The 72,089-nt window shown below is 37.0% G+C and overlaps 2 protein-coding genes across 11 annotated transcripts; both read right to left on the bottom strand.

The window, feature by feature from the left end:
• Positions 1–13,212: 13,212 nt before the first annotated feature.
• LOC132603270 (putative late blight resistance protein homolog R1B-23) lies at positions 13,213–31,981 on the bottom strand. 4 transcript variants are annotated; one of them, XR_009568068.1, is made up of 4 exons: positions 31,706–31,973; positions 22,159–25,102; positions 14,072–15,612; positions 13,213–13,472 (listed from the first exon to the last, which is right to left on the bottom strand). XR_009568068.1 is itself a non-coding variant. In XM_060316254.1 (3 exons), the coding sequence occupies exons 2-3, from the start codon at positions 24,806–24,808 to the stop codon at positions 21,956–21,958; spliced, it is 2,661 nt and encodes an 886-aa protein (XP_060172237.1). In that variant the 5' UTR covers positions 24,809–25,102; positions 31,706–31,972; the 3' UTR covers positions 21,703–21,955. The 4 variants fall into 4 exon arrangements, 2 of the variants coding, with proteins under 2 accessions (XP_060172237.1, XP_060172236.1); XM_060316254.1 differs by lacking the exons at positions 13,213–13,472; positions 14,072–15,612 and adding an exon at positions 21,703–21,966 and having other exon boundaries at positions 31,706–31,972; XR_009568069.1 differs by lacking the exons at positions 14,072–15,612; positions 22,159–25,102 and having other exon boundaries at positions 31,706–31,981.
• A 1,588-nt stretch (positions 31,982–33,569) lies between these two features.
• On the bottom strand, positions 33,570–57,502 carry LOC132603269 (uncharacterized). Of its 7 annotated transcripts, XM_060316251.1 has the most exons (9): positions 57,174–57,501; positions 56,695–56,907; positions 56,395–56,494; positions 47,387–47,457; positions 43,250–43,303; positions 40,378–40,652; positions 40,241–40,297; positions 40,057–40,164; positions 38,864–39,983 (listed from the first exon to the last, which is right to left on the bottom strand). In XM_060316251.1, exons 5-9 carry the CDS (start codon positions 43,287–43,289, stop codon positions 39,756–39,758), a joined length of 708 nt encoding a protein of 235 aa, XP_060172234.1. In that variant the 5' UTR covers positions 43,290–43,303; positions 47,387–47,457; positions 56,395–56,494; positions 56,695–56,907; positions 57,174–57,501; the 3' UTR covers positions 38,864–39,755. The 7 variants fall into 7 exon arrangements, 5 of the variants coding, with proteins under 5 accessions (XP_060172234.1, XP_060172232.1, XP_060172233.1 ...); XR_009568066.1 differs by lacking the exons at positions 38,864–39,983; positions 40,057–40,164; positions 40,241–40,297; positions 40,378–40,652 and adding exons at positions 33,570–33,906; positions 34,056–38,849 and having other exon boundaries at positions 57,174–57,502; XR_009568067.1 differs by lacking the exons at positions 38,864–39,983; positions 40,057–40,164; positions 40,241–40,297; positions 40,378–40,652 and adding exons at positions 33,570–33,906; positions 34,056–38,849 and having other exon boundaries at positions 56,840–56,907; positions 57,174–57,502.
• Between the last annotated feature and the right edge of the window lie 14,587 nt (positions 57,503–72,089).

The following is a 72,089-nucleotide window of genomic DNA, read 5'->3' as shown; positions in this document are numbered from 1 at the left end:
AAACCCAGTGGGAAAAAATCTTAGTGAAGGAAAAAGAGTATACATATCTTGTAATACGCATTGCTTGCTGTCTCGTTAAAAACTTTACAAGGAAAACCTAGTGGGACAAAACCTCGGCTAAGGAAAAAAGAGTACAACGCGTATTATACTCCCCCTGATTAAAATATCACTTTATTCTTGGAGACGATGCATCCAAATCTTGTATACCAGCTTCTTAAATGTCGAGGTTGGTAATGCTTTAGTGAACAAATCCGTCAAATCATCAATCAAGATACTTTTGGAACACTTTTAAAAAGAATCAAACTATTTCAAACAAGATGCTTGAGCAGTAGTCAAATGTTGTTATGATACGCAGGAAAGTGAGTTCTTCTCCAAGAATGGCTTCCCTAAGGCAGAATTTCAAGATAGCTGGAAATTAGGAAAATGTGGGATGTATGCAGTTGGGTTCCCAAAGAGAGGGCTCTCCGGTGCTTCCGCTGATGCCGTTAGAATTGCATAAGATATTGGGAAAGTCTTCAAGGAAGAGACGAAAAAGAAGAAGAAAGTTGCAACGCACAGAGGATACATCTCACAATTTTGATTCAACTAAAGCATATAGTTGTACTTCTTTGTTCCTTTTTTTTTTTTTAATGTACTAGTCTCTGGACACGTGCTTTGCGCGTGTATCCCATTTAAAATGGATATACAATTTTAAAAATCACATAAATATTGTTAAGCACTATGTTTGTGTTACCAAAATGATTAGTGTCGATCCTATTCAGCTAGGTCAATAAAGATCTTGTCCCATGAAAGGCCTCAAATGCCTTATTATGATATCGCGTCTGCTTTAGATATCTTATATATCTTATTCTAACTTCTGGCCTTATTGTAATTTCGTGTTTGTCTCAAGTATCTTATTCTAACTTCTGAATTTGCCTCAAATTACTAAAATTACTAACTTCATTGTTCCTTTTTTTAATGTATTGACTTCTCATACTGATTTGCACATTTCTACTGATGATCTATCAAAATGACAAAGCTATTCCTGTATTATTGTCTGTTCTCTTTGTACAATAATTCTGATTTTCATGTTTATCTGTGGTTATAAATATAACCACTGATGTTGATGACAAGTACTCCCCTTGAAAGGTTTTGTTCAAAAGATAGAGTAAGAAGGTGTTCCCGTCTTTTGTAAGGACTGCAAATTCAGGGCCGCTCTGTTAACGAATGCAATCCAGCTGAATGAGGAAGCTTTAAAGAACAGACTATGAATGGTTGATCAACCTTAAACCACATCTTGAAGACGAGAAATATAATACAACGTTCGAATTACTCAAGACTGGTCTCCTTCATATGCTGCTCCCAATAACAGCCTGGTAATTGCATTTTCTATACATTCAAAAAGTTGAGTCTTGTGCTGAAAAAGAAAAATCATATTCTGTTTAAGGGTTGAACATCATCAATATATACTTCATTTTATAACTGTGAAGCCTAGTCTTCCAAGAAGTAGGCTGTTTATGTTAGTATTAATAGAGCAATTTAAGGAAAAATATCACTGTAAATCTGTCAATCAAATATTACCTTTCCTTCTCATAATATTCTTCATTATTGTAGCTGATATTGTGGATCTTGTTTCCACTCAAAAGTTGTATATATACATGTAATTAGTCATTACTCAATACAAGCAATTTTTCCTACTTCACTGAATCTTATTATGGTATCAGCGCCTCTCCAAAACTCAAACGAGTAAACTCCATTCGATCCTTTCTTTTTCTTTTTTTTCCTAACTGTTTTATTGTTACGTCCCGTATTTTTATACATTGGGACAACCCGGATTAACTATGATAATTTGAGGCCAAGACTATTCCGGGATTTGAAGTCGGGACTTTTGACCATTCGATTTTATTTTGAGACATAAGTTGAATATGAAATTGATGGAATCGAACACTTAGGAAAAATTGGGACCACAATTCATAAAATTGGAATTAAAAAAATCTTGCCCAAAAATGGCCTTGTAGCCGTGTGGTCCACAAAAAGGTCCCACACATTGTGTGGCCAATTTTAATTGGTCCAACACATGTGTGGGCCATAAACTAGTAGAGATATTTTGTGGACTTAAAAAGATGACTTCAAGTCATCTTTCTATCATTTTACACTTAGACAAAAATAACAAAAGTTGAAGAGCTCCAACAAGGAGGCTCACGGCTAGAGCCATGGAAAATCAAGTCCCATTTTTGCCTCTCTAAAATTTTTTTGGTATAAACCCACTATTTGGAGGTCCCTAAGTGGCGTGGAAGTATCGTTTGGGTCATCCAACCATCCTTTGTGTCAAATAGCAAACCCTAGCCATTTGTGAAATTGAAGAAGGAAAGGTAAGTTTTGCTCTTGTTTATGTGTTATGGACGTTTAATTCATGCTATGGTATGTTAATATGGATGAAAATCATGAAATATAGTATGTTGGAAGTGGGGTGTGTGATGGGTGTGTTAGCCGTGTGTATGGGTGTGGTTATGTAAATGGGTGTTGTGACAAAATTGATGAATTAAATTCCTTGTAGCATGTTTGATTGTCGTAGAGCGAAGAAATAAATTAGAACCATCTATATGTATATATGTGGGCGTGACCGTGCATGGTCCCAAATGTTTGGCAAAAATCGCATTAATATCGCTTAGTGTTTTAGTTGTCGTCGTTATGAATTCTAGTTGGAATTGAGCATTTAATGACTCAAGAATGATGTTGAAATTTTGTGGGCTGATTTGGGTCCTATTATGCGTTTGATGTAAGTCGTATATTTGTGAAAATGACATCGATATATTGTGGATTGTGATACAAAACATGACTTGAAAATGAGGAAAGAAAATAGGGGGCTGCTCTCGGCTAAGGGGACTGTTTTCGGCCACTTGGAGAAAAATTATTGGCTTGTTGGAAAAATTATTTGAATTGTTTAGAGTGTTCTTGAATGTTGTTAGTATGGATTTGGGTTAATAATCGAATGTACGAACGATATTGTGGCTTGAAAGTAAGCCATTGAATTCAATAATTGGAAAGTTGTCGAATGATGAAAAAGAGAGCTATTAATGTTATTTTGCCTTCTGAATTTATTATTGATGTTGCTAGGTTGGTTATTGTGGTTGTTGTTGTTGATTTTGAGCGAGTTAAATTCTCGGGATGGCCTATTTACAGGGGAAATGCTGCCGAATTTTCTGTAGAATTTAATGAGTAGTTGGAATGAATGGCTTAAGTGCCTTTAGCTAATGTTTGGTATTCGTTGGCCCTTTTGTAGACCTTGGGGAGCCCGAGGCGTAGATTGGAATTTACTTTAGATCGGCAAGCTTGGAGTGCGTACGAGGTATGTAAAGCTTAGCCCTTCTTTCGTTTGGCATGCTCTAGTTGTAAATAGGCTAGACTACTAGCCTTAAGGAAATCCTAAATTCGAAATCCGATTTCGCTATGATCTTTACATATATTCTTTGGCATTCCTATGTATGATATGATGAAATATGAACTATTATGCCTTTGAAGAAACTGATTTCCAAACTTTGCACAATAAGTTGTTTTAAAGAATTCCGAGCTATAAACACCATATCTTCCTCCGAAAGGTTCGGATTACTTTAATATTTTGGTAAGAGTTTATATAGCATATGATGAATATATTTTCTATAGGCGGGCCCGACTCGGGTCAATACCCGTCCGTGGATCCCGCGACTTTCCTTTATGTAATTCGAAATTTTTTTGAAAGAATTTGTTATGATTATTATTTCGAATTTCAAGTATGATCATTTTGCTTATGTTTGAATTTATGATTTTATGCATATGACTACTCACGACTCTACTCGTGCATTCTGTTATTCTTTCGCCGAGTCCCGGGCCGGTTCTGTTATCGTGCGCACTTTGATATACTCCGGAGTTATGCTGTGTTTATGGTTCACCGAGCTACTCGCAAAAGAGGGTCGGGTTCCACTTATATTTGGTGTTATGTTGGGTATGGCGTTATGCTGTGATGTGATATGTGACGGAAATACGGAGATTTGAGACTTTCCGGTGTTATGCTGTGTTATGGCGCCATCGACGGGCGGGCGACCATATTCTTCTGTACCCTATGCATGACTTGTATATTTTTTTTAACCTAAAAATTTGGATATGATTGGGTTTGTACTTATGTTCGGCACTTCTGTTTCGTCTATGCCTCAGGTTTGTTTTCTGTATATTCTGCTTTGCATACTCAGTACATATTTCGTACTGACCCCCCTTTCTTCGGGGGGCTGCGTTTCATGCCCGCAGGTACAGACGCACAGTTTGGTGATCTACCCATTTAGGACACCCTCTTCTGCTGTTTGGAGTGCTCTTCTCATTTCAGAGCGCAAATTTTGGTATATATATTTGTTCGCTATGTATATATGTATTTGTTCAGGGGTACGGCGGGGCCCTGTCCCGCCATATGATTCGGTTTGTCTGTTTAGAGGTCTGTAGACGTATTGTGGGTGTGTGTGCCTACTTCTGTACAGGTGTGTTTGTATGATCTCATTTGTTATGGAAGCCTCGTCGGCGTGCATTTTGTGTATGTTTATGGCAGCCTTGTCGGCGTGCATCCTGTATGTGTTTTGGGCCGTTGTGCCATTTGACAGCCTTGTCGGCTTTTGATACATTTGACAGCCTTGCCGGCTTTTTGATATATGTGCATATGTTCGACGATGTATATTTCGCCGCCTCTTCTGATTCTGATATGATGTTTTGTACGCGCAAGATAATATTCGTTCTCAACTCTGTTTTAAAAATGATGAATATGAAATCCGTGTTAAGCTTTGCTATGATGATTTAGTTTGTATGTCCGTTTGGGTGCCCAAGTAGGGCACCAGTCGCGGCCCACGGGGCTGGGTCGTGACATTTATCTCCATCGCTCATTCATGGAAGAAACACAAAATTCAGCCACCAATACATCATCCACTGCCCCTTCACTATTGGTCAATCCAACCACACAAATTATCAACTTCAATCCCTCTTTCCAACTGCCTATCAAACTCTCTGGCAGCACCAACTTCGGGACATGGAAGGCTCAACTCCTTACTTTGTTATGTGGCTATGACATTCTAGGCTATCTTGATGGTTCGATTCCTTGCCCATCTGAAATTATCACACAAGGAAATCAACAAGTTGCTAACCCACTGTTTAGAACTTGGTTTCGTCAGGATAATCTTATTCGGAATGCTTTACTTGCCTCTGTAGATCCAACCATCGCACCATCAATAGCTAATGCCGCAACTTCCAAGCAAGCCTGGGATGAGTTGCACACTGCCTATGCAAATAAGTCACAGACTCGCATCTATAGTCTCCACGATTCTCTTGCCAAAGTTACTCGTGACTCCAAGTCCATCTCTGAATATCTTCGTGAGATCCACTCAATTGCTAATGAACTCGCTATAGCAGGATCTCCAATCAGTAATACAGAACTTGTGGTTACAATATTAAGTGGTTTGGGACCCGAATATCGCGCCATCAGTGCAGCCATCCGTGCTCGTGATACTCTCATTTCCTACGAAGAACTCTATGACAAGCTTACGGACCATGAGCCTATGAAGAACTCTATGACAAGCTTACAGACCATGAGTTTTTTCTCAAACATGAAGATCAGAAGAAAATTTCCCCGACCATTACTGCTCAAGTGGCCCAACGCACCAGTTTTACGACAAACCAAAACGGGAACAAACAGAACCGCAGGCAAGGACAACAAAACTGGCGTCCCAACCAAGTTACCAATAGATCTTATCCACAACAATCGCGTCCTCAACAACCTCAACAGGTGCAAGTTCAATGCCAACTCTGTGACAAATTTGTCCATGTAGCTCGGGTATGTAGATCCAGATCTCACAACCACTTAGAAGCAAGAGCTTTCTTTGCTGCCACTAGAGCATCTCAAGGCTCCACGGCTCCATGGATCCTTGATACAGGAGCTTCGCACCATATCACAGCTGATGCTCAAAATCTAATGCCACCACATGATTACAATGGCCAGGCTGAAATAACAATGAGCGATGGTAACGCGATTCCAATAACTCATACAGGCTCAACTAATCTTATTACTCCCTTTCATAGTTTTTCTTTACATAATATTTTATGTGCCCCATCTATCAAAAAAAATCTTATATCTGTTTCGCGGTTTTGCAAACAAAATCAAACATCTATTGAATTTTTTCCCTATACTTTTGTTGTGAAGGCATTGAGCACGGGGGCACCACTGCTACGCGGCCGGAGTAAGGACGACTTGTATGAGTGGCCAAGTCAGAACAATGACAATCCATCATCTTTCTCATCTGTGAACTCGGCCATCTGCTCCAAACCAGCGTTTTCTCTGTGGCATCGTCGATTAGGCCATCCTAATCTTCGTCTTCTACAAAATATTTTGACTTCTTATCATTTACCTTATTCAAATAAAGATGAATTTCAGTTCTGTAATTCTTGTTGCAGTAATAAAAGCCACATATTTCCTTTTTCCGTTAACACTTTACAAAGCAACCAACAATTTGAAGTTCTTTATACTGATGTTTGGGGTCCCTCTCCCATTTTATCTCTTGACAATAAGATATACTACGTCATTTTTGTTGATCCATTTACCAAATACACTTGGTTATACACCATGAAAAATAAAAATGACGTTGCAAAAGTTTTTGCTGAGTTTAAACCCTTAGTTGAAAACTACTTCAACACCAAAATTCGCATCATTTATTCTGATGGTGGTGGAGAGTACCAAGGCTTAAAATCTTTCTTCACAAACCACGGCATACAACATCTCGTGTCACCGCCGTATACCCCACAACATGTAGCCTTTGCAGAACGGCATCATCGCCACATCATTGAAACAGCTCGTACTCTAATACACCAAGCTTCTCTCCCACAAAATCTATGGACATTTGCTTGTCAATGTGCAGTGTATCTCATAAATCGATTTCCAGTATCTGCCCTCCAAAATAAATCTCCTTATGAAGCACTTTTTGGTAACATTCCCAATTTTGACTCCATACGCACATTTGGTAGCTTGTGTTATCCCTGGTTAAAACCATATACCAAAACAAAGCTTGATCCTAGATCTACAGCTTGTGTAAATCTTGGCTTTTCTGCAAAATATCATTGTTACCAATGCTATGATCCCATAAATTCAAAAATATATCTTTCCAGGGATGTAAAATTTTTGGAAAATATATTTCCTTTTCAAACTATGTTCTCAAACCTCTCTTCTCTGCCCCATACACTATCTTGGCATGATTTGCTCTCTTCTACATCTTCATCCATTGATTCTTCCCCTATTATTGACACCGTTGACCACCCAACCGTCTACCTCTGACTTGGAAGCACATACAACGCCAACTACGGCTGTGTTCATGGAAGCTCCATTACCATCAGTCACACAACAAGTAAGTCGAACATCTAGCTCTCTTTCTACTTCACCTTCTTCTCAAACAAATCCATCTACTTTGCCTGCTCATAACATGCCTCGCATGGTCACTCGTTCGCAAAGCAACATTTTTAAACAAAAACAAATATTCAATTACACAGCTTCTCTTGTCGAATCTCTTCCACCAGCAACTGTGAAACAATATCTCAAAGATCCAGCATGGCGCCTCGCTATGCAAGTGGAGTTTCATGCATTGCTCAAAAATAACACTTGGAACTTGTACCACCCAAACCGACTCACAACATTATAGGCAATAAATGGATCTTCCGTGTCAAGCGAAAAGCTGATGGCACCATAGACAGATACGAAGCTCGTCTTTTTGCCAAAGGATTTACCCAATGCCCAAGTATTGACTTTCATTCTACATTTAGTCCTGTTGTTAAACCAACAACTGTTCGTGTTGTTTTAACTCTAGCACTACAACATGGTTGGCCTCTTCATCAACTCGACATAAATAATGCCTTTTTGCAAGGTAATCTTGATGATGAAGTTTACATGAACCAACCACAAGGCTTTGTGAATCCCGACTTTCCAAATCATGTGTGTCGTCTCCGCAAAGCTATCTATAGGCTCAAGTAGGCACCTCGTGCCTGGTATTAAGAGCTCAAAACCTTCCTTGTGGCCTTTGGTTTCACGCGCTCTCACTCCGACAGCTCCTTATTTATCGATCCATGGGTAATATCATCTTTCTTCTAGTATATGTGGATGACATTGTTGTCACTGGCAGCAACCTTCAAGCTATTCATCAAATAAAAGCTGCCCTTTCCAGTCGTTTCTCTCTCAAAGATCTTGGTCCCCTACAATTCTTTCTTGGACATTGAAGTTGTACCTTGTGCTGCTGGATTCATTCTCTCACAATCAAAGTACATTTCTGAACTATTACATAAGCACTCCATGCAAGATAGTAAAGGTGTTACCAGTCCATTAAGTTCATCAATCACTTTGCAACTTAATGATGGAGCTGCCCCGACTGATCCCAAACAATACCCTGCAGCCATCGGAAAGCTTCAGTATTGTCACGACCCAGCCCCGTAGGCCGTGACTGGCGCCCTAGTTGGGTACCCTGACGTATTTATTCAATCAAATCACACACAATAGCATATACGGCCATAAATACTCTATGCCGTCTCAAACCATATCAAACTGTTCAAACACATCTCAACGCAACCGTATGCGGATATATATATATATATGTCAAAAAGCCTGCAAGGCTATCAAATGGCACAACGGCCCAAAACATATACAGAATGCACGCCGACAAGGCTTCCATAACCATATAGGATCATACAATCGCATCTGAACAGAAGTAGGCGCACACACCCACAAATACGTCTACAAACCTCTAAACAGACCAGTCAAAACATATGGCGGGACAGGGCCCCGCCGTACCCCTGATCAAATATATACATACACAGCGAACAAAATATATATACCAAAATGTAGGCTCTGGAATGAGAAGAGCACTCCAAATAGCAGAAGAGGGTGTCCTAGACTGGTGGATCACCAAACTGTGCGTCTGTACCTGCGGGCATGAAACGCTGGCCCCGAAGAGAGGGGGTCAGTACGAAATATGTACTGAGTATGCAAAGCAGAATATACAGAAAACAAACCTGAGGCATAGACGAAATAGTAGTACAAAGAATATGTACAAATCCAACGTATCAAAATGTTTACTTTAAAAATATGTAAGTCATGCAGAAGGTACAAAAGAATATGGTCGCCCGCCCGTCGATGGCGCCATAACACCGGAAAGGTTTCTAACCTCCGAACCCCCGTCACATATCATAACACAGCATAACGCCATACACACCATAACATCATATATAAGTGGAACCCGACCCTCTTTGGCGAGTAGCTCGGTGAACCATAAGCACAGCATAACTCCGGAGTATATCAAAGTACGCACGACAACATAACCTGCTCGGGACTCGGCGAAGGGATAACAGAATGCACGAGTAGAATCGTGAGTAGTCATATGCACAAAATCATTATCACAAACTCAAACATAAGTAAAAATGATCATATTCGAAATCGGAATAATAGTCATACCAAATTCTTTCAAAAGTTCTCCGAATCGCATAAAGGAAGGTCGCGGGACCCACGAACGGGTATTGACCCGAGTCGGGCCAGCCTATGGAAATCATACTCATTATACATCATGCAACTCCTATAAAAATATTGGAACAATCCGAGCCTTTATGCGAAAGATATGACATTCAAAAGTTATGGAATTCTCTAAACAAACTTTTTGTGCAACATTTGGAAAACGATTATTTCGAAGACATAATGGTTCATATTCTTATCAAATCATGCATAAGAGTGCCAAGAATTATATAAGGATCATATCATGCTCGGATTTCGAATTTGAAATTCCCTTAAGACTCTAATCTAGCCTATGTAACACTAAGGCATGCCAAAAGAAGGAAGGTTGCTTTACATACCTCGAACGCCCTCCAAGATAGCCAACCTAAAGTTAATCCCAATCTACGCCTCGGGCTCCCCACGGTCTACAAATATGCCAACGAATATCCAATATTAATCATAGGCACTTAAGCAATTATTTATTCCAAACTATCGCTAAATTCTACAGAAAATTCGGCAGCATTTCCCCTGTAAATAGGCCATCCCGAGAATTTAACTCGCTCAAAATCAACAACAACCACCACAATAACCAACCTAGCAACATCGATAATCAATTCGAAAGACAAAATAACAATAGTAACTCTCTTTTACATCTCAACAACTTTCCAACTATTCAATTCAACGGCTTACATTCAAGCCACGATATCGCTCACACATTCAATTATCAACCCGAATCCTTACTAACAATATTCAAGGGCATTCTAACAGTTTACATAATTTTTCCAACAATCCAATAATTTTTCTCCAAGTTGGCCGAAAACAGCCCCCTAAACCGAGAACCCCACTGTGCCCACCTTCCGACTTTCAATTCATGTTTTGTATCACAATTCACAATATAACGATATCAATTCCATAAAATACATAAATTACATCAACGCACAATAACCCTCAAATCAGCCCACAAAATCTCAGCATTAATCTTGAGTCATTACATGCTCATTTCCAAACTAGAATTCGTAACGACGACAATTAAAATGCTAAGCGATATTAATGCGATCTTCGACATATTATGTGGCCCACATTCGTCCACACTACACATATACATATGTTGATGGTTCTCATAGATAAAGATTGCATTAATTGCACAAAGTTCTCCAAATCAGTCCGCAACACTCACCATATCAATTTGGGACATTTAACTCTTATTTCCAACATAAAAGTCATCACAACAACCATTAAAACGTTAAGCGACATTAGTGTGTCCTTTAGCATATAGTATGACCCATATTCATCTACCACTACACAAGCATATAATGGTGATTCTTAGCCACTCTACACACTACAACAATTTAACATACTACAAGAATTAATTCATCAATCCAATTCAACACCCATATACACGGCTAGAACACCAAACACACGACCCAACTTCATCACACCATATTTCATGATTTTCATCCATATTAGCATACTACAATATGCATACAACATTTATAACTCATAAAACAAGATAAATTATCACCTTTCCTCTTCATCTCCACAATGGGTTAGGGTTTGCAATCTACAAAATTGATGGCTTGATCGTTCCAACAACGCTTCCACGTTACTTAGGGACCTCTAATTAGTGGTTTTGAACCAAAGAAATATTTTTAGAGTGGCTCAAAATGATCTTGGTTTCCTTCTCCTCTTGGTCGTGAGTGGTGATGGTGTTTTTCACCTTCTTGATATTTTTGTTCTAAGTGTTGTGATAGAAGATGACTTAAGGGTCATCCTTTAAGCTTCCACAATTTTGCTCCATGTGTCCTTGGGCCCACACATGTGTTGGACCAATTAAAATTGGCCACACAAGGTGTGGGACCATTTAGTGGACCACACGGCCAAAGGGCCAAATATTGCAAGATTTTTAACTTCCACTTATATGAATTTTGGTCCCAATTTTTCCTAAGTGTTCAATACCAACAATTTCATGTACAACGTATGTCTCAAAATAAAAATCGATTGGTCAAAAGTCCCGACTTCAAATCCCGGAATAGTCTTGGCCCTAACTTATCATAGTTAATCTGGGTTGTCCCAAAGTATAAAAATACGGGATATAACAAGTATCTCTCCTTTACACGTCCTGATATTAGTTTTGCTGTCAACAAACTCTCAAAATTTATGCACCGGCCTTCCACTATCCACTGGCAAGCAGTAAAGTGTGTCCTCAGATATCTCAAACATACCATGTTTCATGGCTTGCTTCTTTGTCGTAATTCCACTAATACACTTCATGTATACGCAGACGCAGATTGGGCAGGTGATGTTACAGACCGATCGTCTACCTCAGCTCATGTGATCTATCTTGGTCACAATCCTATTAGCTGGTCCTCAAAGAAGCAACGGACTGTTGCGAGATCCTCCACCGAGGCTAAATATCGCGCTGTTGCTAGCGCTGTAGCAGAAACCAATTGGATTCAAAATCTCTTGTCCGAACTTCATGTGACCCTTGCAGAACCTCCCAAAGTCTACTGCGACAACGTAAGTACCACTTACATATGTCAAAATTCTGTTTTCCACAGCCGCATGAAGCATATTGCCATTGATTTTCATTTTGTACGTGAACAAGTGCAGCAAAATCGCCTTCATGTCACACATGTCCACACTGCAGACCAGCTCGCCGATGTACTCACCAAAACTTTGCCCAAGACTCGTCACCAGCAACAGCTTACCAAGTTAGGTGTTGTTGAAACACCCCCTAACTTGCGGGGGCATAATAGAGCAATTTAAGCAAACATATCACTGTAAATCTGTCAATCAAATATTACCTTTCCTTTCTCATAATATTCTTCATTAGTGTAGCTGATATTGTGGATCTTGTTTCCACTCAAAAGTTGTAAATATACATGTAATTAGTCATTACTCAATACAGCAATTTTTCCTACTTCACTGAATCTCATTAAGTATACGAGTCATTTGTGGTGATCATGTGGATATAAGCTCACATCATCTTCGTTTTAAACTAACAAGTAAACAGGGAAAGCTCCCATCAAACAGACTTGTGGATATACTTTCATTCTTTTGCTGATGTATCTTAGGCTTTCAACTCTTTAGTGGCAGCAAAGTGAGCAGGATCCAACCGCTTGACCCCAGAAAATGTCAAAACTGATCAATATGGAACTCAACTTTTGAGAGGTATATATTAGGTGTATGTCCAAACAACTTCGATATATAAAGCTAAGTGAGAACCTTTAATTAGAAGATTTACGTATCCCCTTTCCAGAACTGAAAGGGAATTGAATTAGTTTGTTAACAAGAACTTTAATTATGCGAAGAAATTGACCTTAATTTTAACGTGAGTGTCGACTACCATTGTCAGCTTGAACATTGATCTCCATAATTTACCAAGGAGCCAACAGAATGCTTTGTGCATAACAGTTTGTTATAGTAGCCCATAGGTCTGGGCAGATCCGAGCCTCCTCGAAGCTTGGTTCATCTTGTTCGAAGATCCTATATACCTTAGATAAAAGCTCTTAAAGAATGACAAAGAAGTTTTTCTTTCATGATGACCTTGATCGCTGGCAAGCCGTTTGTGTTTCAACCTCAAAGTTCCTATGGCTTGTCTTTTGTTAATTCAGTAGTATTAAAGAATACTGAATTAATCAGATAATTAAGTGACATGAAACTCTTCAAGAAAGGAAAATGAAAATATTCAAGACTGCAGAGCATAGTAAGAAAGTCATAAAATATTCACTCAAATTGAGAATTATAACATAATGAAATACATCATGATAACAAACCATTCAGTCATTAATATCTAGCTTGAGAGAAAATTACAAAAATAAAGAACAATAACTAGTCATCATAAGGAACAAGTTACAAGTGATCTCCGCTTCTAAGCAAACAAAGGGTGATAAATTGCTTCCCACTGCTTGAGAGTCATCACACCCACCCCACATTCCTTTAATTTGCACGATCAGCTCCTCTACTGCAAGGAGAAGGAACTCATCATGTCCAAGGCAACTATCATCAGTACTTCAATTGTGAAAATATCATGAGGCAATGTAAAAGAAGAAACAAGACGCATAAGATAAGGACAAAAATTTGTTTAAACTGATTAGCAAGCAATTATTTGAGACAATTTGTGTCTTACATACAATCATCGATGAAGACGCGAAGGGAATCATTCCCCATGCTCTCTTGCTCTTCTAAGATTTCAATCACGGATTTTGCTGCAGAACTTCTGCAATTAAGCAAGTCTATTGACTCCAAGGTATAAATTTCCCCAAAGTCTTTTGGGATTTCGTCCAGGTATATGCATGTTCTCAGAACTAGGCATTGCAGCGTTGGGAAATTAACACTGCCAGCTTTCCAGTGCCTCAGATCATTTGTTCTAATTAGGAGGAACTTAAGTTTATTGAAAATCTCTCCATCATTTAATCTCCATACATCACCGTAAAATCCATAGTCTTTAATTTTAAGCACTTTTGAGTTTAGGAAGCTTCACAATATTTGCCATGTCTTCCCAAGGTAAAAAAGTATAACTTAAAGTCAACCTCTTCAGAGATGTAGGCAAAGCATACTTACATGGGATTGGGAACAAGTATAGGCCTTTGCACCTGATCTTCAATTCGTCAAGTTTTTTAAACAGGAAAGGCTATAGGTGCTCGGACATCTTCTCACCCTGGCATTCCTTCTGACTTCCAAGAAGTTTAAGCCTCTTAAGATTTGGAATAGCAGAAAACAATTCAAAAGTACACCTGGACAAGCTTAGACAGGAAAGTCCCTCCAAATTTTGCAGCTTATTTGATGGAGTTTTAGGGAGAGAAATTAAGTCATTCACCAGAAGATGCCTTAAATGTTTCATTCACCAAATTGTGTCATGCATAGTTGGTTTATTACGCAGGCTTTGAACAATGATGTTCTGCAGATTATAAAGCTCTGACAATGAACCGTGAGGATCATCACAATAGCCTAATTGAAGGTATCTCGGATGTACTAATTTTGTTATCACGAGAGGGAAATCTTGAAACCCATATTGGACGACTGCCAACACTCTTAGCAGTTTGAAGCACGCCAAAAGAGGAATTTGTTTGAAACATAATCCATGGAAGAAGTGCACAGTTCGGGTGAGATCTCTTGATGATGACTCCAAGCAATCAGCCTGATAAAGGCCTGAATGGAAACTGTAGCGACGAACACGAAGCATTTTTGCTTAAGGATCTTTACAAACCTGCAGGAACTTCTATTTCTCAGCTTCTCTTAAAATTAAGTCACGAACTAGATCATGGACACCACATGTTTTCCACTCACCATTAAATCTCCTGTTTCTAACCATTATCAGATTCCTGCTAACAAGATCCTCCAAACAATCTCTTCCCCCTAATTCTTCCCATAGAAAACCCTCAGAAACCCATAAGTTTATCAATGTCCTAATGTTTACCTCACTATCTTCTGGAAAGATTCCCACATAAAGGAAACATGGTTTAAGATGATTAGGTAAGTAATTGTAACTCATAGCAAGCACTCCTAGACATTTATCTGATTCATTAGCAACAACTTTACTTACACTTTTGGCAACATCTTCCCAACTTTCTCTTGTTCTTTCAATTTTAGAAAGGTGCCCCGAAACCACTAGAATAGCTAAAGGTAGTCCTTGGCATCTTTGTGCTACTTGCTTCCCAATATCCTCTAGTTCAAGAGGACAAACCTGTTGTGTCCCAAACACCTTCTCATGAAGTAACTTCCAACTGTCATTTGCATTCAAGAGGCTTACCTCATGAGGCGGGCTGTCAGGGTCAGCATGTATTGGCCTTTGAGCCTACTAGTCAGAATAATTCGACTCCCCTTGTTATCATCCGGAAAATTTCTTGACATAAGATCCCAGACGTCGTTACTCCAAATATCGTCCATGACAACAAGATAACTCCGACCCTTTAACTTTTTGTATATCATATCCATCAATTGATCATCAGTCTCTTCTTTGATCTCATTTGAATTATAACAAAGAATGCCTAATAACAAATCTCGAATTCTGTACTCTTGAGATATTGTCACCCAAACATGCATGTCAAAGCGATCCCGGATATCAGGATCATCATATGCCATTTTTGCAAGAGTCGTTTTACCTATCCCCCCCCCCCCCCCCCCCCATTCCCAAAATGGGAATAACCTCTCGAGTAGACATTGACCCTTTTAGTCGGTTCAGTCGGTTTATGATTCTCATGAGGTTGTCTTCGAGACCCACGACAACAGTTTCTGGATTCAGTTTTGCAACATATCTAGATACGGCAAGGAATCACCCATTTGCAGATCCTCATTTGTAGGATTACCATAGCCTTGAACCTCATTTGTACCAAAACTTCTTCCCATCATGTTCCTCTTTACAACATCAATATTTTCTACAAGCGGAGGGTTTCACACAATGCCTCTCTTGCCTTTCCTTTTTCCAGTTTTTTAATTTCAAATATCGCTAGTTCTATCAAATCCTCTGCTTCATTGACTGCACTTCTAATCTCTCTCTCTCCAACTCTTCAACCTTTCCACAAGCTTGCCTTCTCTTGTCAGTGCTCTCAAGAAAGTCTTGGAAATATTGAAGACTATCAAGGAGAGAGTCCACCATTTTTCTTGTTTCATCACTTATCCAATGTGGCTTTAGCTGCACAAGTTGCTTCAAAGTTTGTACGAGAGAAATCACAGCAACATAAGCCATCTCGCTAACCAATTGTGGGACGAAAAACTACTTTTCAAAAATTATACTCGTCTCTCTTTATTGGTTTCCTAGATCAAACAAAACATGAATTCAGAGAATAGAAAAAACAAGAGTTAATAAAGAGTTTTAAGTCTCAACAAATGCATACCAAGATTTAGCCAGAAAGAAACAGTTGAAGGGTCTCTGCAGATTGGTTCAACAAAGATAAAGCCAGTAAAAATCACAATCAACGCTGCCGTCTGCAGTTAAAAAGAGAAAGGGAGAAATAATAAGATCAGACCTTCCAAATAAAGAAGAAAAGAAACTGAATTGTGAAATATGATTCAAGGTGGCTAAACTTTGAGTTGTTCAAACCTGCAAAAGAAGCCACATGACCATTCAGATGTGTTTGTTTTTAACTATTAAACAAGTTCAAGTCGTTGTGTGGTCCCCTGGTATTTTTGCTAAACGATGCAAATAAATGGAACTTAGCACTAACATTCTTGAGAGCAGCACTGTCTTTTACATTTATTTATTCATTCTATCAAATATTTAAATCTCCCATTTGTTTTCAATCTCCCTCACTGTCTTTTTTTACTTTATCAAGATTCTCAGTCATATAATTACCAAACTGCACAATCAGATTGTACTACAATATAAAATGTTATGAGATTGTACTACCAGCCATATGTTTAAATTGTTCTTTTGGCTTTTAGCGTTACTTCATTTCCATATCGCTTTGAATCTCTTAGCCGTATCTGACCTCTTTTTATGTTTTTATTGAGTCGAGGGTCTCTCGGAAACAGTCATCCTACCTTGGTAGGAGTAAGGTCTGCGTACACTCTACCCTCCCCAGACCCCACGTTGTGGGATTTCACTGGGTTGTTGTTGTTGTTGTTGTTGTTGTCCTTTTGGCTTTTAACTTCAGGTTTGGTTAGATGATACTGCTCATTCCAAAGCCATTTACTTTTTCCTCTACCAATCGTAATTATAATGTTTATTAAACCTCAGAAATGCTAAAACCAAGCTCCCATTCTGTTCATGAAAAGCTGAGGGACCATAAAACAAAGGTCTCATGCACATGCTTTCACATTCGAGAGGCTTTAACAGTCTTGAACGCAGCACTTTTTTAATAGTAAAATGGGAAAAGGAACGGAAGACAAGAGAAAAGTATAAGGTTGAATAATATGCAAGCTCAAAAATGAAACCGCATCCCTATTTTCACTTTCCTTAAATCAGACATGCCTGAATAAAAATGTTTATTCCTTTCGGAGTTAATTACTTGGATGGGAAATAATCCATCAAACGCACTTCTGTTTTTTCATAACAAGAAAGTCATTCAGTTATTACTTTGTCTCTTATAAAATCATACTAGCCTTTTAACACACTAAGCTCACCCGATTTGCTTAATTGGCATCTTAATTCCCAGATTATAATCGCAAAAAACCATTAAACGAACCCATCCAAGACCCAATAAAAATGTTTACTCTTCAAAGTTCTTGATTCTCCTATATCTTGCCTTTTGCTAATACTTTCCCTAACCGATTTTCAGCCTACAAATAAAATTGCCCAGCTAAAATAACTAGTACTACTTGCTATCTTGGAAAAGTTTAATCTGAGATCTGTAAATAGGAAGCAAATTTTGTACTTGCATTCATAGACGTCCTCTAGTAAAGCATACAGATATTCACAGAGAAATGCCTGCCAACAGCATAGGAAATCTTTCACAAAATAAATTCATGATATGAGGTAACTCAAAATTGATGCTAAAAACTCGTCATAATTTATATTAACTTTTAAATAAGGCGGCGCCTTTAGGGGATCCAATAAATCAACAGTCAGTGGTCGCTTGGCTTGATTAAGTCTCCTTTGCTCCGAGGGTAGGGTGGCAAAAACAATCCCAGGTTCAGGAACAATGTATATCCTCTTGAAACTAAGCAAAAGGAACTATTTCTTTTTCCAGTGTTAAATCTATTTATTCAATAACCACTCTGTCTTGGATTAGATTTCTCAATCTCTCCACGAGAAACAAAACTAATTAAAACTAAGCGGAAAAGAGAATCGACCTTAGTAACATCCAACTAAGATTTCTAAGTTCCACTTGAAGCAACAATAGAAGATAAACTTGAGAGTAATGATTAAGACATGGAACTCTTCCACTCTACAGAGCATCAAATATCCAATTAAAACGAGAAACATAATATCATGAATACATTCAACATAAAAAACCAACCACTCGTTGTTTTGAGCTTTTAAGAAAATAACAAAAATGAAGAACAATGACTAGAAGTAACTTCCAGGTACAATATATGAGCCCGTTTAAATTGGCTTATAAGTTGCTTATAAGTTGTTTTCAGCTTTTTTGAGTGTTTGGCTGGCCAGTTTAAAGTCATTTTGTGCTTAAAATAAACTCAAAAAAATAATTGAGCCCGTTTGATTTAGCTTATCTAAAGCAGCTTATAAACTGCTTAAAATAAGCCCCATCCAAACAGGCTCTATATCCTGTTACTTTAGTCATAAAGGTCTAGAAAGAAAGAAGTTACTTGTTGATGAATAAGTAACAAGTGATCACATTACTACTATTAAGAAGAGCCGGTTGGCTCAACTTTCTCGTCGTCCGTCCCCATTTAATTAAAAAAAAAAATTGTGAGCCCCATATCTACTAAACAACAACTAATATTAAAAAAAAAAAATTATGAGCCCCATAATATATATGTATATATATATATATATATATATATATATATATATATATATATATATATATATATTAGTTCCAATTTAATAAAAAAGAATTGTGACTATTAAGAAGAGCCGGTTGGCTCAACTTTCTCGTCGTCCATCCCCATTTAATAAAAAAAATAATTGTGGGCTCCATAATATATATATATATATATATATATATATATATATATATATATCCGTTCCAATTTAATAAAAAAAATTATGGGCTCCATATATATTAAACAACAACTAATATTAAAAAAATAATGCAAATTATTAATGTAAAAAAAAAAGTGCACCCCATATTAAAAAAGCAAACAATATTCATGTAATTTTCAAAGTATCTCATTAAGTCAATAATGATAGATTCATTGCCACGTGCGTATATAATAAAGTTTTAAATACGGAGCACAATATGTATATATATGCATAAAAATAGTGCAAATTAATAATGTCAAAAAAAAAAGTGCACCCATATTAAATATATATATATATATAATGTCCAAAAAAAGTGCACCCCATATTAAAAAAGCAAACAATATTCATGTAATTTCCAAAGTATCTCATTAAGTCAATAATGATGGATTTATTGCCACTTGCGTATATAATAAAGTTTTATATATATATATATATATATATATGCATAAAAATAGTGCAAATTAATAATGTCCAAAAAAAAGTGCACCCCATATTAAATATATATATATAATGTCCAAAAAAAAAAGTGCACCCCATATTAAAAAAGCAAACAATATTCATGTAATTTCCAAAGTATCTCATTAAGTCAATAATGATGGATTCATTGCCACGTGCGTATATAATAAAGTTTTAAATACGGAGCACAATATATATATATATATATATATATATATATATATATATATATATATATATATATATATAGTGCAAATTAATAATGTCAAAAAAAAAAGTGCACCCCATATTAAAAAGGCAAATGATATTCATGTAATTTCCAAAGTATCTCATTAAGTGAATAATGATGGATTCATTGACACGTGCGTATATAATAAAGTTTTATATATATATATATATATATATATATATATATATATATATATATATAGATATATGCATAAAAATAGTGCAAATTAATAATGTCAAAAAAAAAGTGCACCCCGTATTAAAAAATCAAACAATATTCATGTAATTTCCAAAGTATCTCATTAAGTCAATAATGATGGATTCATTGCCACATGCGTATTCGTAACAAACACTAATATAATAAAGTTTTAAATACGGAGCACAAACTACAATATTATATTAATCGTGTTTTGAACATAGTATGCCATATTGACAAAATCAAGCAATAAAAAAAAGTGAAACTCACCATCTCCAAACTAATGGGAAAAAAAAGTGGACCCTAGATTATCAAAATCAAGCAATATCAAAAAAAATAAAAAATTGAACCCCATATTAAAAAAAAAATTATAGTGTTAAAAAAAAAGTGTTGGCTTTGTATTCGTAGCAAAAACTAATATAATAAAGTTTTAAATACGGAGCACAAACTACAATGTTATATTAATCGTGTTTTGAACATAATATATGTATATATATTATATGCATAAAAATAGTACAAACTAATAATGTCAAAAAAAAAAAAAAAAAGTGCACCCCATAAAGGGTGGACCTCATACTAAACAACATCAAGCAATATAAAATAATATAAAAAAAGTGGAACCCACCATCTCCAAACTCACTGTAAAAAAAAAAAAGTGGACCCCATATTAACAAAATCAAACAATATCAAAAAAAAAAAAAAAAGTAAACCCCATATTAAAAAAAAAAATAATGTCAAAAAAAAAGTGCAGACTTTGTATTCGTAGTAAACACTAATATACTAAAGTTTTAGATACGGAGTACAAACTACAATATTATATTAATCGTGTATATATATATATATATAGTGCAAATTAATAATGTCCAAAAAAAAAAAAAAAGTGCACTCCGTATTAAAAAATCAAACAATATTCATGTAATTTTCAAGTATCTCATTAAGTCAATAATGATGGATTCATTGCCACGTGCGTATCAATCCATTAGTGGAAGCAAATGAAATTGTTTTTCTTCAAAAAGTTAAGCAGTCAAACCATACAATTATCTTTCTTTTTTTATATTAGCCTGAGATCTAATCTAGATATTAAACTGTTGCATTTGCTATTCCGCCATGTCATTTATTTGTTATGTTTACTAAAATAAATATACTTAAAATATTTATATTTTAAAATAAGATAGAATTTAATTACTTTTTTATTTTTATTCTTACTCTAATAAATGTGAAAAAGAGATTAATGTCCTAAAAAAAATATATCAAATGGAGATCAAATAATGAATAAGGTAAATTAGTCAAATTATAATTCTAATCGACGTTTTCTTAAAAACCATGCAAAAGACAACATGACAAGTAAAATGAGCTAAACCGAGAATATTTACCAAAAATTAAAAAATAGTATTTCTTCGTTTAAATAGAAAATCAATTTCTACTTTGTTTCGTTTTAAACATGTAAAATTAAATTAATAGTTTGAATTAGAATTATCCAAATCAAAATTTAATAAAAAATAATAAGTTTTTTACACCTTTAAATTAATCGAATTAAAATTGAAAGTATCAACTGATGCTTAAATATTGCTATTGTTTTATCTCAAAGAGAGGAAAATAGTTTCCTTTTAAACAAGTCTTCTCTTTTAAAAAATATTAATAAATTTGCCGATTTTGTATTCGTAGCAAACATTAATATAATAAAATTTTAGATACGGAGCACAAACTACAATGTTATATTAATCGTGTTTTAAACATAATATATACTATATATATATATAATCACTATTCAAAGACAACTACATACACATAGATGCACTATAATCTAAAGTGTTTGGCCCGTGCGCAGCACGGGCATAGGCCGTCTAGTCTTCTAAGCTAAAGAGTGGATGATTCTACTTTCTTGATCTAGGAGAAAAAGCTTCTGCAACTTAGCTATCTCTCACAGCACCATTTTGTCTTAACTAGCATGATCAGCCTTCTTGAGTTAAATATATTACTAATCCCACCCTGGAAAGAAATGAAACTCGTCAGTCTGGAAGCAGATCAAAGACGTTAAAAGCAGCATAGGATCATATAATATATGAAGAGGTAGGGGACATATTGACATTCTGTTATCTTAAAGTTTATCTTCTATTGTTGCTTCAACTGGAACTTAGAATGTAAAGTACAAACACAAAGAAATACAGAGTTGAATCTCACAAGGTTTCTCATGGATGCAGACACTAAGGCAATCATTTGCCATGCTCTCTTGCTCTTCTTTAATTTCTTTGACGGATTTCGCAGCAGAAGTTCGGCAATTAAGCAACTCTATTGACTCCAAGGTATAAATTTCCCGTATGTCTTTAGGGATTTCCTCAAGGTATATGCATCTTTTCAGAACCAGGTGTTGCAGCTTTGGGAAGTTAACACTGCCAGCTTCCCAGCGCTTCAGATTTGTCCTATCGATTAGGAGGAACTTAAGTTGATTGAAAGTCTCTTCATCACTTAATCTCCACACATCACCATCAAATCCATTGTCTTTAATTTTAAGCACTTCGAGGTTTGGCAACATTACAATATTTGCCATGTCTTCCCATGGTAAATAGGTACATCTTAATGTCAACCTCTTCAGGGATGTAGGCAAAGCATACTTACTTGGGAGTGGGTGTGGGTATAATTTTCTGGAGCATGCGATCTTCAATATTTCAACTTGATTTAAACAAGAAAGGCTATTTAGCGTCTGGGAGATCATATCTCTGCTGCATTCTGCCCAAGCCCCATGAATTTTCAGCCTCTTTAGATTAGGAATACCAGTAAACAATTCCTTAGTACAGCAGGAAATACTTAGATCTGAAAGTCCCTCAAGATTTTGTAACATGAAACTAGACACTGCCTTACTTGATGGAACACAAAAAGAAGCGATCTTTTTTACCTCAAGATGCCTCAAAGGTTTCATCTTCCAGATCTCTACTGGTAAATTGGACTGTCCGCCAAAAATCAAATGTTGCAGATTATAAAGCTTTGACACTGAACAATGAAGATCATCATTACAATTGAATTCAAGATATCTGAGATGTACTAATTTGGTTATGTCAAGAGGGAATTCTCGAAACGTATATTGAAGGATTGCCAACACTCTTAGAAGTTTGAAGCGTGCCAAAAAAGGTATTTGTTTAGAAGGAGGCGGAGCAAGTTTTAGTCCGTTGAATAAGTACAATGTTCGGGTCAGACTAGATGTCGACTTCCAGCAATCCCCGTGAGAAATCCTTGAATGTGAACTGTAGCGATAAACATGAGGCTTACTAGCTGAATCATTGAATCTTCTGATGACATCATGCTTCCTTGTAACCTGCAAGAACTTCTCTTTCTCAGCTTGTCTTAGAATCAAGTCGCGCACCAGATCATGAATTCCACATGTTTTCATCTCTCCATTAAATCTCCTTTTTCTAACTATTATCAGGTTCCTACTAATAAGATCTTCCAAGGACTGTTTTCCCGTTTCTTCCAAGCTTTTGAGCCTTTCATTCCTTAGAATACCTTCAGCAACCCATAACTGGATTAGTCTCTCAGTGGAAACCTCAAAATCTTCTGGGAATGCTCCCATAGAAAGGAAGCATGCTTTTAGGTGATTAGGCAAGTAACTATAACTCATTCCAAGCACTCCAAGACATTTATCTGGCTCACTAGCAACAATTTTACTAATAGTTTTGGCAACATCATCCCAACATTCGCGTGTTCTAGAAATTTTGGAGAGATGCCCTGCAACCACTAGAAGAGCTAAAGGTAGTCCTTGGCACTTTTGCGCTACTTGCTTTCCAATATCCTCTAATTCAGGAGGACATGCATGTTCTACCCCAAACACCTTGTCATGAAGTAACTTCCAACTATTATCTGTATTCAATAGGCTCATCTCATGAGGATTGCTATCAGGATCTGCATGCTCAGCAACCTCTTTGTGCCTGCTAGTCAAAATAATGCGACTCCCATTGTTATCATCTGGAAAAATTCTTGTCATAAGATCCCATATGTCTTTACTCCAAATATCATCCATGATAACAAGATACCTCCGACGCATTAACTTTTTGTATATCATATGCATCAGCTGATCATCACTACTTTCATTAATCTCATCTCTCACCGCCAACCGATAAGTCTCATCTTGAACCTCATTTTTCAGCTGAGAAATACAGGAAAGAATGCCCAGCCACAAATCTCTAGTGAGATATTCTTGAGATATTGTTACCCAAACATGGATGTCAAAGCGACTCCTGATTTCAGGATGATGGTATGCTTTCTTAGCAAGAGTCGTCTTGCCAATCCCCCCCATGCCCAAAATTGAGACAATTTCTCGACTAGAGGGGGGCCCTATTAGTCTTCTCATGATTTTCATCAAGTCGTCTTCAAGACCCACGACAACATTTTCTAGATTCAGATTTTCAACACGTCTAGATGATGAATGACCTACCAATGAATCTCCCAGTTGCAGATCCTCATTTGTAGCAAAACTATTTTTCATCGTCTTCCTCTTCACAGTATCAATCTTTTCTACGAGGGGAGGCAAGTCGTCACATAAAGGCTGGCGTGGCAATGCCACTCTTGAACAGAGCTCCAGTTGATTATATTCATATATCTCCAGTTCAATCACATTCTCTATGTCGTTCACTGCAATTCTAATCGCTCTCTCCAACTCTTCAGATTTTCCAAAGACTTGCCTTCTCAAGTAAATCTTCTCAAGAAAATTTTGGAAATATCCAACACTATCAAGGAGAGATTCCACCATTTTTCTAGTATCACCAATAACCCAACGTGGCTTTTGCTGCATAAGTTGCTTCAAAGTTTGAATGAGAGAAACCACATCTGCGTAAGCCATTTCTCACACCAACTATAGGACAAAAGACTTCTTCACAAACTCAAAATCTTTTCATTAGTGAAGTTTGATTGAAACAGAGTTTTTGGAAAAACCATTTTTTTCATTTTTTGAAGCAAATACCGCATACAACTCTCTCTTTTTACGGGTTTCTTTGATCAGACACTAAGCGGTACTAATCCATCAATTTAGAGAGCAGGAAAAGCTAGTATATAAGAGTTTTGAACCTCAAATGCTTGCCTAGCTTTTTTTTAAGAAATACAGTCAAACGCTTCGGCAGATTGATTCAAAGAAAGCCTGCAGGAAAATCCAAACAACCATTGCAATCATAAATAAGATCTCCAAACACAAAGAAGAAAAGAAACTAAATGGTGGATATGATTAGGGTAGCTATACTTCAGTTCTTGAAACTTGAAAATTGAAGTCTTCTTTTAATGCAAAAAAAAAAAAAAAAAAAATATATATATATACATATTACTTATACATTAACAATGAATAAAAAAGAAATATTTCTAGGAGACGATAATACTTATTAAGTCTTCAACATAATGTTCTAAATTTCTAGGATATAACCTTTTCTTCGTATTTCATTAAATTTGTCTGCCACTGATTTTCTTCCTAGAAGTTACAGGAGAAAAGCCACATGACCGTCCAAACAAGTAGTCTTGTTCTATTAAAGAAGTGTAAATAGTTGTCTGGTTCCTTTGGCTTCTTGTTCGCAGGTGGTCAATCATAAATAAAATAGAAGGGCCTTAGAAACAGACAGATATCAATTTTACCTGTTCAAGTTGTTGTCTGGTCCCTGATCCCTATGTTTTTAAACTAGGATAAGAAAGGAAGATATAATCTGCTATATTTTTTAATTGAAGTACATGAAAGAGAAATAAATCAAATAGATTCCAATATGGAGATATATCTTTTAATTCAGAGTTGTAAGTTCAGGATTACAAATAAGGATTAAAGGATATGCAGGGATCACAGACTGTTGCTCAAACATACCAATCTGCGAGCCCCACTCGACGACTTGGATGGTTATATCAAAGGCCACAAAACAAAAGGACAAGGGAGGGGCATTGGCCTAACCTCAAAAAGGAATAAGAGGTCGACACAAGAGAACAAAACACAAGAACCAATAAGGCAAAAGGAGGGAGATGAGGCACGACTAGGAAGGACCAGAGAAAATTATCATCATTCAAGTGTAAGTGGGAAAGTCTCCCACCAAACAGATTAGTGTCTAAGAAAAGAAAAAAAAGATTCATGGATATATCTTAATTTCATTCCTTAGGCTGGTGTAGTTTGGGGTTATCTAGAGGACATGTCAAAGATTTTAGGCCTTTATAGGTTAGCAAGATTATGTTGAATTATTTTGTAAACAAATTTTTGATACAACAGACTTTCAAGCGGTGGTCTGGTCCCTTGGGATTTTTGCTCAACGATGCACAATAAATAAATGAAACGTACAGTCTGTTAGGTGTGGAATTGGCCAAACAAGTCAATTCTTTTGTTCACATAGTCGTGATGTAAGCGCTTACCTCATAATAGTCGTGATGTAAGCGCTTACCTCATAATAGTCGTGATGTAAGCGCTTACCTCATCATAGGAAATTCATTCCTATAAATAGGTAGCTTATGGTTCATTTGTAAGATATCATTAAGATCATTTGCTATACACATCCCAAGAGAGAAAAAATCTAAGAGAAATACTCTTAGTGAAAGGTCTTTGAGAGAATTTTCTGTGGAAAAATTCTTGAGTGTAATTGGAATTGGGGTTGTGAGGTTGAGTGTTGTAAACACTTGTAATATTTCTTCTTTAATAAGATCTGCAGCAGCAACGTGGACGTAGCTCTCACATTGAGGGTGAACCACTATAAATCTGTGTGTGCTATTTATTCTTCGCTTACATCACGGCGTAAGTAGGTTCTGTCTAAGGAGGTTGGTATTTAAGTGGTCCAGCTGTGACCCTCCAATCTTTCCTGGGAACCTGCTTACAAAGGTCGGATTTGGGATTTAAATCCTAACAACTGGTATCAGAGCAACAGGTTGTGTTGTGATTTAGAAACGATGGGAGGCGAAGATGGTACGACGCACGGCATCGGTAAATTCGATGGTACAGATTTTGCGTTCTGGAGAATGCAAATTGAAGATTATTTATATGGCAGAAAGCTTCATGAACCTCTGAGTCCGAAACCAGAGGAGATGAAGCAAGCAGATTGGGATCTCCTCGACAGACAAGTTCTGGGAGTCATTCGACTGACGCTGTCGAAGAACGTTGCTCACAACGTGGCAAAGGAGAAGACCACCGCAGATATGATGAAAGTATTGTCTGACATGTATGAGAAACCTTCGGCAAATAATAAGGTATTTCTCATGAAGAAACTATTTCATTTAAAGATGATGGAAAATGCTCATGTTGCTGCACACATAAATGAATTCAATACCATTGTAAATCAATTGTCATCGGTAAAAATTGATTTCGATGATGAAGTACAAGCTCTAATTTTGTTGGCATCCCTACCAAATAGTTGGGAGCCAATGAGAGCAGCGGTTAGTAATTCTGTCGGCAGTGACAAACTAAAGTTCAACGATGTTAGGGATCGTATCCTTGCTGAGGAGGTGCGCAGGACAGATTCGGGAGAGGCATCGACGAGTTCTGCTTTTAATGTTGAAAACAGAAGCAGAAATTATGACAGAAACTACAACCGAAATAGGGGCAGATCGAAGTCAAGGAATGGCAGGGGTCAATCCAGACCAGGACGAACACATGAGTGTTGGAACTGTGGAAAACCAGGCCACTTCAAGAAGAACTGCAGGGCGCCAAAGAAGGAGGACAACAAGGGGGCTGGAATCAACGCTGCTACGGAAGACATTGGCGATGCGTTGTTGCTATCGGTTGACAGCCCGATAGACTCTTGGGTGGTTGACTCAGGAGCGTCCTTTCATACCACCCCACATCATGATATAATGACAAACTACGTGGCTGGGAATCTCGGCAAAGTTTATTTAGCCGATGGAGAGCCGCTAGACGTTGTTGGCACGGGAGACATTAATTTGAAGATGTCAAATGGATCCTCGTGGAAGATTACAAAAGTTAGACATGTTCCAAAGCTGATGCGAAACCTGATCTCAGTAGGTCAGCTTGATGATGAGGGATATGATCTCAACTTTGGTAATGGGTCTTGGAAGGTGGCGAAAGGTGTTATGGTAGTTGGCCGAGGAAAGAAGATTGGCACTCTCTACATGACGGCTAGCTGTCGTGATACTGTTGCTGTGGTTGACAACACAAAGAAGACAGATTTGTGGCATTGTCGGCTGGGGCATATCAGCCAGAAGGGGATGAAGCTGTTGGTGACAAATGGTTTAATTCCGGAGCTGAAGACGGTGGACCTTCATACGTGTGAGAGTTGCATTCTCGGAAAACAAAAGCGAGTAAGCTTCTCAAGTGCAGGCAGAGAGTTGAAGGTCGAAAAGCTGGAATTGGTGCACACAGACGTGTGGGGACCTACCACTGTACCCTCCCTTGGAGGATCACACTACTACGTGACCTTCATTGATGATTCAACCAGGAAGGTATGAGTTTATTTTATGAAAAATAAATCCGATGTGTTTAGTGTATTCAAAAGATGGAAATCCATAGTCGAGAATGAAACAAACCTCAAGTTGAAGTGTTTGAGGTCCGACAACGGTGGAGAATACACTGATGGTGATTTCAAACGGTACTGTGCCGATAATGGGATCAAGATGATGAAGACTATTCCTGGAACGCCGCAACTGAATGGAGTAGCCGAAAGAATGAACCGAACATTGAACGAGCGTGCTCGGAGTATGAGAATACACTCTGGACTGCCCAAGACATTCTGGGCAGATGCAGTCAATACCGCGGCCTTCTTAATTAACCGAGGACCGTCAGTTCCCTTGGATTTCAGAATTCCAGAAGAAGTCTGGAGTGGCAAGAAGGTAAATCTTTCATTTCTGAAAGTGTTCGGTTGCTTATCATATGTTCATAATGATGATACGGCTAGAAGCAAGCTTGATCCAAAATCAAAGAAGTGTTACTTTATTGGCTATGGTGACACCGAGCTTGGGTATCGATTTTGGGATGAACAAAATCGGAAGATCATCCGAAGCAGGAATGTTGTCTTTAACGAAGAGGTACTGTACAAAGACAAGCTGCAAAAGAATTCAGAATGTCAGGACAAGGAATCGGAAATAGTCGATTTGAGGGACTTTCCGGCACCTGAGCCGCAGCCAGGTACAACCGAGGCAGAGGAACAAACAATCCGAGAAGGTGCTGATGAAAGTGCTGATTCTGAAACAAATGAACAGACGCCAATCACAGAGCTGCGTAGATCATCCAGGATCAGGAAGCCGCTTCACAGGTACTCTCCATCCCTCAACTACATTCTACTCACTGATAGAGGGGAGCCGGAATGTTATGAAGAAGCAATGCAAGTCGATGAATCGACTAAGTGGGAGCTGGCAATGAAGGATAGAATGGATTCACTATCGGCAAATCATACATGGGAATTATCCGAGTTGCCAAAGGATAAAAAGGCATTGCAAAACAAATGGGTTTATCGGATAAAGGAAGAACCCAATGGAAGCAAGCGTTATAAAGCAAGGCTGGTTGCAAAGGGATTTCAACAGAAAGAAGGCATTGACTATACGGAGATCTTCTCTCCCGTAGTCAAGATGGTGACTATCAGAACTGTTCTTGGGCTGGTAGCAAAGCAAAATCTACATCTGCAACAGATGGACGTGAAAACTGCATTTCTTCACGGTGATCTAGATGAGGAAATCTACATGCGACAGCCGGAGGGATTCAAAATCAAAGGAAAGGAGAATCTGGTGTGCAAACTTCAAAAGAGTCTGTACGGACTAAAACAGGCTCCAAGACAGTGGTATTTAAAGTTTGACAGCTTTATGAAGAAAGCTGATTTTTCAAGGTGCGAGGCAGATCACTGCTGTTACTTCAAAAAATTTGAAGACTCGTACATGATACTGCTACTCTATGTCGACGACATGCTAATCGTAGGAGCAAACCTACAGGAGATTGATCGGTTGAAAAAGGGGTTATCGGAAGAGTTTGCAATGAAGGATTTGGGAGCTGCAAAGCAAATCCTTGGGATGAGAATCGACCGAAGCAAGGAGGGCATCAAACTCTCACAAGAAGAATATGTGAGGAAAGTTATCAAAAGGTTTAACATGCATGATGCCAAGCCAGTCAGCACTCCCTTGGCTGGACACTTTCGGTTGTCAAAGGATCAGTCGCCGACAACCGAGGATGAGAAGAAGCAGATGGACAAGATACCTTATGCATCTGCAATCGGTAGTCTTATGTATGCAATGATATGTACAAGGCCAGACATTGCACATGCAGTGGGAGTTGTCAGCCGATTTATGAGCAATCCGGGAAAGCAACACTGAGAGGCTGTGAAGTGGATATTCAGATATCTGAAAGGCAGCTCGAGTTCAGCTCTGTATTTCCGAAAATCAAAAACAGGATTGCAAGGGTATGTTGATGCTGACAACGGTGGTGATATTGATAGCAGAAAGAGCACATCCGGGTATGTTTACACCTTCGGAGGTACTGCAATCTCTTGGGTTTCCAAGTTGCAAAAGATAGTAGCTCTCTCTAGTTGTGAGGCTGAGTACGTTGCTGTGACGGAGGCCACAAAGGAAATGATGTGGCTACAATCTTTTCTGCGGGAATTGGATCAGGACCACGAGGGAAGTGTGCTATATTGTGATAGCCAAAGCGCCATTCATTTGGCAAAGAACCCGGTTTACCATGCTCGAACGAAGCACATACAACTCCGGTACCATTTCATTAGATCAGCTTTGGAAGATGGAGCGCTGGTGCTTGAGAAGATCGCAGGGAGTCAAAATCCAGCAGACATGCTGACAAAGGCAGTGACGATAGACAAACTGAAGCTATGCTCAACTTCAGTTGACCTGCACGAAGTATGAAAGTAGGAAAGAGCTGCTGCATCGATCAAAGTGTGAAGAAAAATTAAAATTAGTCTTCAAGTGGGAGATTTGTTAGGTGTGGAATTGGCCAAACAAGTCAATTCTTTTGTTCACATAGTCGTGATGTAAGCGCTTACCTCATAATAGTCGTGATGTAAGCGCTTACCTCATCATAGGAAATTCATTCCTATAAATAGGTAGCTTATGGTTCATTTGTAAGATATCATTAAGATCATTTGCTATACACATCCCAAAAGAGAAAAAATCTAAGAGAAATACTCTTAGTGAAAGGCCTAAGTAAGAGAAGGTCTTTGAGAGAATTTTCTGTGGAAAAATTCTTGAGTGTAATTGGAATTGGGATTGTGAGGTTGAGTGTTGTAAACACTTGTAATATTTCTTTTTTAATAAGATCTGCAGCAGCAACGTGGACGTAGCTCTCACATTGGGGGTGAACCACTATAAATCTGTGTGTGCTATTTATTCTTCGCTTACATCACGACGTAAGTAGGTTCTGTCTAAGGAGGTTGGTATTTAAGTGGTCCAGCTGTGACCCTCCAATCTTTCTTGGGAATCTGCTTACAAAGGTCGGATTTGGGATTTAAATCCTAACACAGTCTTCAGAGCAGCAATGTTTTACTGGCTTAGCAGGTTTAAGTTTTCTTTAGTTTTAAATTAGCTCCCACGTTGGTAAATTTATTCATAGAACTTTTTATGATTATTGGAAAAAAGGTTCATAGAGTATCTTGAAAAAGAGTCATAGATTAAGCCGAGAGTCCTTATTGGGTTATGGTTTTCTAGTTACATGGAAAGAAAAAGAGGAAAGGCGATGGTACAAAAGACTGCTTTTGCACACTCTTTTGCTCCTATTTGTATTAGATTGGCAGGAGAACGTGAATTTAGAAAGTATTAAGATTTTTAAGCCTCAAATGCTTACCTGACTTTAGTTGGGAAGAAACAGTTAAAAGCTACTTCAGATTGACACCAACAGAGCTGCAGAAAATTCCAGTATTAAGAATTCTAAGCCTCAAATCGTTGTTGAAAGAGAGGGTTAGAGAGCATCAAGACACTTGAGTTCTTGAATCTTGAAAGAAGAGCAGTCACATGACTGTCAAAAGGGGTAGCTGGAGGTCTACCCTTGGTATATGGGTTGTGTATTAAAAAAGTACAGAGTTGTTGGAGTTTCATGGGTTGGATCTATATTCAGTACATGTCTTTATTTAATATCATCAGTATATTAGAAACGGAAAAGGTCAAAAAATACCCCTGAACTATTGAAAAAGGCTCATAAATACCCTCCTTCCACCTTTTGGTCTACAAATACCCTTAAGGTTTGTTTTTGGCTCAAATATACCCCTCAAACTAACAAAGTTAAAGTTAACTCTTTTAAAAAGCCAAATGGCATTTTGTGATTGGACACATATATTATTTAATTTAAAAATTAAAAAATATGAACAAAACTGATTTGTTTTTTGCATTTTGTGAATTAATCAACGAAATATGTTTTTTTTTTGCATTTCGTGAATAAAAAAACGAAATAGGAAATTATAATTTTTTTTTGCATTTCGTGTATTGAAAAATGAAATAGGATAAAAAAAATAATTTTGTTCATATAAAAACAAAATTGGAAAATATATTTTGTCCAATTTTCCAATTTCGTTTTTATATGAACGAAAATATTTTTTTTTATCCTATTTCGTTTTTTAATACACGAAATGCAAAAAAAAATATAATTTCCTATTTCATTTTTTTATTCACGAAATGCAAAAAAAAACAAAAAAAACAGTTTCGTTCATATTTTTTAGTTTTTAATTTTTAAGTTTCCACACAATTTTTTTTTTAAAAAAAATGTAAATTACGGAATTTTATTATTGGATTTTTTTTTTAAATCTGGAATTTTAAATTACTGGAAATTTATTATTGGCAATTTTTTTTAAAAAAATTGGATTTTTTTTTAAATTACGGAATTTTATTATTGACCAATTACAAATTGCCATTTGGCTTTTTAAAAGAGTTAATTTTAACTTGTTAGTTTGAGGGGTATATTTGAGCCAAAAACAAACCTTAAGAGTATTTTTAGACCTAAAAGGTGGATGGAAGGGTATTTTTATACCAAAAGGTGGAAGGAGGGTATTTATGAGCCTTTTTCAATAGTTCAGGGGTATTTTTGGACCTTTTCCGTATTAGAAATTTAGAATATATCTATAGGTATGCAAGCTATATCTGTGGGAGCAAAACGACAAACCGCCCAAACAACCACACTTATACTTCTTTAATAGAAAAAAGACTCTTCTTTAAGATTGAAGAACTCAAGTGTAGCTATCCCAATCATCCTAACATTTCATTCTCTTTTCTTCTTTATTTTCTGGCATTTAGCTTTTAAAATTTCTAACATTCTCTTTTGGGAAAATACATAATATGTACTAATGGATAAATATGAATGAAATGACACTGCTTGACGAAGTTCACTGTGTGGTCTGATGGTCATGAGCACCACTTTGCACAATTGAGGTCACCTGTTCAAAACTAGCCACATATGCGATTTATACATTTTTTAAGCCTCTTCAACATTCTCAACTAAAAAGGGGGAAAAAATATCAAGTAAAGCAGCTGGCTTTTGGACCTTTCTCAAGGTATATAAGCGTATATACACAAAAATCGGAATGTAACGGGTTCCAGTAACCCCCTCCCTTCCACATAGGTCTGCCTGCGTTTCAACCTCAAAGTTCCTACGTCAAGAAGTATATGACATTAAACTCTTCAAGAAGGAAAATGGGAATATTGAAGACTGCAGAGCATAGTACAGAAGCATATAATATGCTCTCAAATTGAAGAACATAGCCTTACGAAATATACCATGATAACAACCATCTAGTCATTATTATTTAGCTCACGAGAAAATTAAAAATAAAGAACAGTAACTAGCAACATGACCCCGGTAAAAGCTAGGTCTTTGAGTCATCATAAGGAACAAAAAAGAGACTACAATTGCTAATGAACAAGTTACAGGTGATCTCCCATTCTAAGCTAACAAAGGGTCATTATATTGATTCCCACTGCTTGAGAGTCATCACACGCACACCATTTTCTCTTAACTTGCATGATGAGCTTTCTAGAACTTAACATTCAACTCCCCTACTGCAAGGAGAAGAAATTCATCATGAACAGTACTTTAAATGTTAAATATATCACGAGGCAACGTAAAAGAAGAAACAAGGCGCATAAAATCATGACAGAAATTTTTTAAACTAATTAGCGAGAAATTATTTGAGACAATTGAGTCTTACCTACAATCATCGATGAGGACACTAAGGCAATCATTCCCCATGCTCTCTTGCTCTTCTTGAATTTCATTCACGGATTTCGCTGCAGATCTTCTGCTATCATACAACTACATTGACTCTAAGGTACAAATTTCCCTAAAGTCTTTTGGTATTTCCTCTGGGTAAACAGAAATAGGTGTTGCCGCGTTTGGATGTTAAGACTGCTAGCTTTCCAGTGCTTCAGATCATTCGTTCTAATTAGGAGGAACTTAATAATATCATGAGGCAATGTAAAAGAATAAAGGGATCACAGAAAATATTAAACTGATTAGCTAGCAATAGTTTGAGACAGTTTGATTCTTACGGAAAGCTATCGATGAAAACACTAAGGCAATCATTCCCCATGCTCTCTTGCTCTTCTTGAATTTCTCTCGCGGATTTTTCAGCGGAAGTGCTGCAATCATACATCTCTATTGACTCCAAGGTATAAATTTCCCCAATGTCTTTAGGGATTTCCTCCAGGTATATACATGTTCTCAGAACTAGGCGTTGCAGCTTTGGGAAGTTAACACTGCCAGCTTCCCATTGCTCCCGATATTTCACATTGATTAGGAGGAACTTAAGTTGATTGAAAATCTCTTCATCATTTAATCTCCACACAGGACCATCAAATCCAGCATTTTTAATTTTAAGCACTTCGAGGTTTGGCAACATGACGATATTTTTCATGTCTTCCCATGGTAAATGAGTATATACTAAACTCAACCTATTCAGAGATGTAGGCAAAGTATACTTACTTGGGACTACTAGATGGAATATATCTGCGCACATGAACTTCAATATTTCAAGTTCTTTTAAACAGGAAAGGCTATTTAGGAATTGTGAATAATTCCGATATCCAGTCTGGCGTTGCAACCAATTTCCATGGTTTTTCAGTCTCTTAAGATTTGGAATAGCAGATAACAATTCAGAAGTACAGCTGGAGAAATGCAGACAGGAAAGTTCCTCCAGATTTTCTAGCTTGAAATCAAATTTTACCTCTCTTGACTGAATGAAAAAAATGATGACTCACGTGAAGATGCCTTAAGTATTTCATTCGCCAAATAGTCTCAGGTAATTCAGTTTGAGAATAATTAATTCGACCATTTAAAATGAACGTCTGCAGATTATAAAGACTGAAGACTAACCAGTGAATTTCATTACAGTTCAATTGAAGGTATCTGAGATGTACCAATTTTGTTACCTCAAGTGGGAAACTTTCAAACGCATGATCAAGGATTGCCAACACTCTTAGCAGCTTGAAATGCTCCAAAAGAGGAACTTGTTTATAATGCATATCGAATTCAAGGAATGAGTGCACAGCTCTGGTGAGATGATGACTGGATGATAACTCCCAGCAATCAGCCTGATAAATGTGTGAATGTAAACTATAGCGATGCAGAGAAAGCTTCTTTGCTGAAGAATCTGTAGTAACCTGCAGGAACCTCTCTTCCTCTACTTCTCCTAAAATCAAGTCGCCGACCAGATCATGGACACAACATGTTTTCCACTCGCCATTAAATGTCCTACTTCTAACCATTAAAAGATTCCTGCTAACAAGATCCCCCAAACAATCTCTTCCCTCTTCTTCGGATACAAAACCCTCAGAAACCCATAAGTTGATCAGTCTCTTAATGTTGACCTTCCTATCTTCTGGAAAAACTCCCATATAGAGGAAACATGGTTTAAGATGATTAGGTAAGTAATTGTAACTCATAGAAAGCACTCCCAGACATATATCTGATAAATTATGAACAACTTTCCTTACACTTTTGGCAACATCTTTCAAACTTTCTGGTGTTCTAGCAATTTTAGAGAGATGTCCCGCAACCACTAGAAGAGCTAAAGTTAGTCCTTGGCATCTTTCTGCTACTTGCTTCCCGATATCCTCTAGTTCAGGAGGACAAACATGTTGTTGTACTCCAAACACCTTGTCACGAAGTAACATCCAACTTTGATCTGCATTCAAGAGGCTTCCTTCATGAGGAGGGCTGTCAGGGTCAGCATGCATAGCAACATCGTTGAGCCTACTTGTCAAAACAATTCGACTCCCATTGTTGTCATCCGGAAAAGTTCTTGTCATAAGATCCCACACATCATTGCTCCAAATATTTTCCATAACAACAAGATACCTCTAACAAGATACCTCTTACACTTACGTTTTGTATCCCACACATCATTGCTCCAAATATCATCCATAACAACAAGATAGCTCTTACACTTCAACTTTTTGTGTATCATATCCATCAATTGATCATTATTCTCTTCTTTGATCTCATTTGTCAGCTTAGTGAAGCAAGAAACAACACCCAACAACAAATCTCTAGCACAATATTCTTGAGATATTGTCATCCAAACATGTTTGTCAAAACGATGCTTAATTTCAGGATCATCATATGCTTTTCTAGCAAGTGTCATCTTGCCTATTCCCCCCATTCCAAGTATGGGGACAATTTCTCGAGTAGATGTTGGCCCTTTTAGTCTACTCATTATTCTTGTCAAGTCATCTTCAAGACCCATGACAATATTTTCTGGATTTAGTTTTGTAACATATGTAGATGAATGACCAGGCAAGGACTCAACCGTTCACAGATCCTCATTTGTAGGATCACCATAGTATTGAACTTCATTTGTACCGAAATGACTTCCCATCACCTCCCGTTTCACAACATCAATCTCTTTTACAAGTGGAGGCAACATTTCGTGTAACGCCTTTCTTTCCATTGTTTCTTTACCAAACCTGCATTCCATCAACTCCCTCTTTAGATCATCAAACTTCTTGACAAGTGTTCGCAAGAAAGTCTCGGATAATGCCTCTCTTCCCATTGTTCCATTAAAAAATTCATATATTCTTAGTTCAATCACATCTTCTGCTTCATTCACTGCAGGTGTAATCTTTCTCTCCAACTCTGCAACCTTTCCACAATATTGTTGCCTTCTCAGCTTGCTAATGTTGTTAAGAAAGTGTTGGAAATATTGAAGACCATCAAGGAGAGAGTCCACCATTGTTCTTGTTTCATCATTTATCCAATGTGGCTTCCGTTGCACGAGTGGCCCAAAAGTTCGCACAAGAGAAATAACATTAGCATAAGCCATCTCCAAAGTTCAAATAAAACCTTGCAATAATATGAAAATCAAAATATGCAATTTGTTGTTAAAAAGAGAATGTGAGAAATCATATGACCAGATCTCCAAGCTAGCCAAATTTGACTACTTGAATTTTGTCTTTAGCGGCATGGAATAGTTTTGACATTCCAAATTCCAATTATAAGGGCTTATTTGGAAAGTCACCTTAATAAAAATTACTCCCTTCGTCTCAATTTAAGTGTTTTACTTTCCTTTTTGGGATTGCTTTTTGGTTGTCCCAAAAAGAGTATTTCTTTCTATATTTAGTAAGTTAACAATTCAAACAACCTGCATAATAAGTTTAAGAGAAAACACATGTTTTAGCCCCTGAACTTGGCACGAAAACTCACTTTAGCAACTAAACTTAACTTTTGTTTATTTATCCCCCTTAACAAGTTACGTTTTAATTATTTTCCCCCTCTAGTGCCCCAGACCAAGGCGCGTGTTTGACAGTGCCTCAGCCGCGCGTTAATTAATTTTTGTGAACTTTTTTTTTTTAAAATAAAATCGACGGGGTAACGGTTATAATACCGTTCCCCCTTTAATCCCACCCGACCCACCACCCTTTAGAACCCTAGTTCTTCATCTTCATCTTCATCACACCAGCCCCGTTTTTTTTTCCTCCATTCATGAAATTCCTCTTGCTCACTCCATTGCTCCTTCATATATGTATTCTTCCTCCACCAAATTTCTCCACCAAATTTCTCCTCCAAATTTCTGTCCATAATCACTCTTTGTGGTAATTCGAAAATATTGTGGGTTCATACATGTCTCAAGGTAGCTGTTCATCTCACGTGAAATGTAATTGTGGCACCATTGCAAAACACCTCACTTCATCGACTCCTAGTAATCCCGGACGGAAATTCTACAAATGTCCGAGGCCTAAGGGAAATTCTTGTGGATTTTGGGAATGGGAAGATGAATTGTTCCCTGAGATTCAGTGGAATAAAGTTCAAAATTTGACGTCGTCGTTAGATGCGGTCAAGATCGAAAGGGACAAATTGCAAGAAGAATTAATTGCCATTGAGGCTAGACATCTAATTGAATTGAACAAAATGAAGGAGGAATTAATTGGTTTGAAGAGTAAACAACAATTTGACTTGAAAAAAGTTCTAAATTTGGAGGAGAAACTTGCAAATACAAGGATGTTGCTTTTGATTTCGTGGGGAATATTTATTGGCTTTTTGGCGGCTTCCTTAATCAACTGAATTTATGTTGTATGTTGTAATCGCGTAGTAGGTAATGTAAGAACTTCATGCTCTTGTTGTAATGTAAATGTCATGGAAGAACTTTATGCTCTTGTTGAAGAATTTTGTTGTTATGGAAAATATTACCTTGAAAATGATAGCAAAAGTCGAGAAATTTTATAAATTACTTTAAATAGAGAATCTGGAGACCTAATCTATCATTACGATCTCCGGATCCTCCTTTACATGAACAAAAAAACACTATGCGGTTCTCATCTAAACATGCCTTAAAACACAACACATCTCCTATCCCTAATCCGGCAGCATCAATGAAGGCTTTCCAACCTTGAGCGAGGCGCGTGTATACGCTAACCTTGTATTTCATATTATACTCATGATCGTCGTAATGAACAACAGCGTCCTTGTCGGTGTCTGGAAGAAATTCCAGTATGTTAGTTGGAAGGATCTGCAAAAAAAAAACATGTTATTACCAAAAGAGGTAAAAGAACAATTGAAAATATATAATACGACAACACTTACGAAATCGTCTTTTTCGACGTACGATTTCGTCAATTCTTTGTCAAAACATGCGGTCAAACGAATGTCATCCATCTTAGATGAAGGCTGCCTCTTTAATATCACTATATTTGTTAAGAGTTATTTGAGTTGAGTGAAAGTGAGATGGAAAGAATGCCTATTTATAATTGAGTTGAGTTATAGTGTTAGTGTGATCAAGTAGTTAATGATGGTTATAGTGTCTCGGATTCATTGGTTTTGACCATCACTCCCAAGTACCAACTACCATCATTTACTAACTCAGATTCATTGTATAATGCATTCACTTGCATCCATTCAATGTGTTTTGACTGCTCAAATCTGTACACTGCCCAACGTACACTGCTCAAATGTGTACACACTGCTCAAAACAGTTTACTGCGTTTATACACAACATTGCAGTCACAGCTGGGCAGCTTCTCTATGCATTTAATGTCATACACAACATTGTCAGACTGAACTGTCAAAAAACCAGAAAATATACAGCAAAATTGCAGTCACAACTGCTTAATATTGCAAGAATAGAATGTCAATACAGGGCAAAATTGCAGTCACAGCTGCGTAATATTGCAAGAATAGAATATCAATACAGGGCAAAATTGCAATCACAGCTGCTTAATATTGCAAGAGTAGAATGTCAATACAGGGCAAAATTGTAGTCACAGCTGCTTAATATGTTTCACAAAAACATAATTGACAAATGTACCATAATTGTTTCACAAAAACAACATTAAAACCTGCAGTCACTGCTGCATAACAGTCAGTACCAAAGACATACACATACAAGACTAAACTAATTCAACTTCATTTTTCCATTTCATTTCTGGGCAGTTGATGAACTCGTTTGACTTAAAGAGTTCAACTCAGCAGCTTTGGCCCTTGTTTTCATTCTCTTTTGTCCACTCATTTGTTGAAGACCTTGTTGTGTTATAGCTGGACTCCTTTTCCATTTTAGTCCTCCTGGTCTTGGTTTGTGATGTCCAAGACTACCAGTGACTACTGCTGAATTCATAGGCATGGTTGCAGACTGATTTGCCATTCCAGGCTGCATTAATAAAATAGATCTCCATTAGGCTAGATTGTTTGCATTAAATGGTTAATGAGGTTGCAAACTTAACATTGACAATTTTGAAACCACTTTGGGTCTGAAGCACTCTCATTCCCACAACTCTTGGCCTCTTAAAGGGTGCCCCTCTTCCAGTAACTGATGCACTTGCATCAGAAGCCTAAGTCACATTTAAGGTGTCAAACACTTAGAATTGTAAAATTGATTAAGTGGTAATTTAACAAGCTAAGTAATACATGTGATGTAGACGACTGTCCTGTACCCCTTCCAGATCGAAATGCAGCAGCCATGGCCTAATTCATATTTAAGTAGTTAGACTAAATATAAGACTGTAATATTTAATCAACTAGTAAATAGCAAGGAAATTTTTTACCTGTTTGACAGAACCTCTTGGTCTTCCCCTTCCTCTACCTGGTTGGGAATTACTTGGTACTGTAGAAGAACCAACACTTGACCTTGTTGAACTAGTACTTGTCCCTCTCCCCCTTGCCCTTCCTCTGCCTCTGACAGATTGTGGATTCATAGGACAACCCTTCTTATTGTGACTCTTTGCATGGCACAAGCTGCAGGTCATCTCAACATCTCTTTTTGACAGCTTCCCTGTCTTGTTTTCTGTCTGCTCCTTTCTTCTACACTTCCTTAGCCTACCTGGCAGCTTTTTAATCTCAGGTGGGAGGACAGGAGGATTGGTTGACTTTGGCCACATTGCCATATTAGTAACAGGCTGAATGAATGAGTTGTATGTTTTAAGGTAAGTGTCCTTAGTGTACCAATGTGCAACATAGTGAATAGGTTCCAATTTTCTGAAATAAAGTGCAGCTATGGCATGATAGCAGGAAATACCTTTCAGCATTCAAGATCTACAAGTGAAGGTATTGCTGTTCAGATTTACTATGAATTTATTACCGCAGCTGTCCTTGACCTCAAAGCCATATTCACCATTCCATTCAAGAGTACACTTCATTGACTTTGATGTGTTCTCTTGTAATACCTTCAAAGACATTGGGCTGATGTTTGTTATCCAAGTCTCAGAAAACTCTCTTAGTTGTCCTACCCTTCTCATCATTTTGACCCTAATTTCCTCAAGCATTGTGATAATGGTCTTGTGCCTTGGCCCCAAAATCCAAGAATTAAAACTCTCGGCCATGTTGTTGTCAACACTATCACAACTGCTGAGGTATTTAAAGTAGACCTTGGACCACCTATCTATGTTGTAATACAACAAATCTCCATTTATTCCATCACCTAACTTCTCCATATGATCCAAATTTTTTTGCAACTCCTGCTCATATGTGGACTTAGCACATCTCCCGAAGCAGTTTCTAATCTCTATGCCTTTCCATTTTTTTTGGAAAAATTGGCAAGCACATGTCCTGCACACATTCTTTGTTCTGCATTTGGCAGCAGATCCTTAATCGCTATATGCAGACCCTACAATAACATGTAAAAAAAATTAGGTGACAGTAGAGCAGCATAAGTTAAAGAGAATGAAAAAAAATCAGAAATCAATAACCAAGAATACATTACCTTTTGCATATCTGAAAGAGTTGTCAAACCAGTCCCATCTCCAAGCTCAAGATCATGCCTTAGAATGTTGATAAACCATCTCCAAGTAAAAGCATTCTCAACTTCAACCACTGCCCAAGCCAGTGGTAGCATATGGTTATTCCCATCTTTACAAACAGCCACAAGTATTTGCCCTTTACTAACACCTTTTAAAAAACACCCACCCAACCGAATTGCCTTCCTACAACCAGCCTTGAATGCCTTCTTCATGGCATCAAAACATATGTAAAAGGACTGAAACCTTTTGACTCCACCTTCAAAAGTTTCTTCACTCAGCCTAACCACACATGTGCTACCTGGATTAGTCCTTAAAAGCTCATCCCTATAATCCAAAATTCTTTTGAACTCCTCTACATTGTCACCCATGATTTGTTGCAAAACAATGCTTCTGGCTTTCCTTGCCACAGTCCTACCAATATACACCTCTAATTCCTTTCTTACCAAAGTTTGAAGCTCAAAAATTCTAATGCCAGGTTCAGAAATAATTCTGTCCCTGTACCTTTCTGAAATATACAAAGAATTTACCAACTTGTTCTTTGTTGTGCCATTGCACTTGTAAACAGGATTATAATTCTTCACAATAAAATCTTTTGTTCTAGAATCAAAACTGGCAAACAATAACCATGGACAGCCAGCAGTACACTTTACCCTCACCCTAGTTGGTTCATTGACATATTTATCCAACTCTACATGTTCTTGAACTGCATACCTAGTAAGTGCTTTCCTAAAATGTTTAGCACTTTCAAATGCAAGACCAGTCTCCCAAACTATTTCTTTACACTTAGGATAAAAAATAACCCTATTTCTAATTCTTTTTGGTCTCCTTGACTTTTTAGTAGGCTTTTCAACCGCATCTTCGTCATCAGCTTCATCATCAGTCTCTATTTCAAAGCTACCTGGATCATCTGAGTCATAAAATGGCTCATCCCCACCCAATTTTCCTTCAAATGTACTCTTACTCCTAGATAAATATTCATCATGTCCCATATCTACACCCTTTGGCCCTAAATCTATCCCTTCAGATCTCTTAGCCTTTTCTTTCTTCTTTTTTGATTTTAGAGTCACCCTATCTTTCCTTAGATTCTTATCCTCCTCATGGACATCACTATCAAATACTTCTTCTTCACCTTCCTCTACCACTACATTGTCAGACTCCTCAGATTCACTCTCACTTTCTAAGTCAGAATCGTTATCATCATCAGCTGCAGTAGCAGCTGAAGTCCCACCCAAGGGTTCATTAAGACCAGCAACCTCTTCAAATCCTAAGCCTTCACTACCCCCAAATGTTTGACTACCTTCACCTGCCCCAACCTTTTTATTTATATCTTCACATGTGGGGTTATCAAAAGCAGTAAAAGATTCCCCACCCACAGAGGTAATAGGTGGAAGAGCAGGGGAGACCACAATAGGTTCCTCAACAAGATGAGTCACAAAAATTACAACAATATCTCCGTTTTTTAATTGAGGTGCAATACCAATAATGTCCTAATCACTTTTAACTTCTACTAAAAATCGACATTTAGGTGGTCTAATATATACACAATAAGATGAAACATTATAGCCGATTTCTTTAACATAGTAAACAAGCTCAAAATAAGAGAATTTATCAAGATCAACATCAAAATAATATGTCACACTACCTCCAACATACTTAATACGAGGGGTTTTTTCTAAATTACCTCCGTGGTTAAACCTCAAAGTCACAAACACATCGTCCATTTTCTTCACAAAACCTAAAATTAAAAACAAATGAAAAATTACAAGATTCAGTTACCATTTACACCAAAAAAAAAAAAAAATTAAAGATAAATTTTTTACAACTGAAAAACAGTACCATCGAAATCTAGACAAACCCTAACGAGAACAACAACAATCGTGTACCTTTGTGGCTAACTAATCTTCAAATCACTCAGAAACGACAAGATGTACGTATTTTTTGGATTTTTAACTTTGCAATGATCGGTTTGTGTAGCGTGGAGGTTTGGATCTGTAGTGGAAAGGGGAAAATGACGATTGGGAACCGAGTTGGGTATTTTGTTTGGGATGGGTCCGGTTAATTGGGGCTGGGTCGGGTTTTTTAAGTGGGGACGGGTAAAAATAAGTTGGGGAATTAAATAAATACATGGACCAATTAGCTCGCGCGTGTCTAACACTACCCAACCCTCAACTGGTCTGGGACACTAGAGGGGGAAAATAATTAAAACATAACTTGTTAAGGGGGGTAAATAAACAGAAGTTAAGTTTAGTTGCTAAAGTGAGTTTTCGTGCCAAGTTCAGGGGCTAAAACATGTCTTTTCTCTAAGTTTAAAACCACAAGATTTAAAGGACATTTTAGTACATTACACACATCTTTATTTTAGGATCACAAGATACAAAAGTCTCATTTTATTCCTTAAACTTTGTGCCTATTAAAACTAAGACTTTTTTTTTTTTTTTTTTAATTTGTTCTTATTACATAGGGGGTAGGGGAAGGGGAAATGGGAAAAGGAATTACAATGTGGGGATTCGAACCCTCACCAACAAGGTGAGAGTTCAAGACTTAAAATGGGACGGAGAATATGTTTGTTTGATCAAGTAATTACTTGATCATGTAATTTGTGCAGGAGTAATTAAACTCCTCAATTTCAAGGGGAGTTGGAATTTCAAGTAAGTTTTTTTTTAAAAAATAAAAATATTTCCTTTGTCATTTAATTCTATTCTTTGTTCTTTTTAATTTATTTTTTGTTTTTCACCTTTTAATCTTTTTAAAATATATTATTATTTTTACGTTATTTATGTTCATTTCCTTACTTCTCACCTTTATTTCACGTCTTCCATGAATTTCTCATATTTTATTTCTTTTATTTATTAATTTTCCTTCATTTTTCATTTTTCATTTTTCTTCATTGTGTTATTGTTCTAATTTTCTTAAACCATACCTCGTAATTATAAAAAGAATGAGTTCTTCAAACTTGACTTATAATGAGTAATGCCATCAAAGTTGGATGTCCTTGTTGAATGAAATTATAGACAAATTCGACTCATACTGAGTGATGTTAGAATTAATAAGATAACTTCTTATCAAATCATTGAACAAATATTATATAATTATGGCTGTAAATATTAATATTTTGTCGAACCGCAATCCATGATGTTCTTGCAAAATGTGTGATTAGTTAGAACTCTTATTAATTGATTCGACTAAACTCTCTTTTATTATATATCAATTATTTTTAATAATAATAGTTACAAATCTATAATTATGTAATACTACTTTTTTTAAAAATAATATGTACCTTGAATCCTAGTAATGGATAAAATTTTAGTAACTACTTATACAGACACATATTTGTCAAGCATTAACATTTAAATTTTGATAATTAACTTTTATTTTAAAAATTTTGGACAATCTAATTATGAAATTACACTTGTGCAATCAAACACTATATTTTCAAGTTCTCTATGTAAAAGGGGCCCATTAACATAGGGATCCAAAATGTAAACCATTGTAATTACATTATAACAAAAAATTGGTCTTTGTATTTATTGTACTTTGTAACTAGGTAAATTACCCGCGCTTCGCGCGGTGGTAAACGACCTCATTAAGGTTATGCATGATCATTTCCTAATCTACATTTAATGTAGATAATTAAAAGTCATTTATTGTTAAAAGTTTAGACACATATATAAAGAAGCTCTAATGAATGCTTGCAATGTCATATTCTCTATTTTTGTGTACACAAAATGTATCAGTTTTGGTTGATAATTAGAACATACCAAATTATCTCATCGGAAGTTCTGAATTACAGTTTCTTTGAATTTAGTTTTGTTTTAAGTGTCGCGTAGGTGTTGTCTGGTACGAGTTTAGTTACATCCTTTATATAGCATAATTCTAATGCTGACATTTCAATTTTTTATTACGCACTTATAATGTCAATCAGAGAATCCATTTAGATATTTTACACTAATGAAGCTTATTTATCTTGGGCGAGGAGGGTCATAACAGTACTTTTCACTATCTTTTTATTTATTGCCTCTTCGATGTTTACTTTTTGTGTATAGATAAAACTACCAATGGGACGTTGCATAAGGACTTTTTTTATTCCTATTACTTTCTGGTGTTCGGATTTTTTTTTATAAGGAAAGCAATCATCTTCGCTCTCTTACTTGGACAATTAATTCCTAAGGACTTTTTTGATTCCTGTTTACTTTCCTCCCACCTCCTTCAGCTCCATAGTACAATTAAATAGATTTGTGAATTAATTTACGATTCACAAATCCTCCACTTTGTAATGTTTCATATGTCAACTGTATATCAAACAAACACTGCAGATAATGCAGAAAATGATATTCCAAGGAAAAACATTATTCAATACACACCCTAAAGCAAAGTTGAAGGAAACTCAGGATGAGCACAACAATATAACATGGAGTACTCCTATTCAACAAATAAGTTATTCTGGACAATGAACTACAACAAAGGAGACACGGAATCCATACAAGCTAAAAAGTAGAAAGAAGATGGCATTAATAACAGTTTATACGTAACAATGTTATTCAAAAGTCATACATGTGAGAACATAATATTTATACAAAAACCAATCTATGCGCTATCCTTCTTTGCATGAAGGATGTTGCAAAACTCCTGTATAAATTTCGGTTTTTAGTTGTTCTTGCTTTATTTTTATATTTTCTGATATTGAATCCGCATTTGTGAGTTGTTCATGTACGTCAAAATCCTGGACATCTAAGGTAGTTTAATTACTGTATGAAAAGATAAATGCAGTATTAATTGGGATTAACAACAAAGCAGTAAAATTGCTAAAGTAAGCATTAAAATTTATCTGGACAATTATCTAGAGAAGTTGGTGTGCATGATCTATATTTGTTTTATCTATCGGAGAAATACTGTACATTAAAAGATCAAAATTGTTGTGCGCGATCTATACATTCTTGTGGTGTATTATGAAAACATAAGCATAGCAACGTACCTATGAAATAGCTAGTTTAATGCAAAATAAGTTCCTAATTGTTGAAAGAACCTTAAGTAATTAGATAATGGAAAAATATATCCATGAAAACAGGGCAAGGACATATATCAAAGGAAACAGGTTTGTCAATAAAAGTAGATGTGAACTTGATAAGAGTATTTTTTTTTCTTAACCTTGATAGGCGAAATTATTAATTAGAAGATGGCGAAGAATTTAATCAAACAAAATAGGAGTTCAGTATCTTCGAAGAATACCTACAAGTTACTGCTTATATTTATTTGCAGCATAAATGTAGTTGCAAGAGATATCAGCGAGGCAATTTTTTATAAATTAGTTCACATAGAAAAAGAAGAAACATAACAAAAACTAATTTTCATATATAAATTCATGTTTTAACTTTTCTTTTTAAAAGTAACCTTAAGGGTATATCATAACAACTACGTGTATATCTGACAATACAAGCTTTTCAACGGGTGCAAAACTACAGCAGTAAGAAGTGTTATGCAACATATTAACAACTCCTCTACATATTTGTGTCATATTTCAAAGGAACAGAATAGGAGATGCTTTAAAGGAATACCTATCTTGAGTTTAGTTGAAATTTTACTTGGGTTAAAAATTCTACAGTGTAACATCTGCAGAGGTACTACATGATCTGATCTTTTAGCATTCCTATTGTCATTTTATATCTCGACGTTTGTAATACAAAATAACCGGTAAATCAAAGGCATTAAATCATACTTTTTCTGGTCCATAACATTTCTGGAAAACAATAAAGCACGTTTCATCTAACTCAACAACTCAAGTAAACATAAACTGTTATAGTTTGTAATGAGATTCAATTACCTGATCAAGTTCCAACAAAATTTCTTCTCTCTTTGCAGTCTCTGCCTCACTTCCGATGCCCTCACGATTGCCTAATAAAGTTCTCATCACCGCAAAGTCAAAAGTCAATACAAATTCATGGAAGACAAAATATTAAAGATCATTGAATTGATAAAACACGGACTTAAGCTCTGGGAACTCGCTAGCACAGTGACGACGAAACGAATAGCCCTCACCAAAAGAAACATTTGAGTTACGAAATTCAGATACTATAAAAGATAAACTTTACAGATCATTTAACCGATAAATATGGAACCAGAAAATTCTCATGGTTGTGATCAGTTGTTCAGAGAACAGAGATTGATCAGCACTTGGGGCAGTTTCTCTTTTGGCATGACAAATCGAGAAAACAAATTACGATCGGGGATAAGGGAATTGCCGTTTCGTTTCATCATTTTTTTTGAAGATCCAAAGTAGAACTTCAAGGGAATTCAGAAACTTCCACCAAAATTAAGGAGAAGATAAAGCAGCAGTTATGGTTTGTGTTGTTTTTATGTCGCTGTAGCCGAAGGGACCCATAAAGTCAAAGCAACGGTGTTAAAGGTAAACAAAAAGAGGGAAGTAAACCTAGGAATACGGAGGAAAAAGATAAATTAAATTTCTGATTTCTAAGGTATGCCACCTAAGCGGGCCTTTGGCCTGCTTTTATATATATATATATATAGATAGATGCCAGCATGGAAAAAATACAAGTTCCTACCACGAATGACACAAAATACTTCACATGACACAAAATATAGTACATGCAACAATTTCATTTCCTACTTCAGAGACAAATGCAGATCTTGATGTCCAAGAGTCGGGGTTTGTCTGGAATGAATAGATACCATAGCTTGAATGGATTGCATAACCTTACATATGCATCCTTGGGTCCATGTTGGTGAGTGGGATGTTCCTACAGGTATCGTTTAACCATAATGCATGAAAAAACACACCACCAAAGACAATTAAATAAGCATCTGGATTTACCAATTGAAATAAATATTTAAACATTGTGGTTAGGAAAATGTAGCATTTATTGTCTTTGAACCTGAACTTTAAATGCCACACCCCAAATTTGGAGAGGTGTGGCCGGCACTAGATGCCATACTAGGCCCGAGCTAACCATTCTAAATCTGTAACTCTGGAGGAGTAACCCCCAACTTAAACCAATAAGGCCTACCTGCACACAGACAATACTAACAAGCCGGTAAGGCCGCAATCTGGATATATATATATATATATATATATATATATATATATTGACTGTCTTGTCAGAACTAAGCACACACTCCTAAAATATGTATACATAACTGAGCAAGCCGACGAGGCTGCTATGATTGTACAAAGCCAATATTACCCAAACATACATATACAAGCCGACAAGGCTATCACACAGACACACCATATACAGGACTCGTCTACAAGCCTCTAGGGAAAGTATGACTGTACCATGGTCGGGACAGGGCCCCGACCTGCCCATCCAATTTGTAATCAAAAGGGAGAGACTCCAAAGACCTAGCAACTCCGAACAAAAAGGAAATTCACCAATCAGCTGATATCAGATCCTGCCTACTAGGGAGGTCTACCAATCTGCCGATTTGTACCTGTAGGCATGAATGCAGCGCCCCCGGCAAAAAGGACGTCAGTACAAAACAATGTACCGAGTATGTAAGGAAAATGATAACTGAAACTGAACTGAAAACAATACAATCTGGAGGCCAAAGAATTACCAGAATATCTCTCTGATCTATCTCAAATGAAATGCAATATAATAGTATCGTATATCTCACTGACCAAGTGGCTAGGCAAATGTAAAATCTCACTGACCCGTTGGCCAGGCAAATCTGTCTCACTGATCCTTCGGCCACGCAAAATAAAAATATCTTACTAACTAAGTGGCCAGGCTAAATAAAATGTCTCACTGACCCGTAGGCCAGGCACATCTGTCTCACTATGAACTCATGAACGTAGGGTGGGGATATGGCCTCTCAAAAAGATTAACATAACACTCGGAAGCTACGCAACAATATGATAAGCTCTACTTTGATAAATCTCTAGTCACAAGGTTCATTACGCTCTTACCATATATGGAATCAAGCTAAGGAAAGAAGGAACAGCCTTAACATACATCGTCGCTTACTTAACCACTCAACATCTATCCTTCCGAGCTCGCAAATCTACATTCAAGACGATACATACTAGGGTTAAGTCCTTGAAACACTTATAAGGTCAAACTAGACTAATAAATGAGCTAACGAAATTCGGGCAGCATTTCCCCTATACCACTTGCTCCAAATCTCAAAACAATGCCCACACACAACAACATCAACAATACCATAGCCAAGAGATTATATTCAAATTAAACTTCAATCAATCCACAATTCTCTTTAAAAATCAACCCATAGTCATCAACTTCAACTTAATACCTCATGACTTCTCTATCACCATTCTCTTGACTTTAAGACTTACTAAACCTCCAATTCAACTCAACATAAGAAATAAGATGAAGAACATACCTTGTATTCGAAGAACTTCAACTCACACAACTTGTTTCAAGGCCAAGTTCACCACAACTCCATGTAGAAACAAGAACAAACACCTTTTTATGAACTAGTTGAGGATTTAGGAGTTTGATCCTTTCTTGATTTGATTTGGGGTGTTTGGGGATGTTAGAGGAAGCTTAGAGAGACATTAGGGATTTATTTTGGTGAAAAAATGAAGCCTAGGTCGTGGAACATCTATTTATAGGCTAGAAAAAAATTCCACAGACTCCAATTTATGGAAATTTCGAGCAAAGTACAGGTTACTGTTCATCCCATACTTCAAAGTACGTGCTACAGTTCATCCCTTACTTGGAGGTAAAAAATTTTAATTTTCTGGAAATTTAAGGTGAAGTACGTCCAAAATGTACGGGACGTACATTTTTGTACTGGCCGTACGTCATCCCGTACTTTACAGAATTGCGATCTGTCAGTTGCATTGGAAAGAAGACTCACCAAACTTCAATTTACATAAGTTATGGATTCCGTAACTCCTCATATACTAGGAGATACACCCCTCTCAAGTTGACCCAAAATTTCCTGCCCAAAATTCTGCCAAGTTTTCCCAAAATTTTAACAAATTTAATTTCTTCGATTCGCTCGATACCGGAACCTTTAGACACTTGCTTAGCACTTGTTAAGAGTATTGCTTAACGTTATAAGGGTTCCATGACCTCTCTAAGGTTAAGTTAGTTTACTTACGACGCAAACAATGCGAAATTTTTTGAGGTGTAACATTAAAAGTGCACCATTCACAAGGTAGCTTTGACCACCAATACTGTCGAAGGATAAAGAACTCAACTTCAGACTAACACCAGCTTGATTAGAAAAATTCAGTGATGAAAGATTTTGAAAGTTTAAAAATGGGCAGCCCGGTGGACTAAGCTATGTTTTGCGTGGGTCCACGGAAAGACCGGACCACAAGGGTCTATTTAAAGGTAAAAAATATATATATATAGTGTAAAATAATCAGGTGAAGCAGCTCAATGTCAATCCACGATGTTAAGATAATTTTGATATCCCATAACAAACCCCATAGATACAACTTTCGCACTAATCAGTAAAATAAAGACAATGGCTTACTTCAAAGATTCTGAAGTTCAACTATTTTTGCAAAATTGATAATTAAGGTCTAAAGATTCTAAAATACTATAAATATTGCTAATGAAACAATCATTATTATTTTTGTGTTAGTACACATCAGTTCCATAAAACAGCCATTTGTCGAATTGACTCTGCATAATAGATTAGCTTAAACTCAACATGTGACTTCGAATGTATTAGACATGGTATAAGAGCTTGAAGAAGCTATGGAAAGCTGTGTATATTATTGAATATTTGAATGAGCTTAAATACACGTTGTTCCTGAGAAGACTATTCTAACTAAAAGAGAACTCTAGAGGTTAATCTATACTAAAGGATAAAGCTAAGAGATAAGCATAAACGACATAAGGATAAATATAAAAGACTCCTAACAATGATAAATGACATCTAGATAATGATGCTCCAATATGCCCCCCTCAAGTTAGGCGAGGTGTTGCTAAGCCTAGCTTGAACAAGTTGCAATCAAACGCTGGTTTGGCAAGTGCTTTGGTGAGGGTATCAGCTAGCTAGTCAGCACCATGGACATGAACTATGCTAACTCTGTTGTGTTCAACATTCTTGCACACAAAGTGGAAATCCACCTCAACATGTTTCATACGACCATGAAGGACAGGGTTTTTGCTAAAAAAGGTGACACTAATGTTTTCGTAATAAATTGTCGGAACTTCCCTTGGTTTTAGAAGCAGCTCAATCAGTAAGTTGTGTACCCAGAGTGTTTCAGCAAGGGCATGGGCCACAACTCTATATTCAGCCTCTGTGGAAGAGAGAGCTACAGTCTGTTGCTTTCGTGAGCACCAACTAATTGGGTTTTGGCCAAGAAATAGTATATACCCAGAGATGGAGCTCCTGTCATCGAGACCACCAGCCCAATCGGCATCAGAATACATATGAAGATTGAGATCGACATCCGGAGATACATGGAGGCCAAATTGGCTTGTACCGCAAAGATATCTGAGCACTGTTTTGATAGCTTTCCAGTGAAGTTCAGATGGTGCTTGCATAAATTAAGATAGCTTATTAACAGCATAAGATATGTCTGGTCTAGTGAAAGAGAGGTATTGCACCTTTCCAATAACTCGACGATAGCGAGTGTCGTCTATCAACTTGGCTCCATCAGCTCGTTTGAGCACCTCAGTTGCACTCATAAGAGTTTTGGCACTTTTGCAATCAGACATGAGTTCGTCATTCAGGATTTCGTTGACATAGTTAGCTTGTGAGAGCACAAAGCCATGGGAATTCCGAATAACCTCAACACCCAAGAAAAATGTGAGATTCCCAAGGTCTTTTATCGAGAACTGAGTAGCTAGAGAAGAAATAACATGATTCACACTAGTAGTGTTGCTACCAGTAACGGTGATGTCGTCAACATAAACAAGAAGGAACGTGGTATCATCAAGACCATTTTGAACAAATAAAGAGCTATCAGATTCTATCTTGATGAAGCCCATTGAGAGCAGATGACCCTTAAGAGCGGTGTACCAAGCTCGAAGTGCTTGTTTCAAGCCATAATGGCCTTGCACAGCTTATGCATGTGCAAAGGAGTTACCTTGTCTGCAAATCCAAGAGGCTGCATCATGTACACTTCCTCGTCAAGGTCGTCTTGAACTAAGGCATTATTAATGTCAAGTTGACGAAGCGCCTAGTGAAAGCGAAGAGCAACGGACAAGATGATGTGCAATATGGTAGGTTTGATGATAGGGCTGAAAGTAGCATGAAAGCCAATTCTGGGTCTCTGAGTAATACCCTTCGCAACCAGCCGCACCTTGTAGTGATCAACAGAACCATCTGCTTTCCTCTTGATCCTGAAAAGCCACTTACGAGCCACAATATTTTTAGAGGGATCAGGTGGAACAGGTTCCCAAGTCCGTTTTTTCATTAAAGCAACAAGTTCATGTTTCATCGCTTCGCGCCACTCGGGGTATTTTTGTGCTTGTTTCACAGTATTGGGTGTGATAGCGGGGGTCAAGTTAGCTAGGTAATCAAAAATTTGTTTTGGTTTGCTGATGTTGTTCTGGGACCTAGTGACAATGTGATTTGCGGGAGACAGACAGTGAGGCGGGGATGGGGCAAGTTCTAGCGGAAGTTGTGGGGCAGGTTGGCGTAAATCCATGGATGGTACTGGGGAGGATTGCTACGTTGATATACTAAGAGTGGGGTCGTGGAACTGGTTGTGGGTTTGGCTATGGGTGTGGATGTATTTATAGGTGGGGATTGGGGCCGTATAGATGAGGGTGAAGTTTGGGATGGACTGAAACTCAGGTTCTGGGAATTAGGAATTGTAGTAGAAGAGGGAGAGAGAGTCTTACCTAAAGAAGAAGTCTGCAAAGGCTCTGAAATCGTTTCTTCCGCTAGTGGAGACCTGGAAAACTCGGACTGCGAGGTAGAGTTTGAGGAGGGGACTGCTGGAGAAGACGCAATGGACTGGGATAGAATATCCTGCGTGCGTACGTCTATATTGAGGGGTTGGGGCAGAACTGGAATAGTGGGAAGGGGAGGGGGGATTTTGGAAGAATTAGTAATTGTAGTATCAGTCCATTCCAAGTTAGAGCGCTTAAATGTAGTATTGGTGAAAAGAGTTTTAAAAGGAAAATTATTCTCGACAAACCTTATATCTTGAGATGAATAAACCTTTGAAGTAATTGGATCAAAACACTGGTGACAATGATGGGACAATGAGAATCCGAGATAGACACATGGTGTGGATCTGGGTTCGAGTTTATTTTTGGAGTAGGGTTTAAGCCATGGATAGCATAAGCAACCAAAAATTCGCAGCGAGCCGTAATCAGGTTGTTTTCCAAGTAATCGGTGGAACAGGGATTGATTATCTAACTGAGAAGTGGGCAAAAGACCAGAACTGGGGTGGGAGAGACGCCTCATGTAAGAGTGTTCTTCCAGTTTCGACGATATGACGATGTCGACGCTCTGCAAGGGCAACTTGTTGGGGCGTATAGGGTGGGGTAGAATGATGTTCAATATCGTGAAGAGAGAGATAAGAATCAAGACTTTTATACTCTCCTCCGCCATCAGTGTAAACTGATAAAATTTTGGTGTCAAAGTGTTTTTCCATCAGAGGATGGAATTTTCGAAAAAGTTCTTTAACTTCACTTTTATTCTTGAGAGTGTAAAGCCAAGTGTATTTTGTATATTGATTAACAAAAATACAGTAATACAATTTTTTATCGAGAGATAAAACTGGTGATGGCCCCCATAAATCATTAAAAATAATTTGAAGCGGTTTAGAGCTACACAAAGTTAATTGGCTAAATGGATGCCGATGGGATTTATTAGATAAGCAGGAATTACAATTAGAAAATTTGTCTCACTCATGAAATGGTAGCGAGAATCTATTCAAAATAAACCTAAGAACTCTAGAGTGGGGATGACCCAGTCATTGATGCCAAATGGTGAGAGGAGTGGATGACCAGTCCATTGTTGTTCCGGCCGTGCACCAACGGTTTGCGCGTTTTCAGATCCTTAAAAAAAATCAAAAGGGAAAAATTCAATAGACTTTAGGTTATCTTGACAAAATTTGGTAACAGAGAGAAGCTTGCGTTTAATGGATGGGGCACACAAAGTGTCGGTTAGCTTAAAAATATTATTGATGTATTTAATTGAGTAGAACCAGCGTGTGAAATGGGAATTTTGTTACCATCGCCCATGGAGACGTCCTCGTTACCGTTGTACGGTTTTAGGTTGTGCGGCTCCATTGTGATGCGGTGAGTGTCTCCTGAGTCGACTATCCAAGGGTTGGTGGAGGCATTGAATCCAGCAGCATAGTTGGCAAAAGCTTGAAGGTGATCGTGTGACTTAGAGCGGCAAACATTGGCGATGTGGCCAATCCTGTTACATAGTTGGCAGCGAACAACAGCATTTGGGTTCGTGTTTGGCTGCCTCTGTCAATGAGTGTTAGAGCTTGAATTCTGGCGCCCGTTGTGGAAATTATTGTTCTGCCTACGATTGTTGCGATATGGGTGTTTGTGGCAACTGCGGCAGTGATGGGGCTGGATAGTTTCTTAGCATCCTCGTGACGGAGGAAAAGTTCATGATCCAGTAACTTTTCAAACAATTCTTCATAGGTGACATTTGTGTCACGTGCACGAATGGCAGCTGAGATCTCATGAAACTCAGGGCCTAGACCACTGGGTATTTTGACGACGAGTTCGGGGTTGGATACAGGGGCACCAACAGTGGCTAACTCATCTGAGAGGGACCGAATAGTTTGAAGATATTCGGTGATGGAGCGAGAATCCTTAGTGATGCGAGCAAGTTGATCACGCAGGCTGAAGACCCTAGTTTGAGACATGTTTGCATAAGTGGTATGCAAGGCGTCCCAAGCCGTTTTAGCCGAGTCGGCTGCAGCAACGGTGGATGCAATAGTAGGTTCAACAGAGGCCATAAAGGCATTCTAAATGAGTTGGTCCTGACGGAACCAAGGTAAAAAATCAAGATTGGGAGATATGCTTGTACAAAGGGTGATAGTGCGACTCGGGGCCGTAGTGGTCCCATCAAGATGACCGAAAAGATTGTAGCCACACATAAGTATGAAAAATTGAGCATTCCAAGTGGTGAAGTTATGACCACCGCTGAGTTTGATGGGTAATTGGAAAGTAGGATTGAACTGAATAATGATGTTGGTACCGGTTGTGTTGTTAGCATTGACAACTCTGAAATTGTTGTTATTGCCGTTGGTACCCATCTGAGTATTTTGGAGAGGGGAAAAAAAATTGGATCGTACTCGTTAGAGTTGTGTTAGCTCTGATATCATATAGGAGCTTGAAGAAGCTATGGAAAAACTGTGTATATTATTGAATGTTTGAATGAGCTTAAATACACGTTGTTCCTAAGAAGAGTATTCTAACTAAAAGAGAACCCTAGAGACTAATCTATACTAAAGGATAAAGCTAAGAGATAAGCATAAATAACATAAGGATAAATATAAAAGACTCCTAACAATGATAAACGACATCTAGATAATGATGCTCCAATACATGGTACTATTTTTAAGATTCAGAAGTAGTTATTATACTAAAAGAGAGCGAATAGATATCCCAGGAGCAATATTTCCATTTCAAGCCTAGATTATATAAAGGAAGAAGGAATTAGCGATGAAAATTCCGCCGCGAATCCTATTTAGCGATTGATTATCCAAAAATCCTATTGATGTCGGTAACTTACCGATGGCTTAGCAAAAAAAAAAAAAAAAAAACGTAGCTAATTCCTGTTCTTTTCATAATGAAAGCAGAGCTAAGCATGTTTAACTTTCGTTGGAGTTAACCACAAAGTCTTTAGGATGAGGGTGTGATGAAAAAACTTGGAAAATTCATGAGTGTCTTTTTTACTAACCTTGTCGGTAGTATCTTCCCTGTGAGTTCGTATAGCCTCTTCCAATCCATTGGTGCCATTGATGGACCAATGGTCTGCAATAATCCACCAAACATTCGTCCTGCGCATGGAAAATTAGTGACACTTGCGAATTCAATCACCATAAACCTGGTCTTGGTTAAGATATAATTTATGTTTATATCAATTATTGAGATATAGGGGCATAGTCTTAACATAAAGGTATGTTTCAGTTCTTAGAATACGCAATTAAGTATTTACGTGAACGTCACAACTAATTTTTAACTTATTATGACCGAATACCTAATAGTCGCATTTAGAATTTAATCTTGGAAACTTCTTTGTGCCAAAAAAATTTCGGAGCTGAACTTTGTAAAAGTCTTCCCCCTGAACTTCTTGAAGCCTGTTTTGGAAGGTGTCTGGCATGTACGGAGAAATGCGTAATCACCTTTTCTTTGGTGCCTTACTACTTTGATGAAAGCTATAGACAATTTTCTCCATCTTCCTTTCATGTTCCTAATCAAACATCCGACAACACCATCAAAATCAAATGCCATGACATAAATCAAAAGGACTTTGAAAACTACCCAGTAAGAACACATATGCTTCTTCAAATAAGAAGTAATATTACCAATAAATAATTAGTAACCATGAAAATGATAATCCATCCATCAATCACACACCATAAAACAGGAAACATAATTTATTGTAAAACTAAAAGACAACAAAAATTCAAAAAACCACATTCGATTCTTGAAATGAATGGGGCAAAATTTTACGACCTCCAAATATAACGAAAGAAGTCATAGCTTCTGAAGATACACTTTCGCAGCATCACTGGCGACATTTTCTGGAGCAACGCGAAAGGTTTCCCTATGGGCCATTTCATCGAACACTCTATGGGTTTCAGAAGATTATTTCACTTTTTTACGTCATAAATAAGATTATTTCATTCTATAGGTAAGTCTAAAATATAGACCAAAAAAGAATAAGTAAACAATATCATAACATTAAAAAGGTGAAAGGGATGATGGTTTTAAGTTTTGAAGGTAAAATAGGTATGTAACATTTTCAATTAAGATAAGGGAGGATATTTTTCAAAGTTGGGGAAGGTATTTAATTCTTAAAGTAAAATTAAAGGTGGGAACTATTTTCATTCAAAAGAGGACAAGTAAATCCCCATACTTTGTCACATTGTTGAAACATATCATATAGTCCCTTTGTCTCAATTTATTTGATATATTTTTCTTTTTAGTCTTTCCCTATATTTAGAAATAACTTAAAACTAGTCCTTAATGAAATGATTTACAGCCACACAAGTCCTTATGACTTGTTTTATACCACAAATTTTAAAAGTTTTTTTTTTCTTAAACTCCATGCCTAGTCAAACTATATCACATAAATTGAAACTAAAAATCTTCCTTTCTTTATTAAACTCTGTGCCTAGTCAAATTATATCACATAAATTGGGACGGAGCAAATTTTCTGTACTGAGCCAAGATCTGTTATTATGGAAAAAAGAAAGGAGTAGTTGGTCGTACCAAGAATAGAGGTAAAATGCGCAACAGTTCTGCAACAAAGCTAGACTACACCCCGAAAGGAGGTTCAATTAATTGTTAAAAGTATTATTTTGTGATTTTTATATGCACAAATTGAGTTTCAAAATGGAGCATTTACTGAAAAAGGGAAATATTATCTAAATTATTATACGGTGGGCAAAAATAAATATTTTGCAAACTTGAGGGGCAATTTTGGACCTTTTTATGTAATTTTTATTTTTTTAATAGGTCCATTAGTGAAAAAGGGAAAAAGTAAACTATTGCGCAAACCACATGAACAAATATGTGCCAAACGTTTAACGGTAGGAATACCAGTGAGTTATCTCAAACTTCAAACAAAGGATAAATGTAGACATTTTCGCAAAGTATAAGAGTAAACTTGCACTAAAAAGAATAGAGGTAAAATGCACAATAGTTCCGCAACAAAGATATACTACAAAATCCAAACAACAGTAGGGTAACAAAATCAAGTCAAAGCAATCACAATTCACTTATCATATTATTATTATTATAAATTATAAAAGTGAGAAGCTTCTAAGTGAAAAGTTAAATTACCATAATACCCATAAAAAGTTAAACAACTTTTTTGTCCTTCATTTAACACTACTCTTACTAATTTTTTTGGTACCAAAAAGTAAAAGTATCTCATAATAAAACATTCATAATAAATACTCCTAATAATAACAATAAAAATCCTCCTATATGTTAAATGTATGTTAGCAAACGTGGCTTGGTTGAATCATATTAATAGAGAGTTATTACTATAGTGAACGTGTTCATTGGAGATCCTAGCTTTATTTCAAGATAAAGACCCTTGTGTTTAGTAAGAACATTTAGTTTTCCTTCTCAGCATGTCTTCTCATCTGCACAAATTCATCGTTATTAATTTAAAGTATTCCGTCACAAACCTACACATTGACCAGTGTCCCTTCGTTAATCCCAAAACATGAGGAATTTAAAAGGTAATGGTTCAAATTTGTCCACATTCATATGCAAAACTTTAAATGGTATCTGAATAGTCATTTTCCTCTACTATTTAGGAACCTAATGTTGACAATTTATTTCCACGACAAATTATATCTCCCACGGATCCATATTAATCATTTGATGATTGCCTACAATCAAGTATAAACTCTGTTAGGAAATGGGAGCAAACAATGAAATAGCATTTTAAGGTCATTCAAGATTGTTTGGTGACTTTGTAGTTTGTATTGGAAGGTAAAATGTCTCAGAGAGGAACACCAACAATTCGTTTTGGTCATTGACATTGTAAAAGAAGTTCAGAGTTGTATGCGGTGTCCTCTATAGTAACGTTGTTCGGGACGTCCACGCCAGTAACCATTGGCGTCAATGAATTTTTTAAATTTATGAAGTTGTTCATAATTATTGTTGTGAAGTATTTAGTCAAATTCACGATTTCAGATTTTCAGTTGACATTAACATATGGTAAATATAGCTGTCCTTTGGGCCGCTAATAACATAGGAGACTTTGTCGACATGAAATTTTTGTTGCATATATCACATTAAGGAGGAGTGTTAACTACTACTAAGAGTTCTCTAGACTAACATATTTTTTCTTGTTTTTATAGGCTTTCAAGGAAGTAATACAGTGATAAAAAAAATTGTCGGAAGCAGGAGAGAGTCGTCTAACGACGACGACGCTGAGTTTTACAGCAACAAAGTAGGGAGATATCTATTATAGAAGTGATCAAGGCTTTCTTTGGGGTATCCTCATGCTTGATTTCTTCCTCCGCTGTAAATTTCCATCCCTTTTTTACATTTTCAATCGTTAAACAGAATTATTTCAAGTGTGAAAATTTTATGATATTACTTCAATCATTAAAATAATTATCGTATAGTTTTAGACATTATGTTGGACTTTGATACAATTGTATGCAACCGAAGATGTAATTTATCTTCTTTAACCTGTATCTTTTAACGTGCAATTTAATTATAATAAAGTTTGTTTAAATGTGTCATATTAAGATAGTTTGAATGTTTATTTATACTCCTATATTCTTTCTCTAAATGATTTAGAAGAAATTTAAATATGAAGTAACCAAAACATTGAGAAATTTAAATATAAAAATATCCTGGGATAATTAGACTTTAGTCGAGTCTTTTTAACCTGAAATCTCGTGGCAAATGAGGAGCAGAGCCACATTGTAGATTTTGTAGGTAATATATACATCTTCTTCATGTCGTGGTTAATTTCGTTAAAGGTATTTACATGTATTTATTAAGTTAAGACATCTATTCATTGAGATATTACAGTACATACCATTAGAAGTTATATTATCTTAATTAGCTTCGCATATTTTTTGCTAGATTGTAAATACACTATCCCTCTATTATGGAGTTAATTTAATGAATAAAACTTAAATGGTAGAATTCATATTCTTGATTATTTCAGCATTTCCCATCTTGCAAACAAGTAAAAATAGGAAAATAAGATTACTTTTGGAATTGCTCATTTCAATTGTTCAATTTTTTTGGATATAAAAGTAAGTTCTATATATACACACAATACACGGTCATCTTCTCCAGAAATATATCAAAGAGATAATAACAATATATTACTATAATAGTAGATATTCATTAGAACACTAACTAAATTGAATGGTCAATGGTAGATATATACTATATGCATCTAAAAATGAAGAATATTTCTTAAATTGAAAATAAATTTGATGCAAGTCTAAAACTTAAATATGAACAACATTAAATTTGTCTTTCGTAAAATGAAAGAAGAATAACAATCTTTAGGAGGAAAACATATTATTGAAGTAGGATACAAATATAACGCTCTGTAAAAGGTATTTTATAACTCAATTTTATATTTATAATAATGATAGGGGACAAACGTGCAACGCACGTTCTCAAGACTAGTATACATTTAAATGAAGAAACAAGAAAAAGCCCTCCCAATCACATTGGATAGTAATCTTCTAATTCAAAGAAAGAAGTTGCTTTTGGCTATAATCCAAAGCAATTTTTAGAAGTATAGCTGCTGCTACTCTTCATGGAAAACCAAATATTTTATTAGGTATATATTAAATAGTAAATCATTTAGCCTATGAATTTGAAATATAATGTACATAACATTTTCAGGTGTCGGTCAGCATCGTTCTTCGTACCCTTCATCATATTATAAATGGTAAAATTAACCATAATGGAGAGTAATACTTGCCAATTCTTGAAGCTAAAACTTTGATAAAAACAGTGAACTATATAAGAATGACTCTATTCGACAGAAATGATTATAGTGGACAACGTAACAATTACCAATACGCATAGCTAAAAAAAATCGCAAGGAAAGGCTGCCTTAGGGCAAAAGTTTGTCTTGCGAAATTTTGCAAGGCGGATTATTTTTTTTACTTTGCTTGAATTTCATGCTGCAATAGGCCTAATATTGTTACGAAACTCTGTCTTGCCCTTTTTTTTTTTTTTTTTTTTTTTGATTGAGCCGGGTTCGAACCTAAAACCTCTGAGTATTTTAAGCGAAGGACAAAAATTAAAGACCACCCCCCAATAAGGGGCAACCGTGCAAATTGCCCAAAATTTCTAAAACCAGTAACCCTTTTTTTGAATAACTGAGAAATCCCTGAGTAAAGGACTTTCAACCTACAGTAAACCTCAACAAGAATGGCAAGGCATAAGCAGCATAAAGCCCAATTGTTGCTATCTAAATTGAGAAATCATATATAGTCTACAGTGTTAACTCTGATATCAATCCTTTGCTTGCTAATTTTTCAAGATGCAAAAGTAAGCAAAATGCACAAGGGCTGACATCCAGACTGCATTTATTGGAAACCTTTAGCTTGTTCACTTTCTGAAAGCAGACGAAAATGGCATTGCTCCATCTCTGGAGAATGCACTGGCAATCCTACAGAAAATAAACACAAGCAAAAACCATATCGGGCTCTAGTACAGAATTTGAGTTACACAAGAAGAATCTCTGACCAAGCATATATATTTACCTTGAGTTGCTAGTTAGTGAGCTCATGCCAGCAAATAATATGGCACGACCAATTATACCTAAGCAAATTACAGCACCCGAAAGCCTCATAAAAGATTTGAGCGATGGCATGAACACCCGAATCAATCTTTTCACTCAAAAGATGCGGGATATCTCTAACTTCACCAAGTACGTAAGCCATCCTGCAACAACTGCTATGCCAATGGCACTTATACATCCTGTTGGCCCCTTCTTATCCACCTCATTGGTTTCCTCTGACAGCAAAAAGATATAAACTCAATCTTCTTATAGTTACACAGAATTGGGTCTAAAAAGGAGGTAAGAAATTAAGTTCGCTGCATTCCGTACTCCAATTTTGATGTCGGCTAAGCCTCATCTCATAACAAATTCAGAGTTGGGATGCAGATTGCATGGGACAGCAATTTATTATCACATGTTTTGCAAATTTGAAGGGCCACAGTAATTATGAGTTTTGAAAAGCTCTACTGCACAATTCTCATATCACGGCAAACAAAGAGAAAGCAGAGGTTACATAGGCAGAAGCATCATAATCTGTCAACGTATACCGTTTCATAAGAAGTCCCCGGACTAAGATGTAGAATTTATTGTTGATCCCATCTCAGTATTGAAGTTGTAAACACAAACTCAGCACTGGCTCTTGCAGTTGGAAGCACAATCATTAGAAAGCAAGCAGTAATCATTTAACTTAGAGCTGATTGAAGGCAGAGTTCCGTGATCGAATAGAGAAAGTAGGTTTATATACCTAAAGAGTTGGTGCAGCGCCTACTTGTCCAAGATCGACAAACATGAGATAGGAAGACTATTTGATAGATGCACCTCCATTTAAGCCACTAGTGCTAAGGAGAATCAACACATTCATTTTCAAAGTCAAACCTCAATAATAGATGTTAATGGGGTAATGTTCTCAACAAAACTACTAACATGTCTTACACATAAATGATTGGGGAACATCAAAGTAGCTGGGGCACTAATAAGGCTTGCTGTCGCTAAAATAAACTCTGGCTTGTCAGTACTCCATTCTGCTTCAAGCAAGGCAGCCTTCTCTAAATTGGAATCATCAAAGTTAAATTTCATAAAAACATTGTTAACGTCATCATCAGACATGAAATAGGAGTTGCACACTTTATATTCGTTCCCAAAGTAGGACCAATACCAAACCAGCTTTCCCCACAATGTAGTTTGTGGCCTATTAGGAGGGAAAAAACTCCTTCCTTCTGAGGGTGAAAGAAACCCAAACTTCTCCTCTATGAAGTCGAAGTGTAACGACCCATTTGGTCGTTATTGAAATCCTCCACGAACACCATACAAAAGTAAAAGTTTGCATTATAAAAGGCTAGGCTTATTAAAAAGTTCCGCGTAAAGTTAAATTGGGTTCAAATACGTAGAAGTCAAAATTGTAGGCCCAGGATCAAGACCCTTCGCCGCAGCGGCTCAGAGACCGCCGCAGCAGGTCCGGTGCAGTGGGAAGCCCACCGCTGCAGCGAAGGAGCATGGGCCAGACTCCTATAAATGCCTTATTTCGGGATTTTGTCCCACTTTTCTCCAAAACTTTATTCTAAGCCAACTTTTGTGAGGATTCTTGGGTAGAGCACCCGAAAACTTCGCCAAGGTAAGCCTCCAAACATCGTTCTTGTTTACAATAGAAATTCTTCCCGTAGATAAACTTGTTCCTCAAAGTTAGTAAAAGAGAAAGACGTGATGCATGTGTTCAGCTATAAAAGAGTAAGGAATAATCTGGAGCATGAAACCCTTATGTCTATAAATTTTGCTTAACAATATGAGTTAGAAGGATGAAAAAAAAACTAGCACAAGTAATAATTAGTTAATACTTGAAGGAGGGATGACCATATAGGAAACCATGAACCTCAATAGCTACAAGTTAAGTTAGCATCACTACACCAAAAGAAGCTTTTAGTGACAATATATTTTCCTTTTAGCGGCAATAGTTATTGCCACAAAACATTTACCAGCAATTGGTTAATGCCATTAGATCCAAGGTCGGTAAAGCCTTTAGCGGCATTTATTGTCAGGGCTAAAGTTTGGTATTGCCGGTAATAATTGATTCTAGAATATAATTAGTGGCAATTAAGTTATTGCCGCTAAAAACATATTTTGTTGTAGTGCATGTATTATTGTTGTGTACCCCTTGTCCTCGTATTCGTAAAATTCCTAGAGTTCTCGGTCAAAAATTCGGTTCAGCAACACGGTAGGAGAAGGTTGCACACACGTTCATGGTAGCTGCTCGGCGTCGAGGTAGGTTATGGTTTACTTGAGTTAGACTTTGATTAGTGAATCGTAAATACGTATAGAATTGAAGGGATACAACATGATTAGGTCTTCGGAGACGAAGTACAGTTGAATAATGTTTATCTTACTAAAATTGTTGGTCGCTGATTACATGGTGTGTTAAGTGAATATTGGAACCTAGTATTAAGCCTTTGGGGCGGGAAGGAGGCGCGTATTGTAGCTCTGCCATCGGTGTAGGGTTAGAGTGTGATTCGGTTATCTTAAGACTGATTGCTCTAGCAGTTTGTGTGTGTCATGTGCGTGGGTGGCAAGTAACCGAGTTCTCGTGCCTTCGTATGAATATAACTGCTATGAACCTGAGGAATTTATGCCTTGTTAAGGTAAGGGGAGTTGTATAGTCTTGCCATGGGCTAGGATATCTTGATTTGCATAGCATACTCATTTATTATTGTTGCATTCATTCATTTCATATATGATGGAACGGTTTCGAAAAGAACTGATTGAGAGACTGGTAAAAATTGAGAAAGGTAAGTGGCATCGGTGAGAATTATACAATATGTATTCGTGGTCCGAGGATCGTTCCGGAGCAAAAGGTAAACAAGACTCGTGATCCGAGGTCATATCCCGGAATGAGTGGCACATAGACACCATGGGTCCCCTGTAGGTCATGACTGCAGACAATACCATTCGGCATGTGTGTACAGGTTTGAGATATTGGCCAAGTTGTTACATTGCACTGGATGTCATCATAATTGCATTGGATAGCATCATATTTCATATTTCATTGATTATATGATCCCGTGAGAAGCTGGGTATTGATGTCGAATTGATCAATGAGAGCTGGGTTGGCTTTGTTTATAAAAATATCGATTTGGGAAGCTGCAGTAACCTTTCGCATGTTGATCCGTTGGGGTGTTGCACATAATTCCGTGGATATATGTTACAAGGTAAAGAAGGGAATTGATGTAGAGATTGTCGAGCCAATGAATTGTCGTACCTTAGTCTTGATTTAGGATAGGGTGAGGGATTATTGTTTACGGGAGTAACATGGAGTGAGTATTTCGAATAAAGTTATTTCTACGAGTGGAACTTAAATAAGGTGTACGTTTGAGCTTATTTGTTTATCTCGCTGATTTTATATTGTGTTGCATAAACTAATCTTAGTCGGCCTATGATGTTTACCAGTACATGTGGTGTACTGATGCTACTCTGGCTACATCCTCCTTTTTGGGGGGTGTATGTATGTTTCAGGTTATTGCTGAAGGTTTCACTAGTTGGTTGACGGTCATCTCCCTACAGCTTTGCTCATCTCATTCTAGGCAGAAGCTGTGTCATTTTATTTTCGATGTATTCCTTGTATTATAGAAGCTCGTGTACATGTCTAGACTAGATCTCGGGAAATGGGAAGTTTTCTCTTGATTTTATGAAAAGGATAATGATGTTTTCCACATATTACTTATGTTAGTAGTTACACAGTTGTAAAGACGAGTTTTCAATAATGGGTTGGTTGGTAAGGGTTCGCCTACTAGGTGATAATACGGTAGGTGCCCGCGCGATCCGTAATTTGGGTCTTGACACGAAGTAGCCGATATTATTATCGAATGAAGTACTCCTCCAAAAAAGTAGCCCATTGAGGAACAGACAATCCCTTGCAAAATAACTGGGAAAAGGCATTTCATGGATCAATTCTATTTCTCTCCCGAAATTAGTTCCTAGAGTTAGAATCTTGATCTTTGGTTGAGCTATGAAGTGAAAAAAAATGAAGCAATTTGTATTTTTCCTTGAGGGGATCAATGTTATACCCCGTACTTTGCACATTCGGATAATTCAAGATGGTGGTGGTAAGTCAAGGGCAAGGCTATATATTTTGATCTTGTTTAACACAGAAGTTGCGTATGAAAACTTTGATGTGGAAATATGGAGGAAGGCCAAGGGCAAATTTGGAATTTGGAAAATAATTTTCATGAATTACAAAACACCAAAGAGAAAAAAAAAAGTGGGCTTGGATTAAATGGACCATATGGCCGACCACATGGAATGGGCCAAGGCCCACATGGGAGTCCAATTTTAATCCATAAAGGATGAGAATTAGAGCATATTCTTCATTCTTAACACTTAGAATTTTCAAGAAGCCTTGAGAAAAATAAAGACCACTCCATTCGGCCAAGCCTACCCAAAAATTGAAGACCAAAAATCTTTATCAAAAAAATTATTTCTCCTAGCATTCATACTAAGTTAAAGGTCCTCTTTAACGTGGTATAATTGTTGAAGCGAGAAAACTACTCTTTGTTGCAAATTCTCAACCCTAGCCAAGTGAGAAGTTGAAGGAAAAAGGTAAGATTTAATCTTCTTTTATATGTTATGGAAGGTTTGTGTGTGTTGTAGTATGTAGAAATGAATGAAAATCATGAAAATGTGGAAGTTGTGTGGTGGCCGTGTGTGTGTTGGTGTTGGCCGTGCATGTGTGTGTTGTGTAGGGATGATGAACCAATTATTTTATTTAGTATTTTGGTTGTTGTTGTTGTTGTGGATTCTATGTTGATAATGAAAGTTTAATGATTCTAGTTGAGGTTGTAGTGGTTGGAGAGTCGTTTTAGAAGTTAATGTAATTCGAATATAGTCTTCTTGCATTTACGGAAAATAATGTTGTTAGTGTGTGAATTGTTGGTGTAGTTTATGAATTTGGGAGGAAGGAATGCGTTGTTGTTATTCATGGTAAGTTGGAAGATTTTAGATTGTGTTGTTGTGGTTAATTTGAACATAAGTGAAATGCCGTCGAATTGTGTAAAAATGGTTAGCGATGTTAGAATGCGTTTTGAATTAAATTGTTGAAGTTGGAATATATTTGGATTGATTGTTGAAGTTGTTAGTATGATTGGTGGTATTGTGTTGATAATTTGGCCGAGTTGAATTCTCGGATTGTTATTGATAAAATTGGCCGAGTTAAATTCTCGGGGATGGTGTATTCACAGGGGAGGTGCTGCCGAAATTTCTGTAAACAAAGTGTTAGTTTAGGGTTGGGCTCTTAAGTGTCCATAGCTAATGTTTGATATCTTTTGACATTGTTGTAGATCTTACGAAAGACGAGACTTAAGTGCGAACTAGCTTAGGAAGCAGACAAGGTATGTAAAGCCTAACCTTTCTTTCTTTTGGCATGGTCCTTGTGAAACAAGCATTTGACGTATATATATGATTTCAAGAAAATCCTATTCTTAGAGCCACTAGGATGGCTACGTTCTTGATTTCCATAAGCTGTCTCATATGGTTTTGATGCGTATCTATGATGTCCGAAGTTCGGTTGATATGTTTCCGAATGTTGTTCGAAAGACAATTGATATGACTAAAGTCTTGACTTTCAAATGCTAGCTCGTTCGATTATTCCATTGAATTTTAGATATATTTTGATACGTACTTATGATTCCAAAAGATCTGTTTGATTTGATCCATAACGATATTTGAAAGGTACTTGGTACGATTGTTGCTTTAATTTTTCCAAAAAATAGCTTCTGAAACTTTCGTAGGAGTTCTGTACTTCACATGTTCATAACTTTCTTATACTAAGTCGGATTGACCCGAAACTTTTTTCTGAGCCTTCAGGCGTCGGTAAGTATACGTGTCTATCGAGTCTTAACATTGATTTGCGTGCATATGGATTCTCACTATTCTGCTCGTGCATAGGGTCGTTAACTTTCTTATGCTAACTCGGATTAACTTGAAACGTGTTTAAGGTTTACTCACGACTTCGAAAAGAAAAAAATTAAAAATTAAATTAGTTCGGTATTAAAGAAAGCATAAAGTTGATTTCCAAAACCACTCCGAAGGGGGTGCGAGATGTTACTATTTTGTTCATTTACGATTTGTGTTTATATTCCATAGCGGTATCTCTTTGCATGGATAATTGTAGATTAAGTTGTGTTGACACCATCATTATTATTGTTATGTCGCGAGCGGCATGCCCGAAGGGGCCAGGACTAGTACGATTATGTCGCAAGCGGCATGCCCGAAGGGGCCATCATTATTATTATGCCGGACGCGGCATGCCCGAAGGGGCCATCATTGTTATTATTATGTCGGACCGGCATGCCCGAAGGGGCCAGGACTAGTACGATTATGCCGGCGGCATGGCCGAAGGGGCCATCATCATTATTATGCTGGAAGCGGCATGCCCGAAGGGGCCAGGACTAGTACGATTATGCCGGCACCAGCATGCCCGAAGGGGCCATCATTATTGTTAAGTCGGAAGCGGCCGTCCGAAGGGACCATTGTGATATTATATTCAGGTTGTGTATTCTAGAATTTGTGTATGCTGTATTTATATTGTGTATGCTGGAAATTGGTGTAAGGCACTACATGGCACGGTGTAAAATGCTGTTCCAGGTTGCTCCCGGGTTGTCTCTAAACTGGTTTACTGTTACGCCCTTCCTTGTTTATGATTCTGTGATGCTTTACATATCCAGTACATATTCCGTACTGACCCCCTTTCTTCGAGGGCTGCATTTCATGCTCGCATGTTCAGGGACGCGGTCCGGTGATCTAGCTACCTAGGGGGAGTCAGCACCGGGAGTCAGACAGCTCCACTTGCTTCGGAGACTGTTCCTGTTTTGGTATAACTTTGTTTATTGCAGGTCATACTCTTTAGAAGTCTGCGAACAACGTGGGTGTCATGGTTACTGATTGGCCTTGTCGGCCATTGTTTTGTTGTACAGAAGTGGTGGTAGCCTCTTTGGCTCGCCTTGTCCTATGCCATGTATATATATATGTAAACATGCTTGAGATGTTTTGAGTTACGTGTCGACTTTGGTATTTTATTTACAGCTTTCAGATTTAGTTGAAAAAAAAATAATCTATTGAACGCCATATTTGAGAATAAGTAATATAAGTTGGGTCATCGGGCAGGATAAACTCGGTCACTTGCCATGGCCCTAGGTTGGGTCATGACAATCAAATCCCAAAAACAATGTAGGAGCACCACGGGAACAATTTATTAGAGAGGATTACAAAGGTTTCATCTCAGCTGTGGTGACATTGTATAAGTAAACTTTAGAACGTTCATAAAAACAAAGGAGGCCATTGCAATGATTTAAGCAGATCATGATCTCATCTCTTGTGTCTGAATAAGTATGAGGAGCAAGTTGTAAGGAAAATCCTTCTAGGTGTTGTGTATATGAGGAATGTTGTGTATTTGGAAACAAATGCTCTGAAAAAAATGCTATGTCAGAAGGAGAAAGAATATTCAGTTAAACAACATTTGGGTGGCTGAAGGACCGGCACGAGAACGAGTAATGTGGGACTTGACAAAGATGAGATCGTGTCATATCAAAGTGTCCCAAGCTTTACAAACACACTTGAATCGTATGAGAGACTTGGCGGGGAGCCATGTTAGTATCTCAAATACTATGTCATCTCCAAGTTTAACGCTAAAACGGTGTTTCTTCTTCATCCATGGACGACACCTCTTTTGATGCTTTTTGTGATAGTAATTGCAAAGTCACTCTTTTTTTTTTGGGATTCCTTCCATGTTCCAGCTGCTGCTGCTGCCAAGCTGAAAGAGAAAAAACAAGAGGAAATTAACCATTAATTCTATTGCCATAAAATGCGAGCAGTATACCAAAGGTTTCTCCATGATTGGGTGGTCCTTTTCCAATTCTACTAATGTACTAGGGGTGTGTTCGGTATTGAGGAAAATATTTTCTTTGCAATTTTTCCGTGTTTGGTTGGTCAAAAATCTTGAAAAACATTTTCTCTAGGAACATAAGTTCCTTAAAAATGAGGAAAACGACTTCTCTAGTAGAGGGGAAAACAAGTTCTACACGTTACATTCCACATTAATTGTGTCCTTCCTACCCTCCAACACACCTCATCTTGACCCTGCCGCTAGGGGCGGAGCTAGGTTGGGCCGAGGGTTTCATCCCCTTCGACGAAAAATTACAATGAATACACAAGGTTAAGATTTGTTTTTTATGTATATATAATATGTTGAACCCTCTCGACTTATGTGTGTTTACTTCTATATATTTTTGAACCCATTCGTAAAAATTCTGGCTCCGCCTCTGCCTACCGTCATAGCCCCCATTCCACCACCCAGAGGCGGATCCAGGATTTTGACGCAGAGGGGACACTAATGACCAAATGCCTTACTATTGACATGTCAATTGTTACTGTCAAAGTTTGACGTGCAACTCTTTGAAAACTTAATAATTATGATAAGGTATTAGTACAATAGTATAAAGTATAAACTTCAACATTGGTAGAAGGAGAATGTGTTTAGAATGGGGAAAAGATTTGATTTGGGGTTTTTTTTTTCTTTCTTTTTTCTTTTTTGTGTGTGTGTTGGGGTGGGGAGGGAGGGGGGGGGGGGTTAAGGGAGGACTAAAGAATAAAAAAGAAGAAGTTGTGGGCTTATTAATTTATTTGTAGAGAATCTACAAAACAAACACAACAAAAAAATAGAAACTAAACTGTTATAGCTAGGCTCAAACCCAAGTTTCATGTAAGGACAAAAGGGGCCCAACAACCATTTGCACTAAAGTAGTGGATATATCTTAGGGTCCTTTTAAATATAGATTCGTTTTATACGGTGTATACACCATATATATACAATGTTTTTCCGAGGTTAGTGGTAGCACGTGAACCCCCTCCTAATAGGGTGGTCCGCCTCTGCCACCACCCCACAACCCTACCGCCCACCCCCACCTCCTAGTATTTGTCTAAATTACAATGTATGTATAAGGTTAATTACAAATGCTTTTCGGACAATGTTTTTTTACTTATGTACCGAACACAAGAAAATAAGTAAGAATCCCACTTATTTTCTTAGAAAACATTTTTCCTTCATACCGAACACACCGAAATTTCACATTTTTTTTTAATATTTGGAAGCACAGTAGTCAGAACATAAATACTATAACATCACAGATCAAAACATAGATACAGATAATAATACACAACAAAAAGATAGTATTACAGATGAAAAAATAGAGGAAAATGATTGAGTGCTTGCCTGAAGAAGAGAGACCGATGATTTTAATTTTTGGAAGAAAATGCAGAATAAGTCAAACGTTGCCCACTTACCCCATTTCTCTAGAAAAAAGAACCGGTCCAACATGAAAAAGTAGGAAGTAATTCTTTAGTTAAAATAAAATAAATTTGGACTATTAAATGATACTGTAATTATACTTCCTTAAATTGCTTCATATTTCCTCCATCTGAATTTATGTGGCAAGGTTGAAATTTGGAGAGTCAACCAAGCTTTTGTTTGATTGTAATTTTTTATATGCTTTTAAATTTTTTAATTTGTTAATTATTATGATTTATAGTACTTTTTACGTAGTTTCTAAATATATAAATTTTATTTTAAAATATTTAAAGCTTCTATATCTGAATTCACAGTAAATATTTAGAAATTTGAATCTGAAAGTTTCAACTGTGCCACAAAGAGATTATTTGTCCCTCTAGTGTCCCTATGCATTTCCTTAATCTTGAATATAATATTGAACATCTTGTCCACTTGTCCATCTACAATACTGGTTTTGACTCCCTAGTGAGTTCCTTCAACTTTTTCTGAATATCCAGTATCTGGAGTTCACTCGTCTGACTAATTCTAATTCATGTCGGATAGGGAGCAGTAAGAAGGTAAAACACTCTTTCAATATAATGAAAATTTTTAGCCATTTTTATAACGTTAAGGACATATATAGATCGATAGTATAACATTAAGGATATACGGACAAATAGTATAACAGAGAGTACTATTAGAGCCTGTTTGGATGGGCTTATGCCTATAAGCTAAGCTAAAAAAAATAAGTTGGGGTAGTCTAACTTATTTTTTTTGGCTTAGAAGCTGTTTTCAGCTTATAAGCTGCTTTAGATAAGCTAAGTCAAATGGGCCCAAT

Source organism: Lycium barbarum, chromosome 7 (genome assembly GCF_019175385.1).
Source record: "Lycium barbarum isolate Lr01 chromosome 7, ASM1917538v2, whole genome shotgun sequence".
Taxonomy (NCBI): Eukaryota; Viridiplantae; Streptophyta; class Magnoliopsida; order Solanales; family Solanaceae; genus Lycium; species Lycium barbarum.
Note: the sequence above shows the minus strand (reverse complement) of the source record. Positions and strands in the feature narration are given on the sequence as shown.

What these genes read in the sequence shown, in the direction of transcription:
- LOC132603269 (XM_060316248.1), bottom strand. Translation starts at nt 42,557, where the DNA reads ATGGGACATGATGAATATTTATCTAGGAGTAAGAGTACATTTGAAGGA. An exon ending in CTCTTTCAGATATGCAAAAG is followed by an intron (nt 41,436 to 41,531) that starts GTAATGTATTCT and finishes ATGTTATTGTAG; the next exon opens with GGTCTGCATATAGCGATTAA.
- LOC132603270 (XM_060316253.1), bottom strand. Translation starts at nt 24,808, where the DNA reads ATGGCTTACGCAGATGTGGTTTCTCTCATTCAAACTTTGAAGCAACTT.